We start from the raw sequence: 72089 nt of genomic DNA, 5'->3' as shown, positions 1-72089 counted from the left end.
GTTTTTCCTGTCCAATATCTGCCATTTACAATCCTATGTGAGCCCAATAACACTGGATGCTTCACAGCTAGCAGGCTACATTAGCCTCCTACACTGTGGACATTAAAGGTCAGTACAGTCAGCACTATTTGTTTGATTTATGGCACAGATTCACTCATTCAAGTTTGCCCACTCTGAACTTGACACAAACCGGACTGCCAATCGCTGTAGATCCATTACAGTTATTAAATTCTATCCGTTTTCTTGGGCCGATCTCTGTTTTTAAGTGCTGCTGCTGATACATTGGTGTGACGGGGCATCGAGAGAAGCTTTTATTAGCAAATGACAGCTTGAAATATTTCCAGTGACAAAATAGTGAAGTGTAGCTTTCTGATGGAAAGAAATTGAGTGTCAGAAAATAAAAGGTATCATCTTTGCACTCACCTGGGCCCCATCAATCATGACCACGAGTTTGTGAGAGAGAGCGGGAGGGGAGGTGTGCAACATCTAATTCATCTAAATCTTCACATTTTGACAAGTGTAAGTGCCCCTGTCCCGGAGAATAAAACCACACACCCATCGATCTACCTGCCTCCTCACACACTTGCTTTCACCCTCCGTTTACTGACGTGACAGGATTTAAAACCTGTGTCGTCAAAGCAATATCCCCCGCAGCTACACATTACACATCTGCAGGCAGGGAGCAGCTGTGTGCTTGTAGATTGCTGTTGATTGAAGTACAGCTGTTATTACTTTTTTTTTTTTTAATCTTTATTCTACGGACCTATCGATCCTTACCGTGCTGCTGTATGTGTTTTTGAGTTCAGTCTGGACATAAACGACCACATTAAATCAGTTTTATTCATAAAAGACGATGCAATCGCAGGTAATGTTACACGTAAGCAGAGCAGAGACGTATCTGACATGACTGTTACTGATTATTAGATTCAAAAAAATGGTCAATGGTCATTTCCAGGTCAAATCACAGAATTTCAAACAGCTAGAGGAACATGGAAAAGATTTTCTCCCATGGAAAACATCCCATTCGACTGGAATGAACACGATCCATGGAGCCTCAACTTGACCGTCCAGTGCCAGACGGCACCCGGAGGTGTCGATGCCCTAATGAGGGGGTGTTACATTCAATTCAATTCTGTTTTATTTATACAACGCCAAATCACAACAACAGTCGCTTCAAGGCGCTTTATATTGTAAGGTGGACCCTACAATAATACATACAGTGAAAAACCCAACAATCATACGACCCACTATGAACAAGCACTTTGGCGACAGTGGGAGGGAAAAACACCCTTCTAACAGGAAGAAACCTCTGACAGAACCGGGGGGGGGGGATCTGCTGGGACCGTTTGTCGGTGAGAGGAGGAAGACAGGATTGTCATGATCCTGGGCCATGTTGGCCCAGCATTCTTAGTTTTCGTGTGTTTTGTGTTTTGTTCTTTATTTATGCCTTGGTTTCTAGGTTGCTCTGTTAAGATGTCCCTTATTTGATAACCCCCTGTGTGCGCCTCTGTGTATCTCTAGATCAGGGGTGTCAAACTCAAACACACAGTGGGCCAAAATTCAAAACTGGAACAAAGTTGCGGGCTAATGTTAATATTTATTGAAATATATTTATTCCTCCAGATATAAGAATGAATCTTTTCTTATGGACTCAAACAAGTTTTGCTGAAAAACTGAATATGGAACAAGCAAAGTTTAATACTAAACAATATATATATTAGCTGTATAATACCAGTAGGCCAGCTCTAATAGTAATTTGGTATGGCTTCGCAGGCCAAATGTAATTAGGCTGCGGGCCAAATTTGGCCCGCGGGCCAGAGTTTGACACCTATGCTCTAGATCCTCGTTTTTTCCCTCTTTGTGTTTTATTTCATGCTTTCCCCAGCCCGTCATGTCGTGCACTCGCTCCTCCTGTCCGAACCTCTGTACTTCCTGTTTTACTTTGCCCGTCTCCCGTCAGTGTTGCGTTCACTCCTGCCGTGTCTTGTTATGATTATCAGTGTCACCTGTGTTCCCCGTGTGCTCCCACTTCCCTCGTTAACCCTCTGTGTATTTATGTGTCACGGTTCTGGGTCATGTTGACCCAGCTTTCTGTTTTTCATGCTTTGGTGTTTTTCTAGATTAAGATTTATGATTTGATTAATCAGTGATACTGTTTTGATTATGATTATTATTTAGTAGGCTTTCGTCAGTGTCAAGTCTGTCTCTCTCTGTCTAGTCCGTGTCTTAGTAAAGTGTGTTTTGTTTCCTGTTTTACTTTGAAGGTTCTTGTTCCTGTCTGATGTCAGTGTTCCGGCTTTGCTCTCCCTGTCTCGTTAGGTCTTATTTCTCCCAGCTGTGTTCCCCTTCTGTCTCTAATTCCTTGATGACTCCCAGTGTGCCCAGTGTGTCTTTGTGTCAGTGTCGCGTCGTTACAGTTTTTTTCAATCGCTAACAAGCGCCTACCCATACTTCAGATACTTTTTCTAAACTCTTAACACAGACTCACACCTACAAAAACACAATTGGCCAAATGGATAATTTCCTTCTCAAAAATACATTTTGTTAAATATATACTAACTCTTCATTTCAAAATAGAACACATCTTTCTCTGCACACACTAACTGTACAAAAACACTATAAATCTGACTCAAAATGAAATTAGTCTGTCAAAGAATAACACTTGTTTTCACTCCACAAGGTACATGCAGTCAATCAAAGTACACCAGGTTTCAAAATACTGGCTATTATTGACATTACAAAAACTGCATAGACTTTTATGTTTCAGTTTTACAGGTATTTGCATGCGAAACATGCAATCCACCATTTTGACACCAGAAATGTCTTGGTTGGTAACTGTATGTCCACATGTACAGTAATGTTCACATTCAAAAGCATTCCAGTAAAAAGCAAACAAGTTTTTGTTTCTTTACTGTTTACTACAGGAGGTACAGTAGAAACACAGTATGATAGGACAGAGAAAGTTTTACAGTATTGCTTACAGTGAACAAAATATCCATGAAACACACAAGAGCATTCTGAACAAAAAAACAACAGCAAAAAGCCAAGATAAAAAAAGGGGGGGGAGGGGGGCTAAAAAAAGGCAAAAAATTTGCATCTAATCTCTGCGATCTTCAGGGTTAGGCCACATGTTTTCATCAACATCACATCTGATGTTATCCAAGTCGATACACCTGGGATAAAACCGCCTGGTATGTCGGATCCACCCTTGGCAATCGTCAACTGTGATGTCCCTGGAGCCGGCATCCATGGCTTCAAGGAGGGACATCTGGTCATGTGGCTGATGGTCATAAACCTTCCACCTCCATGCAGAAAAGAACTCCTCTATGGGGTTGAGGAAAGGTGAATAGGGTGGACGGAAGAGACTTACCAGTCTTGGGTGGACTTCAAACCATGTTGTTATTGCTTGCAAGTGATGGAAAGCCACATTGTCCCAGGTAATTACAAAGGTCCTCATGTTTTCACCCTCCTGACCCTGCTCTGGAACCAGGCGCTGGTGGAGATCATTGAGAAAGGCAAGCAAGCGCTCTGTATTATAGGGTCCAACCTGACATCTGTGAAGGAGTAATCCTGCATTTGCAATTGCTGCACACATGGTAATGTTTGCCCCTCTCTGTCCTGGCACATCAACTGTGGCCCTTTTTCCAATTACATTTCGTCCACGTCGACGCCTTTTGGCCAGATTGAATCCTGCCTCATCGATGTATATGAATTCATGAGGGGCCTGGTTGGCCTCCAATTCCATAACTCTCTGAAACAAAGTTTATGTAAGTCATGTTATTACTGTATACCATACTGTACTGTAACCTAGTATTGTGTAGGTTACCTACTTGCAAAGTGCAAAGCTTATAGAACTGGACATTGGATTGAATATACACTATACCTGGACATATTGTCGTCGTAGCTCCTTGACCCTCTCACTGTTCCTCTCAAAGGGAACAGTGTAGAGCTGCTTCATCCGCACTCTGTGTTTGGACAATGTCCGCGTAATGGTTGTGATCTGATTCTATCGATATTGTCAAATATCTCATGGTCCGCCACAATTCTAGTTTGAATTTCACGCAGTTTTATTGCATTATTTGCAGTAACCATTTCTACAATGGCAAGCTCCTGATCATTACTGAGGAGCTTTCCTCTTCCCCCAGAGGGTGGAAGACGTTGCATTCTTTAGAAAGACAAAAAATTCAACATATGCATTACTGTATGACCATATTGACATGTCAAGTGAGAATAGAAACAATCCATGTAAAATGCAATACTTACCTGTTGGTTTGTTGAAAGATGCGTATAATGGAGGCAACCGTTGACCGCCTCAAATTGGGCTGCACTCTTTCACCAGCCTCTCTTAGTGAAAGACCATGGTTGATTACATGGTCAATGATAGTGGCACGAATTTCATCACTGACTACTGTTCTTGCAGCCCTTGGAATGCCACCACCACGCATTCTTACACCTCTACCTTGCCCTCTCCTTGGGCCTGCTCTTCTCCCTGGGCCCCTTGCTCTTACTCTTCCTCGACCAGACATTACAGTGTTTGTCTTTTTTTTGTTTCCAAAAACATCACTCCTCAAGGTCTTGCCTTATAAAGCCAGAATGGAAGAAGCTGTGGTTGGCCCAATTTACCCAACATAAATAAGCTGTGTCTCAATTATTCAGTTGTTTGTTTATTATCAGCTGAGATATATTTTTGATATTGATATTGTTTTTGTACTGATATCATTGCAGAAGCAGAGGCTTTTATACTGTATCTAAGGTTTGGAATATTGTTTTTGCTATTGTGGGATGTTGTGTGTTAACATTCGTAGATACTACAAAAACAGTCCATAATTTTGTTGGGAGGTATAGCTTGTCTGTTAAGAAAATGTAAGCATTGTGGAAATGTGTTCACTGACTGCATATTGGGTGAACACGACATGAAATGTGTGAATGGTATGGCCACAACAGACCGATGCTGTGCTAATTGTGTTTAGAGTTTTGCAAATGTGACAACTGTTTGGACAAACGCTTGTTAGCGACTGAAAAAAACTGTAACGTCTGTTCACCCTCAACAAGCTGTGTGTTTTGCCTCCGTGTTTCGTCTCCAGCTCCAGTTCAGTATTTCTGCTACAGTGTTTTAGTCCACCAGCGTTTTTGTTTGTCTTTTGGTGAGTTTAGCTTAGTAAGAGGTTTTTCCCAGCAATAAAGCTGCGCTTTAAGTTATACTTCTGTGTCTGAGTCCTGCATTTTGGATCCACCACTCCAGCTTGCCTGCCTGCCACACAGCGATTCATGACATTATGTCTGCGTCTCCCTCAGTTCAGTGTCGCGTTCTCCCTCATGACTGTGTGCCCCTCCGTGTGTTTCCTCGTGAGTCAGTTCCTTAGTACTTCCCAGTTTAGTTTCATGTTGTTTTGTATCGCCTTTATCCTCTGTCAGCAATAAAGCTGTATTTTGAGTTCAGTCTTGTTTTCCCGTGAGTTTGCGTTTGGGTCCTCTCCTGCCTGCACACAGCCTGATCATGACAAGGATAAAAGACATGCTGTGGAAGAGAGCCAGAGATTAATTGTATTTTAAAGTGCAGGGTGGAGTTATCGATGTGATCACAGTCTCTCTGCACGTGTGCACGAAGTGCTGCTCCTCCTGTAGGACATGGAGTAGGGTCATTTAGCACCTTCAGGCGACTGTTGCTGTGATTTGGCGTTGTGTAAATAAAACTGAATTGAACTGAACTGAATTTGGACACAGCTCCTGGATTTCACTGCATCTTTTTTACCTTTGGTGATTGGACTGTGTGATGCAATACACAAGTCATGTGGATGCATAATAATGAAGTAAAACATAAAATTAAACATTTACGGCTTCAAGGATCTTTAATGCACAGAACAAAGCCGTGCTGGAAGTGAGTCTTTATGGAAATGATATCTTTGGTGTATGCTTACATCTAAATCTCAGCATAATCACATGAATAAGCTGTCAGCTGAACTTGTACATCATCATCAAGTGTTGACTGCAAGTGTCACCAGACCCCTCTTCCTCTCCCAGCATCCCTCCATCCCGTTGTTATCTGTCTTAATCCATCATCCATCCACCACCCAGCAGTCTTTGGCTGTCAGGAGCTGTTGGATAACGTGTTAACACTCATGCACAAACGTGCATATGCAAACACACACACCTGCTCTTATGCCATCATTTTGGGTAACATGATTGTCTCAGGCTTTTTTTTAGGCAACCATAGAGCGTGACAGATGTTCCAGAAGTAAAAAGCCCAATAATTCTGATTATGAGCCCATCCAAAGTAGAAGTACAGCAAGCTACGACTGTGAAATGACAAGTCTGCGTGGAAGCAACGTTATTTTAGCAAAAAGAGTTTTAGATGTGGCAGAAAAGAGTTCCTCTACCCCAAATCCTAAATTAGACTGATTCGTGGCGGTCACTGTGACCATGGAAATGTTTAAACCATGAACATGAACACTTTATCTCTCCCCCCCCCCCCATTTTTAAGATTTAGTTTTGGACAGGTTTGCCTTTATTTTGGAGCCTACCTGTGCCCCTGGGTTTGAGCACAGGTAGGCTCAAACCGAATCACTTCCAGTATGGGTCACCTGCTCAGCTAATCAGCTGCACCCGCCCCTCCACAGTCCACAAACAAGGTTCAAGGGAAAGGACAAAGATCCTGGGTGAACTGATGAGGCAATGACAGGTCAAGGATTGAATTTCCTTTCCTTTCCTTTCTTCAACCTCAAAAAATCCTTTCAGTCCTTATTTTTATTTGAATTAGCCCATTAACTTCAGTTAGCCAAGTCTTTAGTCTAATTAAGTTTCACTTTCCTGAACTTTGTTTGGTTCCAAAATATTTAAAGTTATTATTGAAATCTGCACAGGGCCATTTATTAAACGAGTCTTCAGTAAGATTCAACTACTTCAAATACTGATTATTTTCTCACAGAGCTTGATTTAATCAGGGAATCAACGATGTCACCTCCTGCTGGACTTCAGACAAAATTCAGGTTTAAGACACAGGTTTCACTTTTCAGATCCGAGTCTGTGGAGGGAATCCAGGCTCTTTACACTGAGATGTTGAACAAGAGAGATAATGACACCAAACTAATGAGGATGTGTTAAAGAATAATTTGTGGAGGAGATTGGCAACTGGAGTGCCACACTGCTTCTCTAAAGATTTGTGCTTTTCTGTCTGCCGGGACTTTCAAAGCTCCTAAAAAGAAAAATGTGGTCAAAATGAAGAGAGCAGATCGACTTTGACTCTTCTTATTGTCCCTTTCCTTTTATCTGTCCCATAATGTACGCCATCAACCCAGCCTTCCTAATTTTTACTCCGCTTTCATCTTGTTTATCCCCCCACATGTCCTGCCTTCACACCGCCACCTCCTTTTTTTTCTGTCTGTCATGTTTTCCTCTGCACCTCCTCTGTGATCTCACTCCATCCTCTTTCTTTCTTTTTTTTTAACATTATCATTCCATTTATTGTTTTTTGTCCTTCACACTTTCTTTTGTGCTGTGAGCGTCTTGCCTGTTGAAAACAAGTCACAGTGGGTAAGGTCATTAGACAAGATGGATGTGTTTGGAAGTGGATGTGGCTGTCTGTGCCGATGACTTTGGGGCCCTCGAGCCAAAACACCAGCATGACTCATCTCTTGTCTTTATCTATCCTAAATTCAGCCGAAAACACAACGGCCCGAAGAGCCCGAAGAGCCCGAAGAGCCCGAGAACCCCGTTAGTGACCCCTGGAGGATAGGCTGCTCGTCACAGCACATTAAATGACAGTAAATGTATACATAAGAAATCTCGTTCTTTTTTTTTGTAACATTGACGGTATGAACTTGTCTTTTACTTTGGAGTTTATTGTTTCTATTGTTGTAATGCAACATAAATCCCCTGCTAATCAGCTTGTTTGTTGTATCGTTTGAGATTATGATCAGGAATGAATCCACTCATAGCTGCTACTGCTGTGGCATCTTTTATACACCGGGCAGATATAACATTATGACCACTGACAGGTGAAGTGAATAACACTGTTATCCAACAGCTCCCAACAGCCAAAGACTGCTGGGTGGTGGACTGATGATTGATGAAGACGGATAACAACAGGATGGAGGGATGCTGGGAGAGGAAGAGTAGTCTGGTGACACTTGCAGTCAATACTTGATGATGATGCACACGTTCAGCTGACAGCTTATTCATGTTATTATGCTGAGATTTAGATACTAAAACTCTTTATCACATATGTTCGTGGGTGGGATGTAGCAGGGATTAGGGAAACATTTGACCTCAAATTTGATGTTAGAATCAGGAAAAAACAAAAAATTTGTGAGGATTTGAGATGTTCTGCTGGGAAACCTTGGAAATCGGCCACGCATGAAGCAGAAATGATTCACAAACAGTTTGAGGAGCAAATCAATGACTTGTCCTCCAGGATTCCTGGATCTCAATCTAGTCGAGCATCTGTGGGACGTGCTGGAACCTAACCCTATAGAGGCCCACCTCACAGCTTACAGGAAGGAGGCTCTGTAGTTTAGATCGTGGTGCAGATACCACAGCGCACCTTCAGAGATCTAGTGGCACTCATATCTCGATGGGTTTGTGGATTTTAGCTGTGTATGAAAATCCAAAGATGACACTTGCCTATTACCCTCACATGATAATGACAAACAGACACAGTGAGGGGTGTGTCTCTCTAAGCTTCAGCTCTGGCTGAAAGTGGCCTGTTTATAGATGGATGCTTCATTCAGTCATCTGCAACATATTTTTTTCCAGGAAGTTGTTTTGCTGGAACTTTCTCAGATGTCCAAGGTAGCGTGAATAGTTGTTCAATAGAACAAACATGGAAACAGTTTTTGCCTGACAGTTGTGGACCTTTACAGTACAAACCTTTGCAATTATATCCAGTGTGTGTGTGTGTGTGTGTGTGTGTGTGTGTGTGTGTGTGTGTGTGTGTGTGTGTGTGTGTGTGTGTGTGTGTGTGTGTGTGAACAGCGGAGGCATTTTTAAATCATTTTTATGATTATTAGGAGATACTTTCATTATTATTCTGCCCAGGAGTTTATTCAGGTCATATCACAGTTATGACAGCAGGTTTGGGAAATTGGTCCAAGTGTTTTGAGGACTTTTAAAAAAAAAAATTGTCCAGTTCTTTATTAGTGTCATATCTCTGCTGCAGTGACAGCAGGTTAAGACAGAGTCCGAATGTTTTTCTCCAGTCATGTCCTCCAGCCTCCCCTGCAGGAGACTCCCAGGCCAGGTGGGTTAAATAATCCCCGTCATGTACTGTCATTCAGCGCTGTGTCTCCTCTGCTCAGGCGTGTTCAGAATAAATCCACAGGTCGTCACTCAGGAGGCATCATACCCTCAAGTGTTCTTTTCAATGTAGCTTGCCATTGCCAGTGTGTGAATGGGTGAATGACTGAATGTAGTGTGAAGCGCTTTGGGGTCCTTAGGGACTAGAAAAACGCTATACAAATGCAGGCCATTTACCATTTATTTACCATTTTTTTACACAAGGAGCAGCATTTCTATCCTGAGCCATGTGCCTCTCTCTAAGGGCCTTCTAGGGCCTTTGCAGACAAAGATATGCAACACATACAACCTGTCATGTAATTTTCGTGCTGCAGTGCATGTACCTGATATCTGCAGTGTAGGTCTGGTCTGATAGACATATTTCCACAAGGCCGAATGAGCTGCACACTTAAACCTGATAAGACAGAATGTAATTCATCCAGAAATAGTTCCAGTTAAAGATCCTTAGCATGCAGGGTAAAAATGATTCAGAGAAGCAGAATATATTCAGTGTGACTTGCCTGATTAATCCAAGCACTCGGTGTCTTGCACGTAAAACACGAGAGAAAGGGACTTCTGAAAATCGCACGTTATTCTCTTAGAGCTGATGGAACTAGAAAAGAGGACGGCAAGGGCACAAATAAGGCAACAGTAGTGTTTTAAACTAGCCTTCAAGGCCCCAACAGTCAGTTTTTTTATGTTAACAAGATTTTATATGCCCACGGCATTGGGGATAAATAGATGACCTCCATCAGGTGGCTGGAGTGGTGGTAATGACAGTAATTTTGACCCAAAGTAAACAGGAAATGACTCATTTAAGTCACACTGAACCTTTTACTTGGACAAATTGAAGTTTTACTCCATAACTAACCCCCCAACAAAACCTGAACCATATTTAAAACTCATCAAAAACCATACATGAACACCATTTCTTTTTATGATTATATCAAATGTTTGTTCTTCTAAACACTAGAAGGCACTTGCAAAGCTCAAAGATCTGATAAGACTGACAGCCCACCTGCACTGAGCTGGATCACAAAAAGAACTTCAGCAGGCTCCACCTCGTTTTTGCATTTTTGCAGTCAAAGTCTGGAGACGTGCAGGTGAGGAGGCAAGCTCTGTTAATGAGACGAGAGGAATTCGAAAAACAATTACTGGTAAGATTCAGGTGAAAAACTCACTTTGGGCTAATAAATGTTCTCTGTGGGACCGCAGATAATAAATATAGAATATTTGAACTCAAAAGAGTACCAAAAGCAAGTCCGACTTACTCAAAACTGTTCTACTCGAGTACAAAGGGTGTCAAAGGAAAAACAGTGAACAACTTTGGACGGAGCTTAAGTGAATGTATAAAGAGATGTTGTTAGAAAAAAACAAGCGATTAATCACATGCAGCAGGGGCAGTAAAAAAACCCGAGCATCAGATAAAATGGCTATCTGATTGAAAAGGGCAAAAGGATGGAAACTCTTATTTTATTTATTTATATTTCCTGGCAGGAGCAAACCGACGACATCAAGTCTGATGTCATTTCATCACCAAAGGTGTTTTCATGATATTAGCATCCTCCCAGACAAGTGATGAATCATCAGCTTTGTTACAGCGCAGCGCTGCAGTCAGTGCTGTAGGCTTGATGAACACTTTCTTATACAAAGAATACACTGAACACTAAAATCCCTAGAAACACCAATGACGACAAAGACGACAAAGCTGAAAAGAGAGATGGCCCGCGAGGCAAACCGTACAACACATATATCGAGTGTTTGATGAGGCTGTCCAGTAAAAAGAGGATTGGATTGAAAAAGTAATCGTTCAACCGCCGACGCAGGCAAACAAACTGTAACACGAGCAAGAGGCAGCAGGAAGAACTGATCCTACTTTTAAGAAAAAATGGAATTCTGCCGACAATGAGAGGGTCAGTTAATCAAAGAGGCGGTCTTTGTGACTCAAGCACGTCTCTGTGATGGTCGTCAGCTCCAGTCACAGGCGGAGGAGCCAAAAAAAGACCCGCTGCTGCGGCGTAATCACTTCAGCGATTCAGTCGACAAACAATCAATTCGTATATTTCCTCAGAGATGAAGCGCACAAGAAGTATAACATTAAATTACAGAAACAGGATAAATACAAACAAAACAAAAGCAAGGCCGAACTTTATTTTACAGCTTATTTCCAGGAAATGTTTCTCGAAAATTATTTGAGACGTCTTAGACGCTTCGCAGCTACTTCCCAGCTTCTGCTAGAGGAGCCATATGTGATGTGCATATAAATATACTCCTCAGTAAAGCTGGGCAGACAATGTGCGATTTTTGGCCCATTTTGAGCCGATTTTTGAGTCATGCGACCGTTTTGGTGATCGGCCCGAGTTTGGCCGTCATCGTGCGTCGTGCATCGTGTAGTATACATCGGGTAACGAGAAGCGATTAACACCTCACGACCAGCTCCCGATCATCAATCGCTTGGTCGTGAGGGTGTCGCCGCAGCCGCTCACACTGCGCACGCGCAAACACATAAACGTCGGTGAAAAAGACGGAGTAGCACAGCAGTGCAGCGTGTGATCTGGACACAAGCGATGGAGGCAGAACTTGTAGAACTTTGGAAAGCTCATCCGAGCCTTTTCGATGTGGCCTCACAAAATTATCACGACCACAACAATCGTGAAAATAGTTGGATTTACACTGCTGCTCAATCACAGCTGCTTGATCAATGTTTTTCATTAGCAATTTAGCAATGAAGTTGATGGTGGTGGTGTGCGTGTTTGTGTGAGTGAAAGACAGAGAGGGAGAGCGACAGATTTTCTTTTTTTTCTTCCAACAATATCTTTATTGCGTTTCAAAATTACATACAGAAATTGGAGTACTTCCACAGCAAAGGAAACATCCAGGGCAGCTAAATTATTGTATAACAGTCAATCGCCCTCCCTTGCAAATCAGACACTTATAAGATGTTAGAGAGCAACAGTTAAGTGGAAGTACAAACTATATGACCTGTAAATAATAACTTAGTCAAACAAAGGAAAAGGAAAACACAAACCCCCCCCCAAAAAAATAAAATAAAAATAAATAATAATAATAATAATAATAATAATAATAATAATAATAATAATAATAATAATAATAATAATAATAAGCTTCTCTATTTCCAAGGGTTGCTCAACATCAACTCGGTTACACTATTGTGCATGGTTCAAAGTTACAAACTCAAATGTACAATTCACACAGCATTAAAGATCAAGTATAAAAGAGATTAATTTAGGAAACTGCAGGGGACCACCAACATTTACACCCCATACTGCCAAGATCCATATATCCCATATATTGCATAGATTTTCTGTTATAACTTTCATTTTATGGATGCACAGTTTGAGCACTCAGGTCGCATCAGAGCATCGGGCTGTATAGTGTGAGACCCTGCATCGTGACCTACGAACTTCTAACCCCTGCGAGTCAATCGTACAGTTTGAGCAGGAGCTGAATCGTGCGACTGAAAAAAATCGCACAGTGTCTGCCCAGCTTAAGAAACATAATGCATATAATATTGCACTGCCTGCATGTCTACATGTGGAAAACTAACACTGTGTGAATTTAATACAAGAGTTAGTCATTTGAGATGTGATTTAAGGTTTTTTTCTTAAATAAACACAATTATTTTTTTCCTCATGCTGGTGTCTTCTTACTGTCACTGATCATGTATTTACTGTTTAATTAATTAGGAAGCTGCAGGAGGTATGCACTAGGGGTGCAACGATACACAAAATTCACGGTTCGGTTCGGTTCGATACTTTGGTGTCACGGTTCGATATTTTTTCGATACAAAAAAATGTTCATGCCTTTTTAATTTGTCATTTATTAAAATTATATATATATATTTTAACTCAAAAGTACAGTTTTTAAATTTAATATTGCTGAAACAACAAAGTAATAAAAATAAATAAATATATCTGATTGAGGAATCACTCATCTTTGGAAAAGAGTTTATTACAGAGAAATGGCTCTTTCCAAAATAAAAGCTATACTATACGCTTCTTCTGGGCTATATTCTCAGCAGCATATTAAACATATCAGGTCCCCATAAGGAGAATCACGTGCTAACGGCTGTCTAAATGACTCGGGTAAAGTTTGTAGCATGCGTGCTTGTTGTTTTTGTCTGCTTCCACTTGTCTTTGCACTAGGATGATGTCGGAGTAAATGTGCATTCATATTCATTGTGTTCCCACTAGTGCTGTCAGCGTTAAACTCGTTGAAATGACCTTAACGCCACAACACGGCAAATCTCCGTTAACGAGCTACCGCGGATCGCCCTGTGCATGGGGCTGGACGGCCAACATGTTAACGAGCTAACTGCGCTAACACACTAGTTCCCACCAATGTAATTGAGCATTGCATGGCACATCCAACATACTGTTTTAAAAATAAAAAATTTTGTATTGTTCGAACCAAAAGCACTGTATCGAACGGTTCAATATCGATACGAGTATCGTTGCACCCCTAGTATGCACCTGTCAGTCACCTGTTGTCACTGACTGGATGATGCCTCGCACTACTCTTTTCCAATCTGGAGCTTTTGATTCTCAGCCGTTAATTATGTTAACGCTTAGTGTGAATTGACTAAATATAAATGTGTTTGTATGAGTTTGAGAGACATCAGGAAACAGGTGAAAGTTGGTGCCAACTTTCTGGTGACCGAGCGAGTGTGTCCTCCCGGCCCCGCTCTGGCACTGATGGAAAAAGTGGAGCTCTGTGTGTTTGCTGATGTCAGTGGGATTAACGGCAGCAGCTCGAGCGTTAATACAAATCGACTCTGACATCTTGTAAGGTCGCCGCTGCTGTCTGGAGACGGGAGAAGTGGTACATGCTAAAGGTCTCAGTGCAGTGTCAAATCCCACGGGACAGCAGAGAGTGGGTAAAAAAACAGCAGGCAGACATATGTATATATGTATGTATGAATGCATTCATGTATGTATGCATGAATGCATTAATGTATGTGTATGTGTATCCATGGCTGCAAATGTAGTCCCCCAAGTCAGATATTACAAAAGTCGAAGAAAAGAAGATGGGCTGAAGTCACTGTTCCTCAATTCATCACCTGACTTTTTACTGTTGCATGTATTGATGATGAGCAGATGTCACGGTTGAGAGCTGCTTGGTGTAACTGTTGCTGTCAGTCTGACACTGTTTAAAATGAAGCATCCTCTCTGCTCCGGGGTTTTGGTCTCTCCGAGAGCAACACGAGCAGTAAACACAGAGCTATGAAGGAATTCAATAACTAGGAGCAAAATATAAAAGATGAACATGTCACCGCAAAGTTTCAGGATTCAGCATTTTGAAACCTCAGTAGTTGTGTTTTGGCAGCTGCCGTGCTGAAGTGACCGTATTTGGACAAGGAGCGCTAAATCATCAGCTTAGCTTGCAAGCTTGGTTAAACAATCTGCTTCACCCAGAACTGAAATAAATAACTGCTTGTGCTATTTTTAGCAGCAAGAACTACAAAAAACATTTGTGATAGCTGACAGTGAGTGTTTCACATCACTGGAGGAATTTGGCACTCTTGTCTTTGCAGAATAGTTTTAATTCAGACACACTAGTGGGTTTTCCAGCATGAACAGTGTGAATGTTTACGGTCACGCTAAAGCATCTCAATCTGATTCAATTCCAGACTTTGACTTGGCTGCTCCAGAACCTTCATTTGGTTTGTTTGAGCCAATTAGAGGTGGACTTGCTGCCAAGTTTCACATCATAGTCCTGCTGCATAACCCGAGTGCTCCTGAGCTTCGCAGTGGTTTTTCTCTTTGGTTTCTTTTTCCCCTTAAAAGGTCAAGGTCACTGAAATTCGACCTTGTCCAAGACCTTTAGTAGACACGTCTATGGTATTAATTTGAAAGTTGCTGTGTTCTCAAGTTAGTGCACTCACAGACTTGGGTGTCCACATTGCACGCCCGGTGATGACAAAAGCACATCCGTGTTTATAGCTGAGAGGTAAAAATTGCATTGTGTATTTACTCAGGTTAACTGTCACGTCTGGTGAAGCAGACGGGGTGGAGAGGAGAGAATGTGGACTCAAATGCAGACAATGGAGACGGAGTTAGGATATTAGAGCAAGCCAAACAAGCCAAACAGCAAGCCAAACAAAACAAAAGGCAGGAAGGGAACTAGCAAAACCTAAACTGGAAAAGCTAACTCAAAATACCACATGAACCCTGAAACAAGGGGGGAGAGAAACAGATGACAGAACAAGACAGAAAACTAAACACACAAAAGGATAACGAGGGAGTGAGGACCAGGAGGCGAACACAGGTCCCCACAGGTCCCCACTACACACACGAGACAGGAAAGGAAGGAAAACAGAGTACTCTAACACAGGACAGGGGACTGTCAAAGTAAAACAGGAAATACACTAACACAGAGGCAAGGATGACTAGATGTAACACAAAGGACACAAGAGAGACACAGTAACAAAACCTAAAGGATAGAAATGACCCAAACTCCCAAGAATAACTAAAGGAGCTAGAAATACATAAACCTAAACCTTTAAAAACCAATAAATCACAGAATTACACATACTGGGTCCCAGACCCAGTACCGTGACATTATCTATCTAATATTAAACTTTGGTTGGTGGTCTGAAACGTGGACGTGTGACAAATATGTAACACAAAAATGAAACCCTAATATCAGGAAAAGTACAGCTACATTTTCACAACCATGTGATCCAATAAAGTTCTCCAAAAGCAAAACACAGTGGAGCGGTCCCATTTAATGACTCTCGTGAGCTGAGGAGAATCTGCCTGCCTGTGTCAGGACAGCTGCCAATCAAAGTTGTTGTATTGACAGCATTAAACCATCATGTGGTAGTTAAGAATGATCCATAGAAACCAAAGCGGTTGTCTGTAGCAGCTTGTAAACATTTATTTGTGCTGTAAAGGATGCTGAGACATTTGAGCTGGTCTCATTATCTAGTACTGTAGATTGTCACCTATCATGTCCTAATTTTGCTATATCACAGTGAGGAGTGAGGCAGAAAAATTTGCAAGCTGAGATCCTTCCTCATATTTCAACCATTCTTCACAAACTATATAAACACAACATACACCATGTAGCTGAAGTCTGTGCCTCCCTTTCCACACTCTTATTTGGAACATTGCATAAGAGCCTGAAGTCATGCAGCATTACAGCTTGTTTCAAACAAACAGTTCATTCATCATTTTCCTCTGCACACGTCTACAGAGAATTCAGTCATACAGAAACGTGCATGTATTATGTAGGAGGTTCAGAAAATACACGTGAGCTAAAGCTGAGACCACGTAAGAAGCAGCTCATGCACAGCTTCTCGGTCTGTGCATGATCTGGCAAAGAAATCTTTATTTTCTCATCTTAATTGATTTCTGCCTCCATCAATGCTTCACTCACCTGAACTGCCAATGAGTCATGGTCAGGCTCCGAATCCAATCTTTACTTTTTTCATCTTTCACTTTGAGGTAATTACAGTTGGCTGGATGTGTAAAAACCTTAATGCAGGTAATGTGAAATGCTGTAGCTCTGGCAGGGAAGACTTAGACAATGTTGGGACTTGGGTTTGGGTTTTTTCTTCTGAAATGTCAATTTGGGCATTCACAGAAGGCTTTTTTAGTGTTTTCAGGTGTCTGCCATTTCCTTTAAAGCTTACTGTTACTTTCCTTTCAGTTTAGAGGATCTGAAAAGCAATATAACCATGTAAGAAACAAGTCCAGCTCAGTGAACACACTTCAAATGGACTTTCCAGCATCTTTATTTGTTCGGCCTCCGGTTCACACTCAGTGTTTTCTGCCTCTTGTCTCTCATGCGGATGATGATGGATTGAAGAGGGAAAGGGAAAGGGAGGATTAGGAAAGATGGTGTCTGGTGATTGTTCAAGAGAATAGCCTCAGAAATGGCCTGTACGTGTGTGTGTGTGTGTTTGTTTGTGTGCATCCCATTTTTAGGCCAGAGTTGTTCAGGGTGAGTGACTTCTTTCTGCAGACACTGCTGTGTTTCGTGTTGACTTTGATGCCCAGTGATACCTCCTCTGAGCTGTCAGGGTGTTGAAACATTTTGCTTTCACGCTGAGGAGAACAAAGCCGAATAAAAGCTTATCAGCATTTTCAGGAATTAAAGACGACAGGGGAGAAGTATTCACGCACGCCCAAGTAAACCCTGCACTGGACGGTTTACTTGGGTATCATTAGGAAAATTGATTGGTAATAAAAGTACGCTTTCTCTTCTCCTCGTGCCTGGCAGCTCCATCTTGTCCAGTATGTTCATTATCCCTCCTCTGTCCACTAACCACCTCGGTTTTGCCTTTCTGACTTTATCTCCAAACCCTTCAGTCTGCGCTGTAAGGCAGAGCATGATGGGAGTCATATTTAAGATATTTTAAGTTGTTACTGATCCCAAAAAGAAAAAAATTAACCTCATCTCACCTAGTTTCATTGTCCTCAGAACTCTTAGACATGATGACAGTGAAAGGAAACAAAGGCGTTTTTGTTACTTATATCACAACACTTGGAAGGACCAACCACCAGCTTGGAGACTTTAGTTATAAAAGAAGCTGAAAATCTGATAAAATATGGGATCATCAACATTAATCTGCGCAAATAACAGCTCTAGATGTATGTATGTAGAAATTTGTCCCTGTATACATTTTGTTTTCCGTCCAAATTCTTTGAGCTGGTTACATTTGAGCTAGTTTTTGGTCGCAACAAAGAGGGAATGCATTTACTCAAGTTCACTCCCAAAGCCACTGGGTATTATCGGCTGATGATTTAGCCTTTATTACAATTTAATTTAATCGCATTTCACAATCGGTGACCAGTGAATGCATTAAGATGTTTCGGCCCAAATACCTGGAGCTCCATCAAATATTAAGACTACTAAAGCAGACAGACATCAGTCAGTACGCTGTCCTGTGATTCCTTCTTTATGGGTGATCTCCATATTCATATTTTCCTCTGATGCATTTACAGTTAGAAAATTAGAAATTTTAGAAAGTTGCTTTGTTAGACAGTGTCAAATGGGTTTTAAAAACCAGAGAAAGTTTGCATCAGTCACAGTTGCTATGCATGTGTGCAAGCTCCATATTGGGTCTGAGTGGAATATAAAATAAAATGCATGAAGCGAGGTCAATAAAAACGCCAGCTAGACTTTAGTGTGTGTATGTACTACAGAAACTGCAGCTGTTTCTTGTCTTTTATGTGATTGTTTAGCTAAAGAATCATTCTTTTATTTGTTTTATTTTATTGTTACAAGAAGTGATGATGTGAAAAAAACTGTGTTTTAGTTCCACGCTGTGCCTAGTGGGAACTTTTATTTTGAAGATCTACCGGAAGTTGTGCGTTAACATGGAGTGTTTTTACCAGCAACTTGAAGGAAAAAAGACAAAAGCAGACGCTGTCTTGATTAGCAGCAGAAACTGCCTTGGTTACTGAAGAAAAGCTTCGTAAAAGTTGTTAAAAAGTGTTTCACCCTCTGTGTTCAACGATCACAACGAGAGCAATTACATATTGCACTTGTGTTATTTTCTTCGTGTGTTGCAGATGTTACTTCTGATGATGCTAATCACAGTCGTTGAAGCATAAAATGCTATTTTCTGCTGTACGTGTCATATCAATAAGGAGTGCTTTTGTTATGATGAAACAAACGCAATTTCATAACTTTTTATGCAGAATTTAGTTGTGATGTATGTTCTAAGGAAAATTTAAGCTTTAACATTTATATTTTAATTTGTCTAATAATTTGTATTTTGTGTGTGAATCACAACTATGTTGGTTAGACAGAGGTTCCAACAACAGTTACATTTAATTTGCTAACTGAAGAGTACCACACATTTTCAGGATGTAAATAATTGCAAATTGCAGTTATTGTTTAATTGTTAAATTTATGATAAAAGAGAACGTACAGTAGAATTTTATTATATGAAAATGAAGTGATAGATCAGAGACTAAAAACCTGTTTCTAAATACAGGTCAGGTCTTTAATTGAGCTATGAGCTCTATGAGGAAAAACCTGTGATTCCAATTGATAGCGAGCATCCCAGGGTGATCCAGATCTGCCCAACCAATCAGATGGCCAGTGGTTTATCTGGTTTCTGGTAGGATTCCACCAGTCATCCTGATGGGCAACAGTGGACAGACAAAAAGAGTGCACTCCAGACTATAAATACACCAGGCGTGAAACTTCTTGCAACTTGTGAGTTGCTGACTGACAGATCATTACAGATCATTCCCTCACCTGATCTGTGCTTTGACTTGACTGACCCTCGACTCTATAAAGCTATTTCAAAACAAACTGAAAGATAAAGTTGCAACTTAACCAAATTCCTTTTAAAGGAACAATTCAAATAATTAAGGACAATGCGAGTACTTACCCAGGAGTGGGTTACATATGTGAGGGAGATCATGTGTGGAAGCAGAACACCAGCATGCAAGTGTGAACATGAGTGACATGTAGTCACTGTCGTGCTGCTGTAGAATTAGTAATGAAGACTTCCAGATGTGGTGCACCGTGTGTCTCAGGGATCACTGCAAAAATGTCACTGCGGGCAGTAGAACACAATCAAAATGGGAAAATTCAAACCAGGGCAAGCAACATATTACACACAACAGCAGCAATTGTGCATGATATTAGACTAAACCAAAGTTGGATTTAATCACTGCTGTAAAGCAATAAACATTGCACTAAAGAAAATGAAAGCTAGTGTTGGAATAAACCAAACTCAAAGGAAAGCTATTGTAAAATCAGGGATTAAACATTACAGTTTAAAGAGGCATCGTTGGGCGAGGATACAAGATACTCCACACCAAGGCTGAAAGGAAAAGCACAGTGGAACCAGAGCATTATCATTCCCAATGCATCACATACCGACAATTTGTCATGCCCCTAAGCATTTGATAGTGAAGCAAAGGGTACCCTCCCACGTCCTTATTAAACGCTCTGGGTTCTCCATTGACTCCAATACAAACCGGCTCCAACCATCCATTCCAGCACAAACACATGAGTTAGTAGTATCACTAATAATTTAACAATAAAATAGCTTCATGTAGTAGCCATCACATAGTGTTTTCCAAAGTGATTTACGTGTTGGGATGAAAACGTGTTGGTGGACAAATGAGGGTGATAAGGTGAATGTAAGGAATATGCAACTGAAGCACAACTGTAAGATTAGCGACTTGCTGAAGAGCAAATGTCCAAAAGAGTGAGAAAGGAAACGATGCGTGAGAGGGAGTGTTTGTGGAGCAACAAACAGAAAACCACCGTCAAACACTGCCACAGAATATCAGATCAAACTGAACCACAAAATTAAGACCCTGCATACAGTAAACCAGTTTCATGTCTAATAAAGACCTTTATTCCTAGAAAATAAAGCCTTCACAGAGTCCGTTCTAAAGCCATGTGGGCTGTGGCTGTAGTCTAATGAGGCCACAGGAGTACAGACACTGGCATGTCTGCTTCAATAGAGTCTGAGTTTGAGGGTCGGTTTGGTCAGGGTGGACACAGCAGGACTCCTCTCGGTCTGATGTTGTTTTGTTTTCTATTTTATCAAGCTGATGAAATATGAATCAGTGATTTCTTTTAATGTCCTCTGCTGACATTTGAAATATTTCTTTGTGTTTTCTGTCTCTGGCAGTGATTTCATAAAGGGTAAGAGAGAAAGTTGCCTTTACATCTATTTGGCCTCTAACTCATCTGTTAACTCAGGAAAGCTGAAAAACTGGTGAATAATGACTCAAACCAGACCTAGTAAATAAGTGACTAATTGACCGAGGCTGGTTTGAAGAAGCTTGACAAACTGTCAATATTGGTCCAAGCCAAGCTTCACTCAGCAAAGAGTTCTAGATCAAACGTGCAAAGGAAACGTCAATATTGGGCCAAAGCAGTTTCTTATAAGAGTTTATTACATACTTAACACACAGCACTGATTTCACTTCACACCCTGCCTCTATCCCACCCTCAGGCTGTGAGCCTCTTTAGTGCATCTGAGCAGCTGAGGGAAAGCTTCACTACTACCAGAGTTTATAATGAAGAGGCAAATGCAAAACAGGTATTAGTACGTAGCTTTGAGACACAAATACAATAAGAAAACGGCTTTAGCTAAAGCTCTGTAATTACAAAACCCACCCGGATCGTTACTTGAAAGGATTATCCTCATAAACTTTTAAAACAAGGGCTCAGTGAGTGTTCTTGTAAGGAAGGTGATAGGTTTTTTGCACTGAAAAAACATCAGTGAGTGATTTTTAATTTACTGATTGAACGATGCGCATAAAGCTTCAAATTATGTAAAAAAAAAAATAGATCAAGTTCAGAGAAACGGCAAAAAACCCAACAGCTCCAGTTCAGACTCTGCAGGCCTCAGTTAGCAGGTTAAAGTTCATGACTACAAGGAGAGAAAGACTGAACAAGCATGGCTGCAAGAGAAAGCCTCCTCTCCCTGAAAACAACATAGCAGCACGGCGGGGCACATTTGAACAAAGACTTCTGGAATAGATTCAATTCCACCATCAGGCCGGGGTCTTACTGTGTGGAGTTTGCATGTTCTCCCTGTGTTTGCATGGGTTCTCTCCGGGTACTCCGGCTTCCTTCCACCGTCCAAAGACATGCAGTTTGTGGGGATAGGTTAATTGATTAATCCCATAGGAATGTGAGCGCGAATGATTGTCTGTCTCTGTGTGTTAGCCCAGAGACAGACTGGCGACCTGTCCAGGGTGTACCCCACCTCTCGCCCTCGACCCTGAAAAGGATAAGTGGAAGTGAATGGATGGATGGACCTCAAACCAGCTGTGAGCACAGCGGTGAAGGAATGATGTGATTTGTTGCCCTTGCGGTAACTGAGTGCACCAAACGCAGCAGGACAGCAATCCCAAGCACCGCAGCAAACCTCCAACAGAATGGCTGAAAATGAAAAGGAGTGAGGTCTGGAGACCATAATCCAGCTGAAAACTGTGCTGGGACTTTCAGAGAGCTGTGCATAAATGAAGAGAAGCATGGCTGTGAAGAAGAGTGGACCACACTTCCTGCTCACTGATGTGAGTCATGAAACGATCACTGCTGATAAAGATGGCTCTACACACCACACTTCATGGGGTGTACTGCTTCTGCACAATGTTTAATCTGTGTTAAATAAATAACAACTGACATTAATTTTCATTAATATTTAATCTAAATGTTAGAACCTGTTAAGAACCAGATGGATTTTTTATGCCTTGATACATAAAACATGAAACAGGGTCTACTTTTGTTTTTAGATGACTGCAGACACAACAAGTTCATGAAGCTTCTCACTAATGGTGAGAGGAAACAGCATCACTGCTTATTTATACCAGTCACTTAACATAATGAATGCTAAAAATGCAAAGTCACTCAGTGGATTCTGTTTGTTAAAGACAAGATTTCTGGTTAGTCTGTAAAAACAAGGCTATCCGGGGGTGAGACGGTGAGGAGGGACAGGGTCGGGCCTCTGACAGGATCATTAATAAGAAACGAGTGTGGACGCCTGACATTTATTCAGAGCTCTGGCTGCGCTGCTCCCTCAGTGCTTTTCCCATAGGTGCCGGTGTCCTGGGAAAAAAAAGCCAGGACCCTCTGACCCTTTCGAAGGTTTCATTTTTAAATATTAAACACACCACAGCTCCAATATGTAGCTTTTCATCGGCCGCTTATCTTTACTCCAATTTGGCAGATATTTTTAATGGAACTGTTATTCACTGTTCGGTTTCAATCACCTGTTAAAAGGTAGTGTTAAAAGCATCATTACACACTTTGAACATCTGACCTCGAAGGATTAAATGCAAAATGTGTACACGCAGAAGCTTCTCTTTCAAGCGGAGACGATGATGTGTGAAATTAGTCAAAGACGTGAGTAATATTAAAATACTCCCTTTTTCTTTTGTTGTTTTGTTACAGCTTTCAATGAAATTGACGCAACTGACGCAAATTGATTCTCCGGTGGGGATCAGCTCACAGCCTTTTAAAACAAAATGAATCCGGACTTTATGATGCATTTTCTTTTCTTTATAAAAGTCCTTTAAAGTCCTGTAGATATAACAGAAGCATCGTCCTTCAGTGAGTGGCTGACACACTTCCAAGTCATTATTAGTATTAGTCCTTCTAGGTGCTGTGATGACTCTACGTTGTGAGTTGCGGGTCTTACAGGGGCGTTTGAGAAGAGTGTGTGAGAGCAGAGTGGGGATACTGAGAGTTTGGCTATGAGGTCCATCAGTAAGGACTGCTTCACTGAAAGAGTATCCTGTCAAAGCACCGCTGCAGGGAAAAGCTCAGTGTTCACAATACACGGGGAAAGAGAAATTATGCTGTCACTAGATCACATATTCCACATATTGCTGTTTCTGCCTGTGAGCTGACTTCACAAAGAGCAGCTCGCAGTTTGCTCTGACCTCTAAAATTTAGTAAAAGTGAAACAGATGAATACACAAAAACCTGACACAGCAGCAGGAAATGTGTTTGTCGCTTTTAAAATCTGTAATTTTGTCCTCACACGCATTTCCGCACAGCTCTTAAAACATTTTTCTTGATCCTGTGTGTATGAATGAATGAGAAATGATCATAAAAGCCACCACACAAAGACTTTGTTATTGAATTAGCAACAAAATCATTGTCTAGTTGTGCACTGATGGTCAAATGCTCAAATGGTCTGTTTTTAAGTATATTAACCGTTAGTAAGTGTTTTAATAACATTAATAATGATATTTTTGCATGTCTTCTGGCATTTTTCCACTTGAGGCTCAAAAACTACTCTGGAGTGTATCTGTATATCTGTTCCTACTGTTTGAGGCTCCCAGACTATTATCTGACGTCCCTTCTCACTATATTTGGTGTCACTGCGCTGAATAAATTCCATCACGGTCGCAGATATACACAAACACTCTCTGTGATGTATGCTGCAAAGACAGGGAGTCTCAGAGTAATAAAGAGATCCACACTATGAGCATGTGCTTGTGTTTGTGACTGAAATACATAATATGGCATCTAATGCTGTTATTGGGGAGAAGAAACTCAATAATCTTGGCATCAGAGGAGTTTCCAGGTTTCAGGAGAATCTTCCGGAAAGATTAAAATCGGCTTACGACTGAGACTATTACACGCAGTGAGGGTCACATCTCAAATAAACTGTGGGGCATTCAAACACAGCAAGCAGAAATTTATGTGGCTGAATCTTGAGGGGAGGAAACTGTAAATATACCTTTTGGATGAGCTCGAGCACACAATCCTTTCATTTGTGAAGAGGAAGAAAAATATCAGAAGATTCAGAGTTATTTTGAGGGACACAGACTGGTGTTACCTGCTGTGACTGTTAAGAATCAGCTCCACAGTTTTCTTTATTATCTGTCACATAAACCCTGTCCCAGCGTAGATTCTCAGATTAAACATCACCAAAGTTTCAAATAATGAGGTCCGTTTATGTAGTGGTGTTTTCACACCTATAGTTGGTTTACTCTGTTGATGAGCTTGCTAACTTGTAGCTTTCCTGCTAGGATTTGGTTTTCATGCAGAGAAAAATCAATGTAAACTCCAAAATGTGCCACTACAAACACTTTAAGAATGTTCAGTCTGCTCATTGGCCAGATGTGTTTGGGTGCGAGGAACAAAAGTAACTACAGGAAGAGGGTGCTGCGTGAGAAAAGAGTTTGCATTCATTTCACAGTTGTACAGACCTTTGCAAGTCTATATTACCTTCCTGCCTTGAGAATACAAAGCATCAAACCTGTAACGTTCACCTGGTAGTTGGTTTGGTTTGGGGTCGGATCACGGTCACATCAAAAAACTGCTCTTGTGTTTGTTTGTAACTGTACCAAAACCACAGTGTTTTTGGTCCGCACGCAATTACTGTGTTTGCACCGGCACGAACAAACCTCACCAAGGGGTGACACAACCTCGATCCAAACAGACTAAACGCCGCTGGTGTGAAAACACTCTATAAATCATCTCTGTAAGCCAGAAACTCAGACTGTTGATAATTTTTCCTGATCTTGGATCTTTATTGCATCACTGAATGGAGATGTGTTTACAGGAGCAGCCAATCAGAGGAAACTGGCCTTAAAGAGAGCAGCTCGAACAGCTTGTTTCAGAGCCAGTATAAGATAAATAAGGATTATTTGGAGCAATTATCTTCATAAGTCATGTAAAGCTGCACTGGTGCAGTCCAAGAATTAAAAAGAAATATGGAGCTGAAAATGAGCAGAAACCCAGTGTAAACAGTTATTTATAAAAGCGCATTTTGACATGGAAATTATGTCATCTGTGAGCAAAGGCCAGAGTGGCTTTCCTGCAGGCTATTTATGGATATTGCCGTGAAGATTGTGGCTTTCCTGCCAACAGATTTAATCGTACTGACATGTCTGTCCTGACAGAAACACACACACACACACTCAGCCTGACGGACGTAAGGGAGTTGGTGCGGCTGGTCACAGTCACTGAACAGCCACACAAAGTGATGCATTTCTCACTTCAGCTGGACTCCAGACGACACTTGGGTTTAGTGCGTGTTGGAGTGACATGCTGCCATCAAAAGGTTTTCTTCTGTCATTTTTAAGCAAAAGTTCAAAATTGGAAAGGTTTTTTTGGAGTACATAATAATTAGGGTGCAGGTTTAAAAGCATTTTAATTAGTGATATGAATGTACTGAAGATGGCCTGTTGAACCACTTGCAGTGCAGTAGCTCTGATCCCACCACTCTGGTCGGCATTCAGTCGCTAACAAGCATGAATCTTTTCCCTGAATAGAACTTTGGTTTGACACATTCATTTGCATCGTAGATCGACAGCATGACAGCATTCATCTCAGAAGGATCATCGCCCATTAGCTGTGTTGTTGTACCATCAGTCGTCTATCTGCTCTGCTGGAGTGTAAACTGCTACAGAGAAAATATGCTTTGACTCTCTGTGTCAGACATAAGAAACATGAGTCTAATAAACCGTTAACGTGTCTGCAAATTAACTCCACATCAAAGTGTGGTGTCATACATATATAAGGGTCTGATGCATCCACTGTACTCAAGTTCAGTTTCACCATCTTCATCTTGGTTTACGGCAGTGGTTCCCAAACTTTTTTTGCTAGGCCCCTCTTTGTTTTACAAGAAAAATGTTCGCCACGCGACGACAGCTGTCCCAATTCAAAGTGTACTCCAAATGCGTACTCCAAATGCGCCGTCGATTTCCCCAAATATCAAGCGTGGTCCGGGGCACGCTTCGTGGTCCCATATATCTCACAATTCATAGCGCGGCGGTGGGTGTGGATAATTTTGCCGCAAAATACGGCAGACGGCAGACGGCAGAAGGGAGCAGCCAAAGAGTGAACTGTCAAAAAGTAAGTACTGAATATGATGTCACTTATTTATGTGCGAATGTTTAATAATGAAGAACATTAAAACATTATATATATATATATATATATATATATATATATATATATATATATATATTAAAACACCCAGCACGCCCCTGCGGGCGGTTTATCCTTCAAGCTCGGGTCCTCTACCAGAGGCCTGGGAGCTTGAGGGTCCTGCGCAGTATCTTAGCTGTTCCCAGGACTGCGCTCTTCTGGACAGAGATCTCCGATGTTGTTCCCGGGATCTGCTGGAGCCACTCGCCTAGCTTGGGAGTCACCGCACCTAGTGCTCCGATTACCACGGGGACCACCGTTACCTTCACCCTCCACATCCTCTCGAGCTCTTCTCTGAGCCCTTGGTATTTCTCCAGCTTCTCGTGTTCCTTCTTCCTGATATTGCTGTCATTCGGAACCGCTACATCGATCACTACGGCCGTCTTCTTCTGTTTGTCTACCACCACTATGTCCGGTTGGTTAGCCACCACCATTTTGTCCGTCTGTATCTGGAAGTCCCACAGGATCTTAGCTCGGTCATTCTCCACCACCCTTGGGGGCATCTCCCATTTTGACCTCGGGACTTCCAGGTTATACTCGGCACAGATGTTCCTGTACACTATGCCGGCCACTTGGTTATGGCGTTCCATGTATGCCTTGCCTGCTAGCATCTTGCACCCTGCTGTTATGTGCTGGATTGTCTCTGGGGCATCTTTACACAGCCTGCACCTGGGGTCTTGCCTGGTGTGATAGACCCCAGCCTCTATGGATCTTGTGCTCAGAGCTTGTTCTTGTGCTGCCATGATTAGTGCCTCTGTGCTGTCTTTCAGTCCAGCTTTGTCCAGCCACTGGTAGGATTTCTGGATATCAGCCACCTCCTCTATCTGCCGGTGGTACATACCGTGCAGGGGCCTGTCCTTCCATGATGGTTCCTCGTCTCCCTCCTCTTTCTTGGGTTTCTGCTGCCTGAGGTATTCACTGAGCACTCGGTCAGTTGGGGCCATCTTCCCAATGTATTCTTGGATGTTCGTTGTCTCATCCTGGACTGTGGTGCTGACACTCACCAGTCCCCGGCCCCCTTCCTTCCGCTTAGCGTACAGCCTCAGGGTGCTGGACTTGGGGTGAAACCCTCCATGCATGGTAAGGAGCTTTCTTGTCTTTATGTCAGTGGCTTCTATCTCCTCCTTTGGCCAGCCTATTACCCCAGCAGGGTACCTGATCACGGGCAGGGCGTACGTGTTGATGGCCCGGATCTTGTTCTTACCATTCAGCTGACTCCTCAGGACTTGCCTGACCCTCTGCAGGTACTTGGTGGTTGCAGCTTTTCTAGCGGCCTCTTCATGGTTCCCATTCGCCTGCGGGATCCCCAAGTACTTGTAACTGTCCTCTATGTCTGCAATGTTGCCTTCTGGTAGTTCAATCCCCTCAGTTCTGACTACCTTCCCTCTCTTTGTTACCATCCGACTACACTTCTCCAGTCCGAACGACATTCCAATGTCATTGCTGTATAGCCTGGTAGTATGGATCAGTGAATCGATGTCTCGTTCACTCTTGGCATACAGCTTGATGTCATCCATGTACAGGAGGTGGCTGACAACTGCTCCGTTCCGTAGTCGGTATCCGTAGCCAGTCTTGTTAATCATATATATATATATATATATATATATATATATACATAGATAGATAGATAGATAGATAGATAGTAGGGGTGCAACGATACACAAAATTCACGGTTCGGTTCGGTTCGATACTTTGGTGTCACGGTTCGATATTTTTTCGATACAAAAAAAAATGTTCATGCCTTTTTAAATTGTCATTTATTAAAATTATAAATATATATTTTAACTCAAAAGTACAGTTTTTAAATTTAACCCTAACCCTTGTGCGCGTTTTTTATTTTGACAGCGAATGCGCACCACTTATGTGCAGCCCTGGTTATTTAGCTCGTCATATTGCAGCCACAGAAATTCTTTTGTCCATGAAACCATAAAGCTGCACTTTCTTTTTGCCTTATAGTCTGATTTGTCATAACTTCTCCGTTTTGTGGTAAGCTTTTCTTTGGCTGTCACTTCTTCACCCTGACCTGTCTTATTTGGCTCAGCAGAACTAAAATATATATCCTGCTGCTTTTACACACGCACTCACATAACGCTCAGCGATTCTCTGCGCGATCAACCTCTCACATGTTTAAGCTGCGGGAGATTTCACTTGTCATGTTTGCATAGTAAGCTAACGATTAATAAGACAATGTCAGAGGAATTGGTGCACAAATTATCATCACTCACAGATCAGTGCTGTCGCTCTCTATACACAGTTCGCACGATTGCAAAGTGAAAGCAAAAAAACAAGCGCAAATTCAAACGAGATTTCAATATGTCACATATTGACAGTGGCTCACCGATGCCAATGACATAATTACCCAGCTACATTTCTGAAAGAATGCAAAAGCATTGACATATATTTTTCCTTCCTACAATAGCCCGACGGGCAGGGAAGAGATAGATTTTGGTAGTACGACTGAAAAAAATCGCTAGCCCCGGGACGTCGGGCTAGCGATATTGCAAGCCCTGTATCTGATTAAGGAATCACTCATCTTTGGAAAAGAGAGTTTATTACAGAGAAATTGCTCTTTCCAAAATAAAAGCTATACTATGCGCTTCTTCTGGGCTATATTATATAAGGAGAATCATGTGCTAACAGCTGTCTAAATGACTCGGCTAAAGTTAGTAGCATGCTTGCTTGTTTTTGTCTGCTTCCACTTGTCTTTGCACTAGGATGATGTCGGCGTAAATGTGCAGTCATATTCGTTGTGTTCCCACTAGTGATTTCAGGTTAATCTCGTTGAAATGACCTTAATGCCACAACACGGCAAATCTCCGTTAACGAGCTACCGCCGATCGCCCTGTGCATGGGGCTAGTGTGAGGGACCAAGCAGCCAAAGCAAAGAGGACACAAGCAAAAATATCTTCAAAAAGGGTTTTCTTCATTTTAACCCTCAAAAAGTCCTAAATTAACAAAATTCAAAACCATACTTAGCAGGCCCATAAAACAGGTCAACTAAATATAACTCTACAAAAAGTAATTTCCAAAACTTAAACAACAAAGTGAGACACAACTTAACTCACAAACTGACCTAATTACAAAGACACATGAGGGTAGCTTTTATAATGATTTGGCCAAACCATTTGAACACAATAGGGGGAAAACAAAAACACACTAATATTAACTAAGCACAGAATAACCTAACTAAACCTAAAATACCCCTGCTCCTGGTAAGCCCATGGTTGGTCCTGCTGAGCAGGCATTTTGTCCCCAGAGTCCTCAGCCACGCCTTTTGCCCAGACAAGAAACAGCCACCGCCCAAACCCAGGTAACTCAAAGAAAGAGAAACATAATTAATATAACAAAACATTTTAGAAAAACCACACAATGTTACTATGTGCGCGCCTCATAATACCAGTGTTAGGTTTAAAGAAATGATTAATGAAGAAAACTGCAAAGCAAAATAATAAAGTGAAAAATGGACTAATTTACCCCTGTGTGGCTGATGCCATCACACTAGACGGCCAACACGTTAACGAGCTAACTGCGCTAACACACTAGCTCCCACCCATGTAATTGAGCATTGCATGGCACATCCAACATACTGTTTTACTTTAGTCCATGACTCGCTTACCTTCAGGGTCATACGTCGCATGAAAACCAAAATAATTCCAAACACCAGATCTGAATGAGAGTGGGGGAGGTTCATGTTGCAAGGAGAGCTTAACTTCTGTCTTGCTAGCTTGCCCTGCGCTCTTCCTTCTGACTATGCTGTCTGTGTTGAGCGCTCAGTGGATCTGCGCTGGACAGTGCAGCCTAGGCGGAGTAGTCGAACGCAGATTCACTGAGCGCTCAACACAGACAGCATCATCAGAAGGAAAGTTGATAAAATAAACTACAAATGTTGTATTGTTCGATACATATGCGTACCGAACCGAAAGCACTGTATCGAACGGTTCAATATCGATACGAATATCGTTGCACCCCTAATAGATAGATACATAGATATATATATATATATAGATATATATACACATATACATATATATATATACATACATTGATGCATCCTTGGATCGCTACCTTATCGTGGTGGAGGGGTTTGTGTGTCACAGGGATCCCAGGGGCTATGTTGTCTGGGGGCTTTTGCCCCCTGGTAGGGTCTCCCATGGCAAATTGGCCCTGGGTGAGGGACCAGGCAAAGAGCGATTCATAAGACCCTTATGAAAAGGACACCGAGGGAACAGTTTACCCTGCCCGGGGAGGGTGCCCGAGGGCGAGCGTCTGGTGGCCGGGCCTTAGTCCATGGGGCCCGGCCGGGCACAGCCCGAAGAGGAGACATGGGCCCATCCTCCCGCAGGCCCACCACCCGCAGGACGCGCCATAGGGGTCGGGTGCATTGTGTGCCGGGTGGCGGCCAGGAGCGGAGGCCCTGGCGGACTGACCCCCGGCTGCCAAGACTGGCAATAGGGACATGGAATGTCACCTCTCTGGTGGGGAAGGAGCCTGAGTTAGTGCGTGAGGTTGAGAGGTACCGGCTAGATATAGTCGGGCTCACTACACATGGCTTGGGCTCTGGAACCAGTCTCCTGGAGAGGGGCTGGACTCTGTCTCAGTCTGGAGTTGCCCTTGGTGAGAGGCGGCGGGCTGGGGTGGGTATCCTAATATCCCCTCGGCTTGCTGCCGGTACGTTGGGGTTTTTCCCGGTGGACGAGAGGATTTGTTCCCTGCGCCTTAGGGTCGGGGAACGGGTCCTGACTGTCATCTGCGCTTATGCGCCGAGTGGCAGTTCAGAGTACCCAGCCTTCTTAGAGTCCCTGGGGGGGGGGGGGGGGGGGTGCTGGAGGGTGCTCCACCTGGAGACTCTGTTGTCCTGCTGGGAGACTTCAATGCTCACGTGGGTAACGACAGCGAGACCTGGAGGGGCGTGATTGGGAGGAACGGCCTCCCTGATCTGAACCCGAGCGGTGCTCTGTTATTGGACTTCTGTGCTAATCACAGTTTGGCCATAACGAACACCCTGTTCGAACATAAGAGTGTCCATAAGTGCACGTGGCACCAGGACGCTCTAGGCCGTAGGTCGATGATCGATTTTGTAATCGTATCAGCAGACCTGCGACCATATGTTCTGGACACTCGGGTAAAGAGAGGGGCTGAGCTGTCAACTGATCACCACCTGGTGGTGAGTTGGATCAGGTGGCGGGGGAAGACGCTGGACAGACCTGGTGCACCTAAACGCGTAGTGAGGGTGTGCCGGGAACGTCTAGCAGAGGCCCCAGTCCGTGAGATCTTCAACGCACACCTCCGGCAGAGCTTCAACAGCATTCCGAGGGAGACTGGGGACATTGAGTCCGAATGGACCATGTTCAGCGTCTCCATTGCCGAAGCTGCTGCATTGAGCTGCGGCCGCAAGGTGGTTGGTGCCTGCCGTGGTGGTAATCCCCGAACCAAATGGTGGACACCAGAGGTGAAGGGAGCCACCAGGCTGAAGAAGGAGTCCTATCGGGCTTGGTTAGCCTGTGGGACTCCGGAGGCAGCCGACAGGTATCGACAGGCCAAGCGGAATGCGGCTCGGGCAGTGGCTGAAGCAAAAACTCGGGTGTGGGAGGAGTTCGGAGAGGCCATGGAAAAAGACTTTCGGACTGCCTCGAAGAGATTCTGGCAAACCTTCAGACGTCTCAGGAGGGGAAAGCGGTGCTCTACCTGCACTGTGTATAGTGCTGGCGGAGCGCTGCTGACGTCGACTGAGAAAATTGTCAGGCGGTGGAAGGAATACTTCGAGGACCTCCTTAATCCCACTGACACGTCTTCCGAGGAGGAAGCAGAGTCTGGGGATGAGGGGAATGACCCGCCAATTTCCGGGGGCGAGGTCACTGAGGCAGTTAAACAACTCCTTGGTGGCAGAGCCCCTGGTGTTGATGAGGTCCGCCCCGAGTTCCTGAAGGCTCTGGACGTTGTAGGGCTGTCCTGGTTGACACGCCTCTGCAATGTTGCGTGGAGATCAGGGGCAGTACCTGTGGACTGGCAGACCGGGGTGGTGGTCCCCATCTTTAAGAAAGGGGACCGGAGGGTGTGTTCCAACTACAGGGGGATCACACTCCTCAGCCTCCCTGGGAAAGTCTATGCCAGGGTGCTGGAAAGGAGAGTTCGTCCGTTAGTCGAACCTCGGATACAGGAGGAACAATGCGGTTTTCGTCCTGGTCGCGGAACACTGGACCAGCTCTTTATCCTCTCCAGGATACTTGAGGGTGCATGGGAGTTTGCCCAACCAGTCTACATGTGTTTTGTGGACTTGGAGAAGGCATTCACAGGCACCGTGTCCCTCGGGGTGTCCTGTGGGAGGTGTTGCGGGAATATGGGATGTCTGGCCCATTGCTACGGGCCATTCGATCCCTATACAACCGTTGCAAGAGCTTGGTTCGCATTGCCGGCAATAAGTCAGACTCGTTCCCGGTGGGTGATGGGCTCCGCCAGGGCTGCCCTTTGTCTCCGGTTCTGTTCATAATTTTTATGGACAGGATTTCTAGGCGCAGCCAAGTGGCGGAGGGCTTTCGCTTTGGTGGCCTCAGAATCTCATCTCTGATTTTTGCAGATGATGTGGTTCTGTTGGCTTCATCGGGTGAGGGCCTCCAGCTCGCACTGGAACGGTTCGCAGCCGAGTGTGAAGCAGCGGGAATGAGGATCAGCACCTCCAAATCTGAGGCCATGGTTCTCAGCCGGAAAAGGGTGGAGTGCTCACTCCGGGTCGGGGATGAGTTCCTGCCCCAAGTGGAGGAGTTCAAGTATCTCGGGGTCTTGTTCGCGAGTGATGGGAGAAGGGAGCCGGAGATCGACAGACGGATTGGGGCTGCAGCTGCAGTAATGCGGACGCTGCACCGGTCCGTCGTGGTGAAGAGGGAGCTGAGTGTAAAAGCGAAGCTCTCAATTTACCGGTCGATCTACATCCCTACCCTCACCTATGGCCACGAGCTGTGGGTAGTGACCGAAAGAACGAGATCGCGGATACAAGCGGCAGAAATGAGCTTCCTCCGAAGGGTGGCTGGCCTCTCCCTTAGAGATAGGGTGAGAAGTTCGGCCATCCGGGAGGGGCTCAGAGTAGAGCAGCTGCTGCTCCACATCGAAAGGAGCCAGCTGAGGTGGTTCAGGCATCTGACAAGGATGCCCCCTGGGCGCCTCCTGGGTGAGGTGTTCCAGGCATGTCCCACCGGGAGGAGGCCCCGGGGCAGACCCAGGACACGCTGGAGAGATTATATCTCTCGGCTGGCCTGGGAACGCCTTGGTATTCCCCCGGAAAAGCTGGAGGAGGTGGCTGGGGAGAGGGAGGTCTGGGCCTCTTTGCTTAGGCTGCTGCCCCCGCGACCCGGCCCCGGACAAAGCGGATGAAGATGGATGGATGGATGGATATATATACATATATATATATATACACACATATATATATATATATATATATATATATATATATATATATACATATATATATATATATATACATATATATATATATATATATATATATATATATATATATATATATACACTGAACAAAAATATAAACGCAACACTTTTGTTTTTGCTCCCATTCCCCATGGGATGGACGTAGAGACCTAAAATTCATTCCAGATACACAATATAACCATCCCTCCCAAACAGTGGTCACAAATCAGTCCAAATGTGTGGTAGTGGACACATCTGCTATATTGAGATAATCCATCCCACCTCACAGGTGTGCCACATCAGGATGCTGATCTGACATCATGAGTAGTGCACAGGTGTACCTCAGACTGCCCACAACAAAAGGCCACCCTGGAATGTGCAGTTTTTTGCGCTATTGGGGGTCTGGGGACCCAGAACCGGTCAGTATCTGGTGTGACCACCATTTGCCTCATGCAGTGCAACACATCGTCGCATGGAGTCTATCAGATTGTCAATTGTGGCCTGTGGAATGTTGGTCCACTCCACTTCAATGGCTGTGCGAGGTTGTTGGATATTCGTGGGAACTGGTACACGCTGTCGTATACGCCGGTCAAGCACATCCCGAACATGCTCAATGGGTGACATGTCCGGTGAGTATGCTGGCCATGCAAGAACTGGGACATTCTCAGCTGCCATCTGCCCTGAACAATGTGAACCATGATTCATCCGTGAAGCGCACACCTCTCCAACGTGCCAGACGCCATCGAATGTGGGCATTTGCCCACACAAGTCTGTTACGGCGCCGAGCTGGAGTCAGGTGGCCTTTTGTTGTGGGCAGTCTGAGGTACACCTGTGCACTACTCATGATGTCAGAAGAGCATCCTGATGTGGCACACCTGTGAGGTGGGATGGATTATCTCAATATAGCAGATGTGCCCACTACCACACATTTGGACTGATTTGTGACCACTGTTTGGGAGGGATGGTTATATTGTGTATCTGGAATGAATTTTAGGTCTCTACGTCCATCCCATGGGGAATGGGAGCAAAAACAAAAGTGTTGCGTTTATATTTTTGTTCAGTGTATATATATATATATATATATATATGTGGCCCGGTCATGGGGAATGAGACAGGACACAGGAAATACTCTTTTGTGGGCTTTTTTATTCTCCGACTGTACTCGGAGGAGCACAGTTTTAATTCTGTAGTTTTGAGTGAAACGGCAAAATTTAACTATTCCACTGGCTCAGCCTAAACTGCCTTTCAGGGTCTGAGACAACAGTAACTATCATATGTACATGTTAAATCCAAACAGTATAGACAACAGTAGTGACCTGTCAAGAAACAAATACAACAAAAAAAGAGAAAACAAAACAAATAAACACATTGTTTACATCCCACAACTTCGCAGGTCAACTGGCAATAAAGTGCACTGTAAACTCTCTTTTAAACATACATTTCTATGGGAGAACATCATGAACTCACTTCGGTTTCTCCACACAGCTACTGTGCTAGGACAAGTACACACGCAGGAATCACACAGCAAGTAATCTCCCCTCTGAATCAAACAGAAACATACAGAGTTATGCAAAGTGAGTAAAAGTACAAACTTAACAACTTTGAAATCTGTTAGGACACTGTAACTACTCACGCCAACCCGCTCTTCAGTCCCTTTCACAGCACGTGACCATTAAACATGCACCCGTCGCGCGTTAAGAACTGTACAGAAATGGTCACAAACATGGAGTCATTGCTAAAGAAACTTAGCTAATTACAGTCTACTACAACACTGGTGACAATATTTTGCAGTATGCTACACTTTTTAGCACATTTACCTCGTGTGTAGCTAGCCACAGAATCCTTTGCAGTCTCTAACTCTCCAGTGCTCCCGCTCACAGCGCTCAGTGTGACACAAACTTGAGTGCATGCGTGCTCTGGCTTACGGCGGCTCTTAAAGGGACAGTATACCCCCAAAACGCGAGGTCTAGTCATCACCATGACAACCCTACAACAGACCTCCGGTAGACAGGCAACCAGTCAAAAACACAATTCCCTCTTTTTAAACCCTTTCCATGCGTAGTATTAGTTCACTTGGCTACATTCTCCCCTGCTACGAGTCAACGTCCTCGGTGACCCCCTGCTCATCCACCATTCCCCTGAGTTTGGTGGTGTAGAGAACCATACCGGCTAACACCTGGGAGAGTACATCTGGACTGAAGGATACTGCATTGCATGCTGACCTAGGTAGATTAAATGGGTTTGTGTGGACCCCTGCAGTTTCTCTCCTACTCCTGCGTGTAGCAGGTGTGGGTGGACCGGCCTCCGCTTTCTCTTTCTTTCCTTTCCTAGGAGCTGGAACAGGTTTTGCCACCGGTTCTTCACTGGAGAATCCAATGCTTCCTGGCCCAGGTGGAAGGTAAGCTGCTGGCTCCACCTCGAGGTCATCAGGGTTGTCGCTGCTCTCTTGCCCTAGCAGATCCTCACCCATATTTTCAGTTCCATTCTCCAATTGGTTTCCAGGCTCGTTGACCGTCGGAACCAAGTTCCCAGGTCCCTGAGCCACTGGCAGCTCCATTGGGTACTGGACCTCCTCCATCAAGGCAAACTCTGGATGCTCAAGCTCCGTATCAGACACTTGGTGCTCATCTGCAGAACTGACTTCCTGGTCACGTAGCCTTGGGTTGGGTGCAGGTATAGACCCCACGCATGGCCTCAAGTTAGATCTGTGGACTCTTTTCACCGGCCCTCCTTCCAGTGGCACTACTGTGTATGTTGTCCCTTGGATATCAACCACTTTGTACACAGGGGCTGCCCAGGCATCTTGAATTTTATTCCTTCCTGGTGGTCGGTAACGGAGATACACAAACTGTCCAATGTCAACAGGTGGACAGAACACCTTTCCTTGCTGCTGAACCACTCTCTCTGCAGCCTTCCGTTCGGCAAATTCTCTGGCTCTGGCATGTGCATCCTGGAGACGCTCCTGGTGCACTGCTAACCAGTCCAGTTTGTCATCCTTCACTTCCTCCCGGCCCAACAATGCATCAGCGGGTAGATGTGGGTGGACCCCAAACAGCAGGTAATGGGGAGAATACCCTGTCGTTGAGTGCGGCGTGACATTGTAAGCATACACCAGCTCTGACAGATGCTCGGGCCAGCGCCGCTTCTTCTCAGGGGGAAGCGTATGCAAGAGGTTGTGTAAAGTCCTGTTGAACCTCTCACAATGTGGGTTACCCTGAGGGTGGTGGGGTGTTGTACGCGTTTTCTTCACTCCATACAGTTTGCATAGCTCAGCAATCACTGCGCTTTCAAAATTCCTGCCCTGGTCTGAGTGCAGGCGCTCTGGTACCCCATACTTCAGGAACCACTCTTTCAGGATAACCTTAGCTGTGGTATCTGCTTTTTGATCTCGTGTGGCAAATGCCTGACTGAACTTGGTGAACACGTCAGTCATTACAAGAACGTTTTCACGACCATCTGTAGCCCGCTCAAGGGTGGTATAATCAACAGCAACAACTTCAAGTGGGCGGGTAGCCAAAAATGGAGCGTGGGGTGCCTGAACTTTGGGTTGAGGCATCTTTGTTAACACACACCTCTGACATTTCTTCACCCAGTGCTCAACATCTTCAAACATGCCTCCCCAGAAACATCTTTGTTTCAACAATCCCAGTGTGCGTTCGATTCCCTGGTGTCCCATGTGATCATGCACACTCCTGAGCACTTTTTCTTTAAGACAGGCAGGTAGTAGCAGCTGATGGCACTGTCCAAGGTGAGCATCTTCAATTACACGGTATAGCAGTCCATCCTTTTCTCTGATCCGAGGCCACTGCTTCAGTAGAGAACGTACCGGTTTAGACAGACCCCCTCTCTCTCTGTAGGTGGGTCTCTTCTGTCTGCTCCAAAACTCTCTCAAGACACCAATTGTTGGGTCTGACACTTGGAAGCGATAGAGTTCTGCATTGGAATAACCAGGCATCGTTGGGGTGTTGCCCAGCACAGCCTCACTGACTGCTTCCCCATCTGGTTCGGAGGCCTGCAGCAGTCTGATCCTACAAGCCTCAACTCCAGCCATGACAAGATCTGAGCCTAGACTTGTACCTGCCCTTAGCACATTACATATGGCTATAGAGCCATCATATTCTGCATCCTCACTGTCAGGTTCTGCCGTGTCAACTGTTGGTTGCCGAGAGAGGGCATCAGCGGCAGTGTTGCAGCGGCCAGGGTGATACTTAACATCGAAGTCAAACACAGACAGCTGAGCTACCCACCTCTGTTGAATGGCTCCTAAATTAGCAGTGGGCAGGTGGCACAAGGGATTGTTATCCGTTATGATTGTGAACTTGGACCCCAGCAGATAACTCCTAAATTTTTCGGTGACTGCCCACTTTAACGCTAGGAGTTCGAGCTTCATGCTGCTAAAGTTTTGATCATTCTTCTCAGCCCCTCTGAGCCTCCTACTAGCATAAGCTATGACTTTATTCCTTCCCCCCTGCTTCTGAGACAGGACAGCGCCTAATCCAAGACTGCTAGCATCCGTTTCCAGCGTGAAAGGGAGACTGAAGTCAGCATAGCCTAGAACAGGGGCACTAGTCAACTTTCCCTTAAGCAACTCAAAAGCTTGTAAGCATTGCGGTGTCCAGGCTGAAGCAAAAAGCTGTTTAGCCCTGACAGGACTTATCTCCTTAACACAGACATTCACCACATCATGGAGTGGCCCCGCAGTTTGGGAAAAGCCCTCAATGAATCTCCTATAGTAGCTGCAAAATCCTAAAAAGGACCTTAGCTCTTTCACAGTACTAGGGATGGGCCATTTTGCCACAGCGCTTATCTTGTCAGGATCTGTGCTTATTCCCTGAGCCGACACTTCATGACCGAGAAACTTGACCTTGGGCTGGAGGAAATGGCACTTCTCAACCTTAACCTTCAGCCCCGTATCCCTCAGCCTTTTCAAAACAGTCTCCAGTCTCACAATGTGATCCTGGAATGTTGATGAAAACACAAGCAGATCATCCAAGTAGATCAATACAATCTGAAAGACCAAATCACTCATTGTGGCCTGCATAAGACGTTGAAACGTCGCGGGGGCATTACATAACCCAAAAGGCATCCTTAAGTATTCATACAGGCCAAATGGTGTGGTAAAGGCTGTTTTGTCTCTGTCTTTCTCATGTACCGCTACCTGATGGTAGCCACTGGCAAGATCTATGGTTGAGAAGAACTCTGCACCACTCAAGGCATCCAGGCTCTCCTCAATGCGAGGGAGTGGAAACGCATCACGCCTGGTCTTCGCGTTTAGTCTGCGGTAGTCTACACACAGTCTAAGACTCCCATCTGACTTGCGTACCAGAACAACTGGTGAAGCACAGGAACTCGAACTCTCCTGAATCACCCCCTTTCTCAACAGTTCAGAAATGTGCTCCCTGACCTCTTTGTACTGATTTGGTGGAATGCGCCTGTATGGCTGAGAAACAGGGGCTTCATCTACAACAGGAATTTCATGCTTCACACGATCAGTGTACCCCAAATCCTCATCATGAAGTGCAAAAACATCCGCATACCTTTTCAAAAGAGTTCTGACCTCGGCCTGTTGTCCTGGTGTGCCACCTATGTGTAATCTTCCCAATAAGTCCTGTACACAGCTGTTGGCCCCCTGACAGTCCTTTTGGTTAAGAGTCACCTCCTCGTGGTTGGCAGATATGCGCTCAAATTTCACCTCGCATGGGTCACCCTCAATGCAGCGGCCAGGACTAATAATGCCTAGTCTAGCCTTAGGTGGAAGCCAGACATCCTCTTGTGAGATGTTCATCACCTGTACTGGAAATACCAGGCTGTTAGTTGACACTAGAGTTGGGATCACCAATAAGCCACCTGGGAGCTGAACATTCCCTGGTTCAACCAATGCGCTACCAAACTGCTTGCCATGGCCCCTTGCATAGACAGTGGTCAGGGATGAGGCAGGCACCCGCACTTTGTGTTTGCTTGCAACATGGGCAGTAGACACCTTTTCCACAAGCTCAGCAGCTTGTACGCAGTGGCAGGCCTTCCTCCAGCTGGACTCCAGCTCTCCCCCTAGAGTGGTGTCAAACTCTGAGAGTACTAACTGTCTACATCGTTTTGCAATGTTCATCCCTATAATGCCATGGGGTGACAAATCCAACCATTTGGGATTGTCTCTGTAACGGTGGACCCAAGAAATACCAGCCGGAGCGACTTTGGCAATGCAGAACTTTTTATTAAACTCGGGGTTGTACGTGGACACATATGCTCCCGCGCTCTCTTTCTCTGCTGTCACCTCCGTCTCCGTCTGTCACTGCCAACATATAAAGAGACACAATCACTGTCAGATCCCAGCACACCTGTTCACCCCGCCCCTGCGCCGCCCCGGGAGCTCACTGCGTCACTCCTCCTCTGCAGCTGGCCAAGGACCACACCCACGCCACACATCCCCACCGCCCGACTGAGGCCGGGGCCCATCCGGCCGAACCTACTCCCCCCCCCCCCCCCCCCCCCCCCGCGAGCGAGAGAGGAAATCGGCCACGACCATCTGCGCGCCCGGCCTATGGATCACCTTGAACTTAAAGGGCTGCATGGCCAGATACCACCGAGTGATCCGGGCGTTGGCATCCTTCATGCGGTGGAGCCACTGCAGCGGGGCGTGGTCCGAGCAGAGGGTGAACGGGCGGCCCAGGAGGTAGTAGCGAAGGGAGTCGACCGCCCACCGGATCGCCAGGCACTCCTTCTCCACGGTGCTGTACCGTGACTCGCGGTCCGTGAGCTTCCGGCTGATGTACGCGACCAGCCGGTCAACTCCCCCCACCTGCTGGGACAAAACGGCCCCCAGCCCTCTGCTCGAGGCGTCAGTCTGCAGACAAAAAGGGAGGGAGAAGTTAGGTGTGAACAGCAGCGGCTCTCCACAGAGAGCCCGTTTCACCTGCACAAACGCCGCCTGGCACCGCTCCGTCCACTGGACCAGATCTGGGGCACCCTTGCGGGTGAGATCAGTCAGGGGGCTGGTCAGGTCCGCGAACCCTGGGACGAACCGCCGGTAATAGCCGGCCAGCCCCAGAAACTGTCTCACCTCTTTTTTCGTCTTGGGACGCGGGCAGGATGCAATCGCCGCCGTCTTCTCCACTTGAGGTCGCACCTGCCCGCTCCCCAAGTGGTACCCCAAATACTGTACCTCCCTCCGTCCAACCGCACACTTCTTCGGGTTGGCCGTGAGCCCCGCCTGCCTCAGGGACTCCAGCACCGCGGCCACACACCGCACATGCCCCGCCCACGTGTCACTGTAAATGATGACGTCGTCTAGGTAGGCGGCAGCATAGGCAGCGTGGGGCCGCAGCACCCGGTCCATGAGGCGCTGAAAAGTGGCAGGGGCGCCGAACAAGCCGAACGGAAGCGTCACGAATTGGTACAACCCATACGGAGTGGAGAAGGCCGTCTTTTCCCGGGACTCTGTAGACAAGGGAATCTGCCAGTAGCCCTTGGTTAAATCCAGAGTCGTAAAAAAGCGAGCGGTGCCCAACCGGTCCAGGAGCTCGTCGACCCGGGGCATGGGATAAGCATCAAAACGTGACACCTCATTCACTCTGCGATAATCGACACAGAACCGTATAGACCCATCCTTCTTTACTACAAGGACGATGGGGCTACACCAAGCACTGTGTGATTCTTCTATTACTCCCAGCCTCAGCATTTCCTTCAATTCCCGGAAAACAATTTGCCTTCTATGTTCCGGCAGCCTGTAGGGCCGTGAACGCACCGTCACGCCAGGCTGCGTCTCAAAATGGTGCTCTATGAGAGAAGTACGGCCGGGCAAGGGGGAGAACACGTCGGCAAAGCGCTGTTGCAATGCAGCAACATCCGCCCTCTGGGCCTGTGTGAGATGGTCACTGCAATGGAGGGAGGCGGGGATGCTAGACTTTGGCGCCTCCGGCCCCAACTCATCTCTCCCTCTTACCAAGCTCACTAGAGAAGCGGTCTCCGCCTCCCTCCAGGCTTTGAGGAGGTTGAGGTGGTAAATCTGCGTGGCCCCGCCCCTGTCCGACCGTACCACTTCATAATCAACGTCCCCCACTCGCTGTGTGACCACGAAGGGTCCTTGCCACTTGGCGAGTAATTTAGAGCTGGAAGAAGGAAGTAACACAAGCACCTTATCTCCCGGTGAAAATTGCCTGAGTCTAGCCCCTCTGTCATACAGGCGTCGCTGCCGCTGCTGGGCCTGGAGCAAATTCTCCCGTGAGAGCCTCCCCAGTGTGTGCAGCTTTGCTCGCAGGTCCAGCACGTACTGAATTTCACTTTTCGCAGGGCTCGGACCTTCCTCCCAGTTTTCCTTAATCAGGTCGAGCACCCCCCGCGGCTTCCTGCCGTATAACAGCTCGAAGGGAGAAAATCCCGTGGAGGCCTGGGGCACCTCCCGCACTGCAAACAACAGAGGGTCTAACCAGCGATCCCAATTGCGTTCATCCTCGCGAATGAACTTACGAATCATGGATTTTAAAGTCTTATTCAGCCTCTCCACCAACCCATCAGTCTGAGGGTGGTAGACGCTGGTCCGAATAGATTTAATACCCAGTAATTCGTACAGTTCCCGCAATGTGCGCGACATGAACGACGTGCCCTGGTCAGTCAGTATTTCTTTCGGAATACCGACTCGGGAGATGACCTGAAACAGTGCCTGCGCCACGCTCTTCGCTGAGATGGTGCGTAGCGGCACTGCTTCCGGGTACCGCGTTGCGTAGTCCACCAGGACCAGCACAAAGCGATAGCCGCGTGCACTCCGGTGCAATGGCCCGATGAGATCCATGCCAATACGCTCAAACGGGATCTCCATCAGCGGTAATGGGCGCAACGGCGCCTTTGGCACGGCCGGCTGGTTAACCAGCTGGCATTCGGGGCACGACGCACACCAGCGGCGCACGTCGGCCCAAATGCCCGGCCAATAGAATCGGGCCATTATGCGCTCCAGAGTTTTCTCGCCACCCAAGTGCCCTGCCATGGGGTTCGAATGAGCCGCCTGGAAAATCATTTCCCGGCGGCTTTGCGGCACCAATAACTGTGTGCGGATTTCATTAGTGTGAGTGTCACGGCTCACTCTATAAAGCCGATCGTTCCGCAATTGGAAATGAGGGTACGTTCGCGCAGCGTCGGGGCGCACCGAGCGACCATCAATATCCATCACTCGGTCATAGGCTGAGCGTAGGGTGTCGTCCCGAGACTGCTCTAGTGGAAAATCTTCCGTGGGGTACACAACGGGAGGCGGCGGGGCTTCCGTGGAAGTCCCCGCCTCCTCCTCCCCCCCAGAGTCAGCGTCGGTCGACCCCGCGTCACCGCCGAGCGCCGCGCAAACGTCACACGAATTTACAGACCGCGATCGCATCCCCGCGTACTGCCCCAGTAAGCTGTGGAACCCCGGCCAATTCGTACCCAAAATAAGGGGATGCGACAGGCGCGGGCTAACCGCCGCCTTCACTCTATGCGTTTTGCCCCCGAATTTCAGCAACAGTGACACTACTGGGTACTTGTGAATATCCCCGTGCACACATTTAACCTCCACCCAGTCAGCCTCCAACAATGCCCCGGGGCGAACCAAACTTTGGTGGACCAGAGTCTGCGTGCAGCCCGTGTCCACCAAAGCATGGCGAATACCCCCTTGACACCTTACCGGCACGCGGTACGTCACTCCTGGACCGGGGGCGGGCGCTGGAGCGCCGGCAACGCGGAACACCTGCCCCACCTCCATGAGCGGACAGTCTCGGCGCAGGTGCCCCGGCCGCCCACACTTCCAACAATCCGGCCCCGGCGTCTGTGCGGCTCCCCGTGGCTCCGGGGCAACCTCGGCGGCCGCCGGGGTTCCGGCGGGAAGCAGCGGCCGGAACGGGTTCCTGGGGCTCCACCCTGCTGCCTGCTCCGTTCCCGCAGGGCCGCCGCCTCTCCTCTGCGACGCCGCCGCCGGTGGCCTGGGCGGCGGAACACGGGCGCCCCGCCGCGGCTCCTCACGGCCCGGTACCGGGTCGGCCGCCAGATGGTCCTCTGCCAGCGTCACCGCCGCCGTCAAATCCGCCGGGCGGTGGCAGCGAACCCAACGAGCCGTCGCCTCGGGCAGGCCTCCCACGAACTGCTCGAGGACGACCATGTTCAGCATCCGCGTCTCCCCAGCCGAGGGGCCCGGTCGCAGCCACCTCGCTGCCGCATCCTCCAGCTGCCGAGCCCAGGCAAACGGCCGCTCCCCCCCCGACATCCTGCTGGCCCGGAACTGACGGCGGTAATCCTCTGGGGAGAGCCCCAAACGATCCAGCACCGCCCGGCACACGTCCTCGAACACCCCCCGCGAGCCGGGGGGCAGGCTCAGCGCCGCCGTCTGGGCCTCACCCGACAGAAGCGGCAGCAGCCGGGCGGCCCACTCCTCCTCCGGCCACCGACAGGCCACCGCCGTGGCCTGGAAAGCCTCGATGAAAACCAGCGGGTCCTCCCCATCCCGCATCCGGTGCAACGTCACCGACAGCGGAGGGGCGGGAGCCGGCGCGGCCGCATTCCCCAGCAGCTGCCCCAGAGCCGCGGTCTGCTGCTCCGATTGCAGGCGAAGCAACGCCAACTGTTGGTCCTGCGTGGCCGCCTGACGAGCCGCCATCGCCGCCATGTCCACCATCATCTGGCCCAAGACCTGCAGCGGCTGGGCGGGCGGCGGGGCGGGCGGCGGCGCCGCCGGGGGAGCAGGGGGAGCCGGCAGGGGACCGGACATCACGCCAGGGTTTCGGCACCAGTGTAACGGTGGACCCAAGAAATACCAGCCGGAGCGACTTTGGCAATGCAGAACTTTTTATTAAACTCGGGGTTGTACGTGGACACATATGCTCCCGCGCTCTCTTTCTCTGCTGTCACCTCCGTCTCCGTCTGTCACTGCCAACATATAAAGAGACACAATCACTGTCAGATCCCAGCACACCTGTTCACCCCGCCCCTGCGCCGCCCCGGGAGCTCACTGCGTCACTCCTCCTCTGCAGCTGGCCAAGGACCACACCCACGCCACAGTCTCTTTCTGTTTTATCATCTTTGATTATAAGAAAACCACATTCAGGTATAGTGAGCCCCATGACCTGTACATCTAACTCTACATAGCCTAAATAGGGCAGCGGCAACTGGTTGGCTGCTGTGATTTTAAGCCACTTGGCAGTACAGTGCATATCTTCATCCTCTCCCTGGAGATGATTTCTGAAAAAGCTTTCTGTCAAAGTGCTTACATTACTTCCTGTGTCAAGCAGACATCTAAGGGATACACCACCTATCTGGATATCTACTTCAGGGCACTGACCAACAGCATGTTCTAGAAAATGTTCCTTGGTTAGAGCTTCCTTTGAGCCTTCTGATTTGCCTCGCATTGCCCGGCTCATAGCAATGGAGGGTTCCCGTTTCCCGTTAGCGAGGAACTGGACATGGTTGCAGACTGGCTCGTAGGTTGTTGGGGTGCATTACAGTGTCTGGCCATATGTCCCACCCCTTCACATCGGAGACAAATAGGCTGACCCTCTCTAGTGTACTTAGGCTTGGGCTTAGCTTTAACACCTCTACTGTCTTCAGAACTGGCAGTCTGTGTTGTGAGCTCCCTCACTGCATTAGTTAACTCCCCTATGGCTTTACCCTGTTGTGTGATTATTTTAACCATCTCTTGCAGAGCCATGGTAAAGTCTGTCTGTACATCACTGGTGGAGGTTGTCTTTTCACAGCTTTCATCTGGCCTGTCACTCACTATATTTCTATGTCTGGCTACATTAGTGCTGCGTGGACGATCTTCCATAGTCCACATGATTGCCTCCTCTCTAACATCAAAGAGACTACACTCAGGCTTGTCCCTAGTGAGCCTACGTAGATCACGCCGAAGATTTGGGGCATGCACACCTTCAATGAATTGATCCCGAAGTGCCAGCTGTGTGTTGGGTACTACATTAGGGGACTGCTGTATTGCAGCATTGAGCAACTGAGAGAGTGCATGTGAATAATCTCGCAGGTCTTCCCCATCTAGTTGGCGGCGTGCATAGAAAGCATGCAAGAGCTGTGGTGTGGTGCGCTTCTCTCTAAATGCCTCCCTCAAATATGAAAAGAGATCACTCGGTTGCTTCACCTGGCCTGCCATACGTAACTTAACTTCCTCTAGGGCAGACCCTTTCAGCTGTGAGAGGATAAAGTCGGTTTGATCCTCTCCACGCAGACCCCTAGTTCTTATTGCTCTTTCCACCTCTTCTATGAATTCATCAACAGTGTAAGCATCTTTAGCTGGTTCCCCACTAAAAGGTACAATCACCTTTTCTCTTGGAATGTACACGACAGATCTGGTTGGAACATTACCCATGTTAGCAATACTAGACATAACAGCATCATGTTTCCTACTCAGTTCGTTAATCTTTGTTTGTAGCTCCACCAACGGGTTACCTGCACTGTCAAACAACGAGGCAGCTTGACTGTCTTCAGTGGGGATAGCTCCGGCCCCTGAAGGACCTTCCCCTTCGTCCTCTTGCGACATACTGCAATGTCTCTGAGTCTTTACTGCAGCAGATTCCCACAGTCACTTGTAGATGAGATTCAACAGTCCAAAATCTGTGTCAGGCGCCCTCCTCGTCCAATGGCTGAAGCAGGCTCCTGTTGTACCAACTGCCACTGCACCGAACCACCCCAGGACGTCCACACTGCGATTGCCGCCCTCTGGGAAGGACTGGGATCTTCTAAGCCACTACTGTTGTCTATAAAGCCCCACTCACTGTGTCTCTCTATACTGAAACTCAAAACTAACCTGAGAATCCCACTTCTGACACCAAACTATGTGGCCCGGTCATGGGGAATGAGACAGGACACAGGAAATACTCTTTTGTGGGCTTTTTTATTCTCCGACTGTACTCGGAGGAGCACAGTTTTAATTCTGTAGTTTTGAGTGAAACGGCAAAATTTAACTATTCCACTGGCTCAGCCTAAACTGCCTTTCAGGGTCTGAGACAACAGTAACTATCATATGTACATGTTAAATCCAAACAGTATAGACAACAGTAGTGACCTGTCAAGAAACAAATACAACAAAAAAAGAGAAAACAAAACAAATAAACACATTGTTTACATCCCACAACTTCGCAGGTCAACTGGCAATAAAGTGCACTGTAAACTCTCTTTTAAACATACATTTCTATGGGAGAACATCATGAACTCACTTCGGTTTCTCCACACAGCTACTGTGCTAGGACAAGTACACACGCAGGAATCACACAGCAAGTAATCTCCCCTCTGAATCAAACAGAAACATACAGAGTTATGCAAAGTGAGTAAAAGTACAAACTTAACAACTTTGAAATCTGTTAGGACACTGTAACTACTCACGCCAACCCGCTCTTCAGTCCCTTTCACAGCACGTGACCATTAAACATGCACCCGTCGCGCGTTAAGAACTGTACAGAAATGGTCACAAACATGGAGTCATTGCTAAAGAAACTTAGCTAATTACAGTCTACTACAACACTGGTGACAATATTTTGCAGTATGCTACACTTTTTAGCACATTTACCTCGTGTGTAGCTAGCCACAGAATCTTTTGCAGTCTCTAACTCTCCAGTGCTCCCGCTCACAGCGCTCAGTGTGACACAAACTTGAGTGCATGCGTGCTCTGGCTTACGGCGGCTCTTAAAGGGACAGTATACCCCCAAAACGCGAGGTCTAGTCATCACCATGACAACCCTACAACAGACCTCCGGTAGACAGGCAACCAGTCAAAAACACAATTCCCTCTTTTTAAACCCTTTCCATGCGTAGTATTAGTTCACTTGGCTACATATATATATATATATATATATATATATATATATATATATATATATATATATATATATATATATATATCCCCATTGAGTTCCTGGTGGTTGCAGCTTTTCTAGTGGCCTCTTCATGGTTCCCATTCGCCTGCGGGATCCCCAGGTACTTGTAACTGTCCTCTATGTCTGCAATGTTGCCTTCTGGTATTTCAATCCCCTCAGTTCTGACTACCTTCCCTCTCTTTGTTACCATCAGACTACACTTCTCCAGTCCAATCGACATTCCAATGTCATTGCTGTATAGCCTGGTAGTGTGGATCAGTGAATCGATGTCGCGTTCACTCTTGGCATACAACTTGATGTCATCCATGTACAGGAGGTGGCTGACAACTGCTCCGTTCCGTAGTCGGTATCCGTAGCCGGTATCTGTAGCCATTCACACCACGAAGTACCTGCAGAGGGTCAGGCAAGTCCTGAGGAGTCAGCTGAACGGTAAGAACAAGATCCGGGCCATCAACACCTACACCCTGCCCGTGATCAGGTACCCTGCTGGGGTAATAGGCTGGCCAAAGTAGGAGATAGAAGCTACTGACTTAAAGACAAGAAAGCTCCTTACCATGCATGGAGGGTTTCACCCCAAGTCCAGCACCCTCAGGCTGTACGCTAAGTGGAAGGAAGGGGGCCGGGGTCTGGTGAGTGTCAGCACCACAGTCCAGGATGAGACAATGAACATCCAAGAATACATTGGGAAGATGGCCCCAACTGACTGAGTGCTCAGTGAATACCTCAGGCAGCAGAAACCCAAGAAAGAGGAGGGAGACGAGGAACCATCATGGAAGGACAGGCCCCTGCACGGTATGTACCACCGGCAGATAGAGGAGGTGGCTGATATCCAGAAATCCTACCAGTGGCTGGACAAAGCTGGACTGAAAGACAGCACAGAGGCACTAATCATGGCAGCACAAGAACAAGCGCTGAGCACAAGATCCATAGAGGCTGGGGTCTATCACACCAGGCAAGACCCCAGGTGCAGGCTGTGTAAAGATGCCCCAGAGACAATCCAGCACATAACAGCAGGGTGCAAGATGCTAGCAGGCAAGGCATACATGGAACGCCATAACCAAGTAGCCGGCATAGTGTATAGGAACATCTATGCCGAGTATAACCTGGAAGTCCTGAGGTCAAAATGGGAGATGCCCCCAAGGGTGGTGGAGAATGACCGAGCTAAGATCCTGTGGGACTTCCAGATACAGACGGACAAAATGGTGGTGGCTAACCAACCGGACATAGTGGTGGTAGACAAACAGAAGAAGACGGCCGTAGTGATCGATGTAGCGGTTCCGAATGACAGCAATATCAGGAAGAAGGAACACGAGAAGCTGGAGAAATACCAAGGGCTCAGAGAAGAGCTCGAGAGGATGTGGAGGGTGAAGGTAACAGCGGTCCCAGTGGTAATCGGAGCACTAGGTGCGGTGACTCCCAAGCTAGGCGAGTGGCTCCAGCAGATCCCGGGAATAACATCGGAGATCTCTGTCCAGAAGAGCGCAGTCCTGGGAACAGATACTGCGCAGGACCCTCAAGCTCCCAGGCCTCTGGTAGAGGACCCGAGCTTGAAGGATAAACCGCCCGCAGGGGCGTGCTGGGTGTTGGTTGTTTATATATATATATATCATAATAATCTGACAATACATATAATATTGGCCATATTATATTTACATTTCCACAGTGAGATAATTTTAGTCTCATGAACAACATTAGCTAATTGTTATTTACTAACTAATCTTGAAATGACTGTTCAGTACAGAAATGAAGCCCAACAATCATGTTTTACAGTCCCGTGGTCTCAGCCTCAGATACTCAACTAATCAAAGTTATGTCATAAAAAAATGAATGACCAACAAAACATTTTTTCTCCTTTATTCATGTCACACAATGCTGTATGTAAGGTTTCTCGCGGTTATTATCATGGTTGCTAGGCAACCTGAACAGCGCAATGAAGGCTAGACCGTCCCATTTCACAAACCTCTCACTTCCGCACTTCTCGTACTGAGCTCGTAGCTGAAGTACGGGACAAATCGCGTTCCTTTTCACCTCAATACGAAACGCGTAAAATTTTCTCTGAATACGGGACGATTCCGTTTTTTAGGGGACGGTCGGCAACTCTAATGATTAACCTTATGAACCAAATAAAGTTCAACATCAGTAACATCATAGCACCCACCCAGCTGTATAGAAACTCCATCATGCTAGCTAGTACGCAGTACGAAAAAGTCAGCATAACAAAAATAAACTCCACCTAAACTTGGTCTATATCTGACCCAGATAGACTGCAGGTCATAACTTCTTACCAGAAGTTCAGTTCTCCTGACACTCGGACCGGCGGCCGCTTTGGGTCTTTCCTCTTGCCTCCCCTTTCCCTCATCCACCTGCAGGCCTCCACCACTTGCTAATGTTACTTAATCTGTGGAAGCTCCGTGATAGCCACCACACGAAGTAATGAATAACGATCTAAATCCCAGTAACAAGTAACGCGTTCCTGGTTTTGGCATAATAACTATACCGTGCTTGTTACCACAATAATAACGTAGTTACTGTAACGTGTTACTTAATAACGCGTTAGTCCCAACTAGAGCAGGGTGATATGGCCAAAAATATTTATCATGATATATATTTGAAAATTTGCGATAACGATATAACTGACGATATAATTGATGCGAGACAAAATACAACTCCACAACATTACTAGCGCAAACAGACAACCTTCCATTTATTTTCACTTAAACAGGAAGCTGGTTTTTATGTACATTAAAGCTTTATAAAAATGTAACAGTGCAAATGCAAATTCCTTGCTGAAAGTTTAACCAAAAGGCATTTCCAGTAGAAATGGGCTGACATATCCTGATAACCATGTATAATATCCACTGAAGTTAAAAAGAGGTGCTTTGCAACATTAAATTGCAGTGTGCAGTACGTATTTTTCGGACCATAAGGTGCACGGGATTATAAGGCGCATTAAGCGAAACAAAGCAGTCAGATAAATCAAACTTTATTAAACTCATTCTTCTTGCTTCCCCCACTTTTGTACCAATGATTCATTAATGTTGAATTCTCTGGCAGCTGCTCTATTCCCATGTTGTTTCAGTATATTAATGACTAACCTTCTATTGTGGATGGATTATCTCAGTTGTTCTCCTGACTGAAGTTCGGTCCGTTTACAGCATCCTGCCATGCGATTGCATTTGTCTCTAACTATCAGGAACCTTAACGTTAACTTTTATAAGTGTAAAAGTGTTAGTGTTCGTCCTCCAGCTTCACCGTTTATGTTATGCTAACATAGCTGTGTCGCTAGCAATCACGTAGCACATCATTATATACCAGCTTGCCCAACTTCAGTAACCCTACAAATGTCACTGCTGTTTAGTTTCCTGTCTTCATTTATGTTGGAAGTGATAGCAGAGCTGTACGTTTGAATTTTTTCAGAAATCTCTCAGTCAGAACATGCAATATCATGCTTAGGTAACTAACTGCCTGTGAAACTAGCGAGCTAACTTCCGCTAGTCAAAGGAGCTTGCAAAGAAAAGCATCTGGACTTCTTTAAGTTGCTTGAAGAAGTTTCTGTCACGGCGGGGTGCGCCGGTGTGTAATGGAAACAGGACCCAAAAGCAGATGAGGACGAGGAGTAGTAAGTTTGAACAGAAAAGTGATCCTTTAATGATAACGGCAAGGGAAAACCAGGAAACCAAAACAAACTGGCAAAACACTAAGAAACAAAACACTAAAGGTACTAAGACCAAAAACTATAACTATAACTGTGGTGGAAAATAACAGGCAAAGACTATGACTAAGACTAATCAGTGTATCAGAGAAACTCAGGAGAGTTTTCTCCAAGCATGACATCCCGGTGTATTTCAGACCCAGCAACACGCTCAGACAGAAACTGGTTCACCCGAAAGACAAAACGCCAAAACACAAACTTAACAATGTGGTGTATGCTGTACAGTGCAGCGAGGAATGCTCAGACCTCTACATTGGAGAGACCCAACAGCCACTTCACAAGCGCATGGCACAACACAGAAGAGCCATCTCCACAGGACAAGACTCAGCAGTCCATCTGCATCTTAAGGATAAAGGACACTCTTTCGAGGATGCCAATGTTCACATTTTGGACAGAGAGGACAGATGGTTTGAAAGAGGAGTGAAAGAAGCCATCTATGTCCACTGTGAGCGACCATCTTTGAACAGCCGTTCTCTTCAATGTGCACAGCGCAGTCCAGGAAAGGCAAACAGTTGTCCTTTGTGTCTTCCCTGGTGAACTTGATGTTTTTATCCACAGCGTTAATGTGCGCAGTGAAGGATTCCACTTCTTGTGTCTTGATTTTGACCCAGTTTTGAGATCCCTTCCCAGACGCCTTAACGCCCACTCACATCCTGGGCCATCTGACCTCAGGAATTCGCATGATAAGGTGGGGCCAGGTTTCACAATGAACACACCCGAAACTCTGGCTGATTGGGACCCACACCCAGTTTCACACCTTGGCTCAGGCGATTAGAGGATCATCAGGGGGTCCTTTTGTCCCTCTGTGGGGGGATACTCCCACTAGGTTTATATCTGGGACTCTCCACCATTTGACCTTAGAACTGAAGAAGTTTCTCGGATGAGAGATGCAACGTCTTCAAGCAACTTAAAGAAGTCCAGACGCTTTTCTTTGCAAGCTCCTTTGACTACGATGACCTGGATGACTGAGAACCTTCACAGACCTAACTTCCGCTAACTTCCTGCTAACTTCTAACTCCATTAAATGTAATAAATTTTGTTTTCATGGATGCCTGGAAGTTAAACTTCATAGTTACACCTGGTAAAACAGCAATGCTGATCGTTTTATTAAAGATGAAATAATTTAGACAGTTTTTAACTCTCAGTGATGCTGCAGTGTTTGTTTGACCTGAAGAATACGGAGTTTAGGACCCAGATTACTCCCAGATTTAAGAGCATCTTAGTCAGACAAATACGACAATAACGACGGCCGCTTGCATGTTCTGCAAAAAAATGTGCTTTGTCGTGTATCTGATGGACAAACACCAAACCAGTTCCACATCACTGAAGTTGCACCATTTTTACAAACCAATTCTGGTTCATCTGTTTCACTCAACAATCGGCCATGTGCGTATGAAAACAAAGGCACTGCGCATGCGCGTTTTACTCATATTCTATCGCGATATTTCATTTTCCTATCGTTGCCTAACATTATACCGGTATTACCGTGAATGGTATAATATGGCCCAGCCCTAGTCCCAACACTGGTAATAATATTCAAAATTGCTATCAATACATTTTTCAAAAAATGCCTCTCTGTGGAAATTGGTTTAAAAACATAAAAAACTGTAGGATACTGTTTGTCCGTGTTTTAGACAGGGGGAACAAATCGTGGCAGCATCAGCCTGATATTATTTGTATCCCACTGTAACTTTACTGTATAAAGAGCTAACATCTCCAAAAATGTCAGGAGTAGTTAGTCATTACCAGTGTTGGTCAAGTTACTTGAAAAAAGTAATCAACTAATTACTGATTACTTCCCCCAAAAAGTAATCCCGTTACTTTACTGATTACTTATTTTCAAAAGTAATTAATTACTTAGTTACTTGGTTACTTTTTAAAAACACGATTTACAACCTGAATAGGTGATAAAGCGATAGATCTGTCAACCCAATTCTACTTTTTTCTGCATAATCCATCATACAAAATGTAATCAAATGGAAAAGTCTCTTTTTTTTAAACTTGTTTTATCAGTTTTAATCTTTTAACTTTATGCATCAAGCAAAAATTTAATTATATGCACCATTCTCTGACTTGAAGAAATTAGTTTAACATTTAAACCTATTTTCTACACATTCCAGCACATAAAATAAAATATTTTTTGTGTTTACACTCAGTCTTTCAAATAGATGCAAGTAAAACACAGCAGAAAGTAAATAAAATCAAAGACTAGTGGTCCTGTTGCTCTATTTTCACCTGTAAAGCAGGAGTGGGGTAGGCGGAGGTGTGCTCTGGTGCAGGTGTGGCGCAGCGGTCAGTGGAAGAATCCGAGAGTTTCTCTGTGAATTTCCCATTACGTCGTTGCGCACTCGGTACTCGGAGCTTGTTTAGGGTTTTTTTCGGTGTAAAAAGAAGTTTTCTTCACACGCACAAGGGACGCTAATGTTTTTGTCACTTTTTATGGAATCAAACTCAAAGTAAGGTCAGTACTTCCAAGCTTTAAAAGCTGCATGCTCATACTCTCTCCCGCACTCGTTATATGATCCATTGTTGATCTGCAGACAGCTGTTGTCACGAACGTCGCACTCGCTTACGTCACTGTCATGAGACATTCTCGCAAAAAAATCACGGTTTTAGTAACGCAGTAACGCAGCGTTCCTACGGGAAAGTAACGGAAATCTAATTACCATTTTTGCAATAGTAATCCCTTACTTTACTCGTTACTTGAAAAAAGTAATCAGATTACAGTAACGTGTCACAAGTAACGCGTTACTGCCATTCTCTGGTCATTACAAGAAGTGTTTGTGAACTAAAAATCAAGAATGTGGCATACTGTTTGTTCGTGATTTGGAGAGCCCAGCGTGTGCTCCTGACGAAGGGAAAACCAATTAGATTAGATTAGATTAGATGAAACTGATTGTTCTCTGATTGTTTACGACCGTGTGCAGAGGATGCCCGGCATTGTTCATAATGTCCATCAGTTTCTTTAAGGTCCTCTTCTCTGCCACTGTCACCAGAGTGTCCAGCTTCATGCCGACCACAGAGCCAGCCTTCCTGATTAATTTCTCCAGTCTGGATGAGTCCCTCTTTGCTGTGCTGCTCCCCCAGCACACCACAGCATAGAAAAGTACTCCTGCGACCACTGACTGGTAAAACATCCTCAGGAGCTTCCTGCAGATGTTGAAAGACCTCAGCCTCCTGAGGAAGTACAGTCGGCTTTGGCCTTTTTTTATACAGGTTCTGCGTGTTGCATGACCAGTCCAGTTTGTTGTCCACCCACAGCCCGAGGTACTTGTATGTGTTGACCACCTCCACCTCCTCTCCCTCTATCTGAACTGACAGTGGACCTGGTCTGGACCTCCCGAAATCCACAACCAGTTCCTTGGTCTTTGAAGTGTTGAGTTGCAGGTGGTTTGTGTGACTCCATGCAACAAAGTTCCTCACCAGACTTCTGTACTCCTCTTCCTGATCATCCCAGATACACCCCATGATGGCTGTGTCGTCTGCAAACTTCTGAATGTGGCATAATTCAGAGTTATAGCAGAAGTCAGAGGTGTACAGGGTGAAGAGAAGTGGGGACAGCACAGTTCCCTGTGGTGCTCCTGTGCTGCTGACCACAGTGTCCAACGTGATGTCCTTCAGCCTGACGTACTGTGGTCTGTCGGTGAGGTAGTCGGAGATGTAAGCGACCAAGCAGGGGTCCACCTCCATCCTGTTTAGTTTCTCCTGGAGCAGACAAGGCCGGATTGTATTAAAGGCACTGGAAAAGTCAAGAAACAGGATCCTGACCGTGCCTTTTCCCTTGTCCAGGTGTGAGTGGGCTCTGTGTAGGATGTACAGGATGGCATCCTCCACACCGACATCTGCCTTGTAGGCGAACTGTAGTGGGTCCTGGGCATGTTGTACCTGTGGTCGGAGGAGGTTAAGGAAGAGCCGCTCTAGAGTCTTCATAAGATGTGAAGTCAGTGCCACCAGTCGGAAGTCATTCAGCTCATTGGGCCGGTTCTTTTTGGGGACCGGGACGATGCAGGATGTCTTCCATAGGGCGAGCACTCTCCCCAGTCGCAGACTGAGGTTGAAGACTCGTTGTAACGGCTCCCCAAGTTCAGCAGCACACGCCTTTAGCATCCTAGGACACACCTTGTCTGGGCCTGCTGCCTTTCTGGGGCGAAGCTTCCTCAGTTGTCTCCTGACCTGATCCACTGTGACACTGGGAGATGATTGGAAGGGGGGGAGAGAGGCTGTCGTGCTGTTTAGAGAGGGGTTGGAGAAGGAGGAGGGGGGGGGGATGTCATAGTGTCAGGGAGGGGGGGAAGCGAGGGAGGTAGGAGAGTAGGGAGAGGACTCTGTAGTAAAGGTGAGGGTGAGGGTGGTGGGGTTGTGGGCTGGTCAAACCTGTTGAAGAAGTTGTTGAGTTCGTTTGCCTTCTCCACAGTCCCCCCCACTGTGCTTTTCTTGGTGTTGTGGCCTGTGATGGTTTTCACACCATTCCAGACCTCCCTCATATTGTTCCTCTCCAATTCTGCAGGGGAGACCTACCTTGGCACTTGTGTAGGTGAAGCCAAAGGGAAGATATGCTTCACCATATTTTCTAGTCTTTGGCTTAGAATGAAGTTGGTTTGGAATGGTTGGTTTGGTGAATGGGCGGAGCTACACTGCATTTTTCAATCACAAGGTAGCACCACTTTGAAACATGTATGTTTTACCGCCTGTTTTTCTCCTGATGAGTCCATAATTTATGGCACTACTACACAGCAAATCCAGCATGTCCAAATTAACACTGTCGGATTTGATTTCAACACTATTAAAGTGTCTATATGGGTCCACACCAGAGAGTGTTAATTTAACTCTTTTTGGAGAGTTGGTACGTTAACTCTGATTTAGTGTTAAACACCAAATCTCTCTGGAGTTGATAATTTAACACTTGGTGTTAAGAGTTTATATATTAACTCTCAAAGAGTATTTTAGTTTAACTACGTAAGAGTTATCTTCTAATTCATTCTAAAAAGCAGGAATTTTACTGTTCTGAACTTCTAGAAATTTCTTTTGGAAATAAACATTTACTAAAAAGATGCAATGGTTTTTGAAAAACATTTATTCTGAACTGTGCACCACAATTTCAAAACATTTTCTGAAAGATGTAACAGTATACATGTTCTCACTTTCATTAGAATTTTGTTTATCAAAAGGTCTGACATGGTAAATGCAAATAACAGCATTCTCATCACTTATTTCTTCAATACAATATGCATGTCCTTCATTCATCCCTTTGTGGAACTTCAACGCACTTCTGCTCTCCCCCATATTCCATCTTCACAAGCATATCCTGTGCGGAGATCGAATAAAAATTAGTTGACACTAATTAATGGCACAAATAATCCAGTAAACAATTGCAGCACAGTAAAAAAAAAAGGAATCCTCTTTGAGCCATTACTTGTGTAAAGTATTTTCCCAAAAGACAAAGACGCAGGCAACAGGTAATACTGAACTAAATGTAAAACCTCAACCTTTTTAATTTTTACCTAAACCGTGTGCACAAAACTCTGGAGGGATCTATGCTAACGTAGAATCCAGTCAGGACGTCAGCTACTGCTGTTTGCTCGTGTTTTTTTTTTTTTTTTTTTTTTTTTTTATGGGCGATCGGTTTCAGGCTTCAAGTAGCACCATTATACCAACATTTCACATTCTACACATTGTTTTAGGTGTATTTGACCAAAGGTTTGACTGAAAATTCACATGCAAGCTTTTTTCAAGGCTGTGGTATTTGCCGCAAACAATACCTTTCAGCTAGCTAAAACAGAATATTATGCTATCACCGAGCAACATGGCTAATGCCTTTCACACAGCTTTGTCTCAACTCCAAAGAGCCACAGAAGTAAAAGCTCATAATAATAATTGAAACAATCTTTGAAAAAATGACTTACCAAGCATGGCAAACAACTCAAATATGTAGAGCAAAATGTTCTGAAACGGCTTCACTTCAGCTTCGATTGGAGCCGTGCTGGGGGCGGAGTCTGTGAATTCACTCTATTGGTGTCATAGCCCCTCTAGGAGTTCAGAGTTAAGAGGTCAAGAGTTAATGTTTCCATTGTAACACCTCCAGATTTGACAGAGAAACACTCATTTTTAACACTCGATTTTAACTACTATCATTTTACACCTCAGAGTTACATTAAAAGAATGTGACTCTACTTAGAGTAAAATTAACTCTACTTTTGCAAGAAGACTATTAACACCAAAACATTTAACACTTTTGAATTTGCTGTGTAGTGAGAGAGGCCATACATCCATCAGTATTAAATTACATTCGATTTCCAACAGCACTAGATTGGACTTTAAAAACCTTTTTGCACATTTGCAGTATTTTCATGTAAGCATGAAACTGAACACTTCCTGGATGAGATGCTGAGCTGCCTAAGGCTTTATTCGCCACGTGCAGGTTGCCCTGCAGTGAAATAGGACCCCCCCCCCCCTTCCCCCTTCCCCTGACCTTACGCACACAACACAGACATCACATGGGGATACAGGTCGGAGATCGGTAGCGTTACAGAAAAAGAAAACACTGAAATATACACTACAATGGGAAAGTACAAGAGGAAAAAAAGAGACCTCTACTCATGCTGGGCTCCTATGGGAGGACAGCATGAGAACAGGAAACAAAAAAACTCCTCTGCACAAAAAAAGCACATAAATGTCCACAGCACAACAGTATGGAACACGTGACAAGCCACAGGGTCGGGTGGGGGGCGAGGAGTAAACCGACGCAAACAGCTCATATGAATTTCAAAGCAGTTCTACAGTCCAACACTGGTCTCTCAGTCTCTCGTTGGAGAGCCGCGAGCTTCGCTATACTTGCGCTCTGTGATGTTGTCATTCTTGTGCTCAAAGAGCCGATTCTGAGAACTCACGACCACAGTGAGGCTCCCCGAGATGTCATCCAATTTGCGCTCAGAGATGTTATTCCGAGCAAGCCCTTCCGAGATGTAATCCAGTCTGCACTCAGAGATCTTATTCTGAGTATTCATGGCAGCCGTAAGCTTCTCCAAGATCTTAACCATGCTGCACTCAATGAGCCCATTTTGAGAAACTCACGCCTCTTCCCATCGTTTCAATCCCAGCGGGCAGCCTTGTGGGGAACAGCCAGTTCCGCTTTCTTAATTCTTCGATAAGTCAGGGCCAAGCCAGCTCCGATCAGCCAGAACCCTGTTACCATGGTTCCGAATAGGTAGATGTCTTCAGCACTCAGGCTCACCCAAGCCCAAACTTCTCGTTGAGAAAGGGGTGTCAATTGCAGTCGAGGCCTCAGAAGGTATACATTTGTGAGACTGACTCTGTTAGAGAAAAACAAAGTTGAACATTTCTGGGCTTTCCCTTCCTCTCTTTATGCAGGCCTGACAGAGGATAAGAGGTGGTTGCCATGGTGATGGGTGAAGTGGCATCTCCAAATAAGGAGACCAATCAGGACGACTGAGGACGATCTGAGCCACAGAGGGGAGGCCCGTGGCGCCGTGTAAAATTTGAAATCTATCCGTTTTGATAATAAATTGGGAAAACTTATAATTTTCCCATTATATTATAATTAGATTGTTCATCATCAGTGTGTGAATGTGTGTGTGAATGGGTGAATGACGGAATGTAGTTTACACTACATTCCGTCATTCACCCATTCACACACACACATTCACACACGCTTTTGGGTCCTTAGGGACTAAGTAAAGCACTATACAAATGCAGGCCATTTACCATTTGGAGTGTATTTGTGTCTCTCTCATAAAAAACCCTACAATACATGCCTCTTTGAAGTTTGTAACTCATAATCTCTAATGAGTGGAAACAGCTGCCATGTGCTTTGGCTTTGATTTAAAGATAATATGATGTCATGTAAACTGCACATTCTGCAGTAAACAAGTGATGAGCCATTACTTGCATTCAACACCACTTTATTTGATCGCAAGTGACAGAGGTGGCCCACGGCCAAAACACCAAGAAGGTTTTAGCCCTCAGCTTCGCTGTTCCCTCAGACTGCAGAATTAAACTGAGTGAGGCTCTCATTAATAAGCAGAAACATTAAAGGTATTTTTTTAATTTCTCCTTGTACCTTTAAATAATAAAATGTTCTTAATTAAAGACTACAGTGACTGGCTGCATTGAAATAGTATTACACAACAAGCTGCCTGGCCCTAGTTCAACTTCAGATTTTGAAGATTGAAGATTTGAACATTCTGGATATAAAGTAAATACAGATGTTCATTGTATTGTCTTTAAAGATCCTTGTGAAAGAGTCTTTGTGAAAGAGTTGGTTTGTCAGTTATTTAAGATTTCTCCTTAGAAGTAATTTCTGTGTTTAAAATAGAGATGGACCGATCCGATATTACGTATCGGTATCGGTCCGATACTGACCTAAATTACTGGATCGGATATCGGAGAAAAATAAAAAAATGTAATCCGATCCATTAAATATCACGAAAGCACCTCACAAAACTTGCAACACGCCGTAACTCACCTCAGAACGTTAGCACGTCGGAGCAGTATGCATCACGTGATAGAGCGGCTGTGGCATGCGGGACCTGTCGGTGGTCTGGATAGCATTTGGAGCTTCGCTAGCAACCCGGCATTTCATCTCCGACAAAGTTATCCCGAGAGAAGTAAAGCAAGTGTGTAAGTCCATCTCTGAATGTTTGTAAAGCATTCCTGCGTTAAGCTTAACAAGCGACTGCCTCTTCCTGCTGCTACTTCAATCATGAAACTGCTTAACGATCAGCTGATCGGCTTTTCTGTCGCGAGTCCGTGTCTCTAGTTTGCTTTTGGCCCACTTTGCACCAGAAAGAGGAAACCAGCGGCTGAACAACAGCAGCACGTTTAAGCTTGATCAGCTATTGTTAGAATGTATTTAATATTACTTTCTACTCCAGGATCTTTTTCTACGTAGCTGACGGCTGGTAACTGTGCAGGGGCGCATCTAGCAAAGTTTAGCCAGGGGGGCCAATAGGGCATTAACAGGGAAAAGGGGGCACAAAGACATACTTTTCTTTCTTATTCTCATTTAAAATGTCTAGCTTTTAATAAATAATTATCTGACACCCAAAGTTTTAATTTGATGTAAAATGAATAGAAGTCAATTACTGTATATAGTAACTATTAAGTCTAATATATATACCCTAGTAAGCTATAGTACTTTTTCCTTTGGGAAGGTACCATCTGTGCAGTCTGCAATTTTGTTGAAGAAAGATGTTGAATCTATTTAATATTTGTTGAAAAATAATTGATTTCTGTGCATTTTTTTTCACACTGCATCAAATTAAGGTTGATTATGTCGATTAAGCATCATGAGGTGGAGCGTGAGGGGTGGTTCCCTATTTTTTATTTATTTATTTTTGTTGTTGCTGGGAGTTGGAACCCTATTAGTTAGGTTGCTTAATATTTATGCTAAGTACTCTTTAAAATACCAGAATAGGGAGGATGGTGTAGGTTTAAGTTTATTAGATTGATCAGTATTGCTGAACTATGAAATATTTTTTTTTGCATACAGGTATAACAGAATAGCTTTAGTGTAGTTGTTGTTTTAAACTTGAGTATGAACTTATACAAAATGCAGCAAGATATTTAAAAAAACAGTTTTGTTGATTAAAAAACACTATATCGGATTCATATCGGTATCGGCAGATATCCAAATTTATGATATCGGTATCGGTATCGGACATAAAAAAGTGGTATCGTGCCATCTCTAGTTTAAAACATAAGCAGACCCTAACAATCTGTATTCTTCATCTGCTTCTTTCTTTAACTGCAGGTCTCAGAATCATAAAAGAAAAATGATATGCAGTCATATTTCCTTAAGCCATTCATGCCCTCATGGTCCCTGGGTTCATACTTTAGTGGCTTTATTTATTATTCGAGCTGCTGTGGTTATTTAGAGCTTTTCGGTTAAAGGTCTTCATGCTTTTAGTTTTTGAGTTTTGCAGTCTTTCCTGGTGTTCCCTCGGGGTAAAGATGCTGCATGTGTCTACCTCATCCTGGTCTATTTTAGTAATGGCTACTCTCTCGTTCGTACTAGACTTCATTTGCATTCTCTTGATTTCAGTCATTAGTTTCAGCTGTCCTCCCACCTGTTATATGGCATATCCTTATAACATCTGAGTTTCTCCTTATCCTTTGTTACGTTGTCCGTCAAGTGTCTCCCTGCCCAGTGTTTCCTTAGATTCCTGATGTTTGGATTCCCTGTTTCTGCCAAGCAATTATTTTGAGTCTGCATCCTATCTGCCAGACAGCCGTTCCTTGACAGTTCCTGCAAAACTGACAGCAGTTAATATTTTGGGGTCCCTGGTAGAGAGGAAGGCTTCATGTTTGTCTGCTGGTCATTATTTATGACTGAAGATAAATTTAGAAAAGGTGATTGTCACTGATCAGTAAAATTCAGACAAACATTTGAAAGAAAATAGCCCCACTATTCCTAAAAGATTCATGTACCACAGTGAATGGATATGTCAATAGAAAATTGTACTTAGTAGTCAGTATAATCTTTTAATAATATAAGTTTGCATATGATAGAATACTGCATGATGACCCCTTTATGATTCAGACTGTTGACAGTGATGGCCCAGCAAAATCTTTGAAAATGGGGAATAAACAAGCAACATCTGATGAGGAATGGTTAGAAAAACAACAAGCTGGAGCAGGTAGAATAATTGCAAATAGGTGGAGAAATCCACAAAAAGCTAAAAACCGCAGCTGGGAAGGGAAATTCAATCCCTCAGCTATTACCCAGCTGAGAGCTGCCCTGCAAAAAGAAATTACATTAACAAAAGACCCAAAGAAAAAATTAAAACGTGAAGAAGAGTATAAACTTTTCCAAGCATGGGAAACCGAAGCTGAAAGGAGAACTGAAAACAAGAAAAATTAAAGAGGGAAAAGAAAAAAAACAATTCCATTAAAGGATTACTACCACCCATTAGGTCTCATGTACAAAAGCATTGGGTAACGCAACATACGGGCACAGCAGATGAGGCGCTTCAATATGCTAACCATGCACAGACAGTGGTGAAAAAGAAAGAGAAGGTCTCAGTTTTTGCCCTCGACGCTGACACTGTTCTCACAGCTTTCAGTGGAGGCCACAGGGGAGGTTTCAGAGGCCAAAAGAAAGGGAGAGGAATGCATAGGGCAGGAGCAAGAGGTAGACACAGACGTAGACACACACCAAGCAGTGGTTTTAGTACTACATGCTGGAAGTGTGGAAAAAAGGGACACTTTGTACGTGACTGTAAGACACAGAGAACACCTGACACAAAATGATTAGCTGCAACCACTGTGGTTGCCACCACCCAGACAGATGAAAGGGAGAGACAGAAAAAAGTAATAGCACTAACAAACAAAGAAGACAGTGACTCAGAACAGGATAGCAGCTCAGATGAAGAGAGCAGTTCAAACCTAGAAGAACATAATCTCTCACCAAGTGCCAAGGAAAGTGTGTGAAAAGGAAAATGTCTCCAGCTTGGGAAAGGGTGAAACTGCAGATCACCCGCAGCCCTTGGTGGATACAAAATAAAATATAAATAAAATATTGTAATATACTATTGACGTTATATAAAGAGATAATAGCATTAATAAAGAAATAATATTAATATGAAGAGGCACCTTAGTCAGTTATGATGTGAGGGGGATAATTGTTAAAAGTAGTCTGCATCAAGCTTAAGGTTTGCTCAAATTTAGTACAATGACATATGACATATGAGATGAAGAAAATAAAGAAAATATCTAAACTAATTGAGTGCATAGAGGCACTTGACCTGCTTGAAAACCTGCCATCCTAGATGAGACATTATTGAGATATAGAGCACACCTATACTAACAACTAATAGGCTAAACCCTGTATACAACAGCTAAAGTTACAAAATTGAGAAGCTGAATTAAATATGTGGTCACTGCTAAGGTGATGAGCAACTTACACATTTTTTAGAGCAGGAGCTGCATGCTATTAAAGCTCAAACATGCAGCTGTCTGTGATTTCTTGATTTGTTTTTGGCAGCAGCCTTTTTTGCATCCTGATACGTGTGTAAACCGTTCATGCCATCAGCAATTTGCTTTTTGTTTTGTTGGGTTGAAAAATAAGTAAATTTGTGATCACACTTGTGGATCACAGTGACACATAATGATTAAGCAAATGATTTACTAATGCAGATGAAGTTTATTCTAAAGTTCAAGGAGAACAAAGACGAACAGCATTTTCAGTTGTGTCTCGGCTGTTGTTCTCTGTGTAGTGTGCTGAGTTTTTGCTTTTTGTTTTTTGAAATGTTGCTTGAGTGAGAAGTACTGTGACTTCTGAAGTGGCTCTCACCATGCGACCTTGATGATGATAAGTTCAGAGCCAGCTGAGAGCTGGGTTGTCTGCTTTGTTTTAGGTGATAAGGCAGAAAAGTTAAAACTTAGTTTCTTGTATTTAAAAAAAAAAAAAAAAAGAAAGAAAAGAAAAGAAAGGGGTTTTGTGCTTCTCAGCCAAGAACAACTACAATTCCATTTTCTGTTTTTGAGAAAGGAGAATTTAAAATAATAATAATAATAACTCTCAGTGAGCCTGAGTTATGACCTTGGCTCCCTGTTTTTCTGCTTCCAACAAAGGTGGGGGTGAAGCTCCCGTGGAATGTGCTCTGTTATCTCTACTATCAGAAAAGCAGGGCCCTGACTCTCTGCACACAATATTCTCTTCATAACTTATGAAGTATGGAATGTATGTATGAAATGTCATGAAACAGTGTAACTCACTCACAGTAAATCAGCAGTATAGGATAATACAAACCTATGTAATGAATCTAATGATTTTCACATTCTTTTAACTCAGAAGTATGATGCAAACTAAAACTACATACTGATTACACAAGAAGTATGATGTGGCCTACAGCAGTATCAGTACTCATTTTGATTACAGGTTTAATGTAATATATAACAGCATAATAATCTCACAACTGCTACAAGCACATTTGCCTTTCTTAACATATGCAAGAGAAAGGCAGCTTACACTATAGCACACACTATACATGTGCCTGTATCTCTCATTGGTGTTAAAGCAGGGAAAACTTAACAGAGTTTTGTTATCAAATGCTGAATTTATCCACTGCTGACATTTAACTCTCCAGCTTGAAGGACAATAGGTGAAACGTTTGTGAAAACAGAGAAGAATAAATTAAAGACAAAGAGAGAGTCTGGTATGACCAAGCAGTAATCAGAAAATACATTTAGTTGGTAATACAATAAATTGTGAGATGCTTTCTGCTTGATTGATGCAACACAAGTAATTTACTGTATGAAGGAAATTCTTTTTTGTGATAATATTTTGAACGTGCATTTCTGTTGACCTGTCAACTTAGCGCATTATAAGCTGATATGCAAATTACAGGGTTCGTACGGGTGCTTGAAATCCTTGAAAATCCTTGAATATTAATGTTGTCTTTTCAAGGTTTGAAAAGTGCTTGAATTTCAGATGTGGTGCTTAAAAGTGCTTGAAAGTGTAACTGTATTTCATTCACCACAAATAACTATCTGATTGAATAGTTTTCTTATCAGATAGAGAAATAAAATGAGTCGCAAAATGTAAAAGCAATATTTACCCTGACTGGGAGAGGCTTTGAACAGTGACTGCCCTTGCAAGCAAGTAAAACTGTGTGTCTCCACTCTCTGACTCTCAGCTGAAGAAGTGTCTTTAGAATACATCTCTTGACAGGATAGTAAATGGGTTAGTTACTAGGGCTGGGTATCGTCACTGATTTCTAGAATCGATTCGATTTTGATTCACAAGGTCCCGAATCGATTCGATCCACAATTCGATTCAATCCTATTCAATTCGATTTGAATCGGGTAAATTTTGCCTCAGACAGTCAGAAATGTTATAATTCTGATCACGTATCAGTACATTTCCATATTTTTATTTCTATAAAAAGAAAACTGAGACTTTCGAGACTTTATCAAAGGTGTAAGCATCAGAGCAGATGCCCTTGTGTCAAAGTAACTGAGGATAAAACACAGAAAAACATGAAGGCGACTTTCCTGGCCTGGAATTTTATAAAAAAATATTCTGCAGTAGATCAAAAACAAAAGAAAACCATTAATCAACATATGAACATTACTTGATGCTGCTGAAGTGAAGCAGATCAAAGTTACAGCAGTTTTATTAGAGACAGAGCTAAGCCTTTTGCAATTATGCATAATTTTAAAAAGTTTAAATTTGTTCAGTATTGAACAGCAGAAATTAGGCTTTCTTTTCGGAAGTAAGTAAAAGGAAAAAAACAGTGGCTGACAGCGCTGTAAACAACGGTAGACTTTTTATCATGGTGGAAGCAAAACAGGAAAAGTCAGATGGAATTCATGACGATGTTTATGTGAAGCGTAGTTTGGATCTTCTTTTGCTGCTGGTTCAGTCAATATTGTTTGGAGAGAGATAAAAACCTACAACTTCAGAATCTAGCGCAAAAAGGGCGTAAACACAAAGCGCATCGTCTTTCAGCCCCAACCGTGTCCGTGCCGTCAGGTGAGAACAGCGACATCTCACTGATTTTGATCCGTTTACCTGCTCTCATTTACTGTTTTAGCTGTTTGGTGGTTGTTGAAATTTTGTGAGGTTTAACCTTAGATTCTGGCATTTCGGGCAAAATAAATTTTAATTGCAAAATAAATTGAATCGATATTAAAAAATCGATTCAGGATTTTGATGAATTGATATCACGCTATCCAAGCCAGAATCGATCTTAATCGATAAATCGATAATAAAAACCCACCCCTATTTGTTACACGTATTTGATTGTTATGTAGGATCAATATTAAGCAAAACATCAAACATGACCAGAAATGATCCTGGTGGTCTTTTGACATTAAAGATTTTAGGTCTGTGATAGAAAACATTACCCTCACACACTCATTATTAGACAGCAGTGATATTTCACTTTGAACAGGCCCTCCAGAAACTGACGAGTAAAACCTCCAGTTTGATAAAAAGCTAAACCAGAGCTGGAAAAGGGCATCACATGGCCTTGATCTGAAGAAGCAAAGAAGATCTGTTTGAGAAGGAGAATTGGACAGTTTGGATAAAGATAAAATTAAGATCCAGCAGAGCAAATACACATCCCAGGTCTTGCCTGAAGCCTCCTGCCATAGAAGTAGACTCCAGTATTTGTCGATAGATAACCAAGAGGTCAAGTACTGTCTCCTGAGAGGTGCTCTGCTGATTGGTTGCTCTCTGTGTGACTGCTGAAAAGGTCTCGTGCAAATAAATCATCCCAAAGATTTCCCCAAAGCACAGACACTGAAGTAGAAAAGGATGTTTAGAGATCACTGCATGATTTTAAACCTCTCGGTTTTACAGATTAAGATGTATAAAAGCGGCGAATCAAAATGTGTACATCCTGTAAAAGTAGGACACGGTGAAAATGTATTTCTGCAGTAAAGATGTTGGTAGACTATGAACTTGATTTCATTCATCATCGTTTATGTCCTTGATGTTTTTTTCTTAAAGATGTGTCGTTTCCTACATTTCAGCTAAAAGCTGATGATGGTAGTGGTGACGACTGTGTGCTGAGACCTGACACAAATGAGAAAAATGAGGCAGCCAGTTCTTGAATGGAGGGGGGAGTCCCCCGCTGAGTCTGACCTCAATCTGAGAGACGATTGATGTGAAAGGACGAGCAGAGATGTGCTGGTTGAAAATGATGACCACTGCTGTACTAATAATAACACAAACACACCGCAGTTCCTGAAATGAGGTGGTGGGTGACAGATGTAGATATTACTGTGACAACATGGTTGCACAAGTTGTTCTCTTCCTGATTTCTTAGCTTTTGGCATACTTGTAGTTGACGCAGAAAACCAGAGTAGATACAAAATGCAGGTTTTAAATGACAGTTCCATTTATTAAGGGAACAAAGTTATAAACCTGACTTTGTGTCAGATTTGTGGGGGCGATCGTGGCTCAAGAGTTGGGCGTTCATCTTGTAATCGCAAGGTTGCTGGTTCAAGCCCTGGCTCCGACAGTCTCGGTCGTTGTGTCCTTGGGCAAGACACTTCACCCGTTGCCTACTGGTGGTGGTCAGAGGGCCTGGTGGCGCCAGGGTCCGGCAGCCTCGCCTCTGTCAGTGCGCCCCAGGGTGGCTGTGGCTACAATGTAGCTTGCCATCACTAGTGTGTGAATGTGTGTGTGAATGGCTGGATGATTGTGTATAGTGTAAAGCGCTTTGAGGTTCTTAGGACCAAGTAAAGTGCTATACAAATACAGACCATTTTACCATTTTTGTGTGAAAAAGTAAATACCAACTTGATGGGCGTGGGGTTCTGGGGGTGCTCCGTCTCTGGGCTGGGGCCCGGGCCGGGCCTTGGGGGCTTGGGTCCTGGTTGGTGTGTTGCCGGGGTTGTGGGCGGGTGGGTGCATGGGGGCCCAGCCCTGGAGCAGGGTGCCGCCGGTGCGTCGAGCCGCCTGGGGGGCTCTTCAACTGGTGGGGGAGATGGTCACATCTTGCAGGAGCTTTCCTCCCTTCAGGAACTCTCTCTGCAGGAGGGGGAGATACAGGAGAGGTGGAGGAAGATCTCAGCCTGGGCGTTTACTCTCTTATGTAGTCTGGAAGATGAGTGGATGGTGGGGTGGGTGCAGTTTTCTCTGTGGTGGGGTTGGGTGGACTGTCCCGGGCTCTGTGGGGCCGGGGGGCGCTGCTGCACTGGGCCCCGGTCTGGATGGGCCTGGGCCCCCTTTCCCTGGCGGGTCGCGGAGTATGGGAGTGCCTACTGGGGTCCCCATCTCCAGCTGCCTCCCTCTTCCCGCTCCACCACAACCACCCACACATGCAGGGCCTTGGAGTAGGGGTATGTCACCAGGGTGCAGAGGAGGCTACCCCCCCCCCCCCCCCCCGTCCCCTTCTAGCTGCCTCTGCCTCAATTTTATCCCACAACTTAGACATTCACATTATTCACACTCTCATTACACATACATATAGGATCTTGGGGGTGGGCACAATCACGGAGTCCAAATTACCATCAGGGTGTACACCTCACCCCTGGCGTCGTTGCCCACCTCTCAATTTTAAATACACTTAGACATTGAGGGCTAGCAGGAGGGACTATGCGCTTACCTGCTGCTCCTTGGCAGGTAGCTCCATGCCCTCCTGGGTTTTAATTGCACCTTAGAACACACATGCATCAACACTACAATGAGCGGGTAGAGTGAGGTTTGGAGTCTTCTCCCACCCCCGTTCTCTGCGGCCTGCTGGAGCGGGAGGGCTAGGAGGAGTTGGCCGTCCGACTGCGGTCTGGGGTGTGGGGCCTCCCTGCTGCTACGGAGTCGGGGTGGTCTGCCTCTCCCCACCGCAGGGAAAAGGGTAACACCACCTGGGTCTGGGTGCAGTTCCCCCCTCCAGGGGCAAGGGTACCTAGACCCGGTTTGTAGAGTACGCTTGGGGAGTGTGATCGTGTGTACAGCGTCTCTTTATGTCTGTCTCCACGTTGGTTGAGTGTGGAGTGAGTGCATATGAGAGCATGGGGGGGGGAATGGATGTTTGTGTCTGTGTGTGCCTGTATGTCTGTGTCTATATGTCAGGTTGGGTATCAGACGCCACCTCTCTGGGGACACCTCAGGCCCTCCAAGGTTTGGAGGCCTATCTCCGCCCACCACCACTTCCCCTGCCAGTGGCGGACTCCCTCAGGTGTCGGTGCGTTGGTGGTTCTTTGTGTCTGGGGGTGGGCGTCCAGGTACACACCGCCTCACTCCTTGGCGGCCGCTTATCGGGGCCTGGAGCCTAGGGCTCGCTTGGGCCCCTTCGGAGGTTGGGTGCCCCCGGCCTCTCGGCCTGGGGCTCGGTCACTCAGGCACAGCTGGGGGCCGGCGGAGCTCATGGGCGCGTCACTGCAACTCCCCCTGGCTTCTGCTCCGCGGCTGCTGAGTGAGCCCTCATCTGGGACTCTCCTCAGCTCTTTCTGGGACAGTGGCGCGGCTGCCCCTCTGTTGGTCTTCCATGGTCTCTTGTGTTCTGGGGGCCTCTGGATGTCTGGAGTTTTGATCTCCTCCATACCCGCTTCACACCCCGGAGGACGGGGCTGTGGCCCCCCCACACACTCCCTAGCAGATCATTACATGGAGAAACCTTTGGAATGCAAGCGCGCGGATCCACACAGGTATGCACACGGGTGTTCACTGCTCGTAGACCCAAATTACACCTTTCTCGGCTGCTACTTCGAAGCACATCTGTCCTGCGTGCTGCACAACAACATTGAATATTTAGTATTTACTGCTGTTTACACTTAGCTAGATTAATGCGATGGTGTTGTTTTTAGTATGTTGCTTTGTTTTGTTTTTTCTGCTTGTTTTCTATTCTTCTCTCAACAGGTGATCCAGGAGATTTTTATTTTTTTTCTCCCCCCCTTTCTCACTGTCCCTCTCCCCTTCTGTTTTTCCTTTCCTTCCTCTTTCTTTCTCCCTTTCCTATCCCTCACTCATGTCTGTCCCGTCTGTAACATCTGAAAATAAAATATAATAAATAATAAAAACAAAGATCGACCAAATGGACCAATACGGCAATGCCACGATGATCCATTTGGCAAAGTAAATCCATTGGGTATCCTTGTTGGTCTTCAGACAACAATTCTGATGGCTAAAGAACCAAATGGGACAGGCAAAAAAAAAAAAAAAAAAAAAAAGTAAATACCAACTAAAACTAATAACTGGCTGTTATACGATCCTGCGTACTGCAAACCATCATTTGCATTAACTGACAGTGAGTGGGGGAACGTGGGTCCAGCTAGTGAAACTAAAGTAACCTTACAAATGTCACTGCTGTTTGCTTTCCTGTATTCATTTATGTCAGACGTGATAGCAGAGCTGTATGTCTTAATTTGTTTCAGAAATCCCTCAGTCAGGACAGGCTATACTATGGGCGTGTCCAAATTCATGGGATGCATCCTCCTGAGGCCACATTTGTAGGCCGATTACGTCACAGCGACACAACGAAGGCTGTCCAAATTCGTAGACTCCTCCGAATGCAGCCAACAAATGCGTCCTCCTTTTCCCCGAATTTGTAGGATGGGTCGGGTGTGTCCTTCGTGGCCCACCATATCCCAGAATTCATAGTGCGGCCCAGCCCAATTCCAGTTTTCAACAATGGCGACCGCTGCTAAGTTTTTAATATTACTTATTACTCTTTCTGGGTCACAAAATAAACTTTTAACATATTTTCAGGCGAGAATGTAGCTGTGTAAACTTCAAATATCTGCTCGGTTTATCAAGATATCACATATTTGCAAAAGTGCTCTGACGTTTTCAGAGACGTCTGTGATCCACCAGCTCGATAGCTAACCGGGAGCTCGAGGGTCACTAGATAAAATAAAACTTTATTAATCCCCCAGGTGGTTTTCACACAGCTGAATAAACGTCAAACAGAAAACTGATTAAACAGAAGTGTGAGATGGTCGAGAATTTACACCAGTGTCCTGTTATATTTTAGACAGCAAGGAGCAGACAGCTGAGTTTATTAAACTCCACCGAGACAGCGGTGACGCAAATCTGAAGGCTAGACTGTCCAATTTCATAGCCGTTTACTTCCGTCATACCCGACCTTCTGAGGACCCAGCCCAAATAGACTGCGAAGGCCAGGTCCTCAGGAGGTTGCAGCCCATGAATTTGGACACGACCTATATTTAGATGGAAACTAGCGAGCTAATTCCCTGCTAACTTCTAACTCAGTTAAGTTGAATAAATTCCGTTTTCATGGATGCCTAGATGTTTAACTTAATTGTTAAACCTGGTAGAGCAGCCACACTGATCATTTTATTACAGATGAAAGAATTTCGACAGTTTTTAACTCTCAGTGATGCCGCAGTGATCGTTTGGCTTATGGACCTGCAGCGGAGTTTGGGCCCCAGACACGGCTAATGACGTCAGACTTAAAGACTGGATTATTGAATCATGATCTCTGACCTTAACTGAGTCAAGTGAGGTCAGAGGTCATGATTCAATAATCCGGTCTTTAAGTGTGATGTCATTAGCCGTGTCTGGCTGCAGATGTTGCTCTGGGAACTCCTGGACGGTAAATGGTAAATGGACTATTTCTTATATAGCGCTTTTCTACTCTCCCGGAGTACTCAAAGCGCTCTATACAACATGCATTGGATGGGTCGTCGATGTGCTCTTGGAGTAATATTGATGGGCTGGGAAGGTTCAGCACTGTTTCAGGTTTTTCCATGTGTGGATAATGCCTCTCACCGTGCTTCAGTGGAGTCCCAAAGCTGTGCTGCTCTCTGAGATCTTTTTTTCAAACTCAGTTTTTCCAGAAAATGTGGATGCTTGCTTTTAATTCATAGCCATATAGGCCTAAGTAGGTATGGGTAACTTTTGAAGTCATAATTTAGAAACTGTATAAATATAAAACACAAAATATCCTCTGTTAGTGGAAAATGATTCTATGTTTCTTTACCTTCTTTTAAATGTACAAAGATGCCTTTTCTCTGCCCTTTGTCTATGG

At 44.9% G+C, this 72089-nt stretch overlaps 1 protein-coding gene and 1 long non-coding RNA gene across 2 annotated transcripts; both read right to left on the bottom strand.

Annotated features, from left to right (window-relative positions):
• Window positions 1–40336: 40336 nt before the first annotated feature.
• On the bottom strand, window positions 40337–44717 carry LOC146652807 (uncharacterized). Its single transcript, XM_085382167.1, has 2 exons — window positions 43733–44717; window positions 40337–40378 (listed from the first exon to the last, which is right to left on the bottom strand). Exons 1-2 carry the CDS (start codon window positions 44714–44716, stop codon window positions 40376–40378), a joined length of 987 nt encoding a protein of 328 aa, XP_085238293.1. The 5' UTR covers window position 44717; the 3' UTR covers window positions 40337–40375.
• Window positions 44718–56686: 11969 nt separating this feature from the next.
• Window positions 56687–57823, bottom strand: LOC146652806 (uncharacterized). Its single transcript, XR_014907721.1, has 2 exons — window positions 57534–57823; window positions 56687–56935 (listed from the first exon to the last, which is right to left on the bottom strand). It is a non-coding gene; the product is annotated as an uncharacterized LOC146652806 (long non-coding RNA).
• Window positions 57824–72089: the final 14266 nt, after the last annotated feature.

The sequence above is a fragment of the Rhamphochromis longiceps genome, linkage group LG15 (genome assembly GCF_057381845.1).
Source record: "Rhamphochromis longiceps isolate RC_006_pf linkage group LG15, R_longiceps_female_GT1.1, whole genome shotgun sequence".
NCBI classification, from domain to species: Eukaryota; Metazoa; Chordata; class Actinopteri; order Cichliformes; family Cichlidae; genus Rhamphochromis; species Rhamphochromis longiceps.
This window is presented reverse-complemented; position numbering and strand designations above follow the sequence as displayed.

What these genes read in the sequence shown, in the direction of transcription:
- LOC146652807 (XM_085382167.1), bottom strand. Translation starts at nt 44,716, where the DNA reads ATGGTGGACATGGCGGCGATGGCGGCTCGTCAGGCGGCCACGCAGGAC.